At 42.0% G+C, this 72,089-nt stretch overlaps 2 protein-coding genes across 4 annotated transcripts in view; one reads left to right on the top strand and one right to left on the bottom strand.

Annotated features, from left to right (window-relative positions):
• Positions 1 to 6,975: 6,975 nt before the first annotated feature.
• Positions 6,976 to 48,367, bottom strand: LGI1 (leucine rich glioma inactivated 1). Of its 3 annotated transcripts, none has more exons than XM_025880959.2 (8): positions 47,859 to 48,365; positions 47,390 to 47,461; positions 28,136 to 28,207; positions 27,964 to 28,035; positions 16,707 to 16,778; positions 13,725 to 13,894; positions 13,281 to 13,445; positions 6,976 to 10,690 (listed from the first exon to the last, which is right to left on the bottom strand). In XM_025880959.2, exons 1-8 carry the CDS (start codon positions 48,071 to 48,073, stop codon positions 9,855 to 9,857), a joined length of 1,674 nt encoding a protein of 557 aa, XP_025736744.1. In that variant the 5' UTR covers positions 48,074 to 48,365; the 3' UTR covers positions 6,976 to 9,854. The 3 variants fall into 3 exon arrangements, with proteins under 3 accessions (XP_025736744.1, XP_025736748.1, XP_025736747.1); XM_025880963.2 differs by having other exon boundaries at positions 6,976 to 9,909; positions 47,859 to 48,354; XM_025880962.2 differs by lacking the exons at positions 27,964 to 28,035; positions 28,136 to 28,207 and having other exon boundaries at positions 47,859 to 48,367.
• A 21,124-nt stretch (positions 48,368 to 69,491) lies between these two features.
• LOC112830761 (protein FRA10AC1) overlaps positions 69,492 to 72,089 on the top strand; it is a 55,141-nt gene continuing 52,543 nt past the window's right edge. Inside the window, exon 1 of the mRNA XM_073904432.1 lies at positions 69,492 to 69,644. The gene's annotated coding sequence lies outside the window, so the exon portion shown is untranslated. The remainder of the gene's footprint in view (positions 69,645 to 72,089) is intronic.

Genomic DNA, 72,089 nt, shown 5'->3' on the forward strand with positions numbered 1-72,089 from the left:
GGCATCCCAATGGTAGCTATTATTATTGCTTTCAATCATTAACAATATTTTAGCCTATTAATCATAAATAGGCAGGCCATGCAAAGAAAGGAGGAGTGTGTGTGAGCCAGTAGAGTTATTAAAGTAGATGTAATACTGCCTTTTAGAAGATATAAAAAGTGGTAAGTTCTTCAAGCTTTGTGGTGAAAATATGTACACATATGACTATTTTGTGATGGGGAGGGGGGTCATATTTGGTCTTTTAAAATAGTATCTCTGCTTGTTCACACTCCATTCACAGAACAAGCCCTCTTTACTAAAACTTAGAGAATTCTGTGCTAAAAATATTCCATTCCCATTTGGTGTAGTGAAATGTCATATCCATTAAACACCAACATACCAAAGGCTGCTTGCAGATTCTCAACCCAGCAAACCCAAGTCAACAGGAAGTTATGATCAACCTTGGCTTGTTCATACTGTACATTTTGACAGATTATTTTGGACAATTATCTAAGGCTTAATTGTTATAGCTCTCATAGTATTATAACTCATTTATTTCAACTAATTTTAATTTTTTAATTTTTTATTGTTATGTTAATCACCGTACATTACATCATTAGTTTTTGATTCAACTAACTAATTTTTAAAGAAAAGAAATTGTGAGCCAGAGAGTGAAAGTGACTTCTCAAGGTCACAAAACTATTAAGGCCATTGTATTGGGCCAAGATCTCTAAACTTCCAAGCCACTTTTTTCTCCATTATAACAGAGAGTTACAGACTTTTCAGAGCTCTAAGGATCTGTAGGTTGACCTGATCCAGTTCCAATATCTTATAGAGAAAACTAAGGCCGAAAGAAACTCAATGTCTTGCTCTAGGTAATCCTTAAAGCTAGCATGTTCCAAAGCTTTTGGCCAACTTTTGTAACCACAGGCTTGCTGCTCCTGACATGCCACTGATCAGTTCAATGTGGTTATTTAGAGCAGAGGCCCAGCTAGTGAACTGGTGATGGGCTAGCAACATCACAATGACCTAAGGAATGTTTAAAAATAAAAATTCCTGGGTCCTATTCTTTGAAGATTCAGTTTCAGTGGCCCTGAGGTGGGGGTCCCAGGAACCTGTATAGTTAGTTTGCTTTCTAGGAGGTTCTGGGGGGGAAACCAGGTCCAGGAACCATTATTTATTTATTTTTTTAAAGATTTTATTTATTTATTTGACAGAGGGAGAGAGAGACACAGCGAGAGAGGGAACACAAGCAGGGGGAGTGGGAGAGGGAGAAGCAGGCTCCCCGCTCAGCAGGGAGCCCGATGCAGGGCTCGATCCCAGGACCCTGGGATCATGACCTGAGCTGAAGGCAGACGCTTAATGACTGAGCCACCCAGGCGCCCCTCCGGGAACCATTATTAACAGAAGTCAGTGTTTTATGTTCTTCTCTTCTCTGGTTAGATTGATCTATGGCAATTTCCAGCTAATGCCTAGATACCTATGGGAAAGCTAAGTCAGGAAAAGTAGTGGGCCAATAAAGAGCCTCTAAGATTTTAATCTTCAAGCCAAGCTCAAGGTGATTAGAGCAAGAAGAGAGCTACCCTTGCCCGGTGAAGATTGATCTGAAGCCAAAGCACATCCAGGAGAACAAAACGTGATCTAGGAATGCTTGTTCTTATTTCCCAGGGATGGGTGGCCACGGAATCAGAATTGGCAGCTTGACTTCACTTGGGAAAATATCATTTTGAAACAGAGGATATCAATTTAAATATTTTAAAACAGAATGTTTGAGAGAACACCATTTAAAAATGTATATAGAAATTGTAGCAGTGAATCATCATGAATAATAGACAAAGATGGGAGATTGTATTTTGTCAAGTTTTGCAAAATAAGAGCTGGAAGGACTCTTTGAAACCTTTTAGTGAAGTGATTCTAGACACATCTAAGGGTGTGGTCTCTTCCCTGGTAACTCCAGCTCTCTAAATGGAGATTCTCCACAGAGACCACACCTCCGGCTGATGACTTCTGTTGTTTTGCCTGTTCAGCATCCTTTCTTTCTTTTTAATAGCACTACAATTTCACTTTAGGGAAATACCCTTACCTCACTTTCATTGCACATGGTTCTCACCCGTGGGTTCCAGGGGTGGGCATATGACCCATGCTTGGCCAATCAGAGCCTTCTATCCTTAGAACAATTGCTTCACGGATGGGCACTGGGCCAATGAGCATCAGCCCCAAAATTTTGCTAGAACTACTGGAAAAGGAGCACCATCTTTCTATTAGGCACAGCTAAACCTGGCAAGATGTCTTGTTGGAGCTGCTGATGGGTATCTCTCCACCATGAAAGGAGAGACTGACTTAGAAAGAAGTCAACAATTGAGTCAGAGAAAAACAGATTTATGAAACTATCATCTGAGTATCTGGTCCAGATATTTCTGAAGCTATATGTATTTTTGTATTTAAACTAGTTTAGTTGGATTTCAACAATTTATAACCAAAAGCATCCTAACCACTATGTCTCCTCAGGGATCAGAACCTGGGTGGAGAAATGATTAATGATTAATTAACTTGTCTAAGTTTATAAAGTTAGTGAGTAGCCACAGTGAAATGCAAACCCAGGTCTGCCTGAGTCTAAAACACATGTTGTTAATCACTATGTCCACTGCTCTAAAGAGAGAAATATTGTGGCCACCAACAGGATAGATCTACAGGCAAAAAGCAAGAAAAACATTGGTCATGTTTCACTTCTCCTTTAGATCCCTATAGGACTTACTTTTGCCCCTTTTGTTGTTTCTGCATGCTGCCTTTTAGAAATAAACCCCAGAGGTATGTAAATCCTTTAAGAGTAGGGACAACTTCTTGCTCATTTTGTTTTCTTCATACCATCTTCCATAGCACTTTGCTTATAATAGATGTTCAAGAAATGTTCTTGATACAATTGAGCTTGTTGTGTCCTTTGGTGTAATACCAATTAATAGTCCTGGGATACTTAAAACACTCCAGGTTCTTGGTTGGGGTGTCTATCTGGCAGTTTACAGGAGTCATGAATTTTTTTTTTTTAAGATTTATTTATTTATTTGAGAGAGAGAGCGAGCACAAGCAGGAGGGGCAGAGGGAGAGGGAGGGAAAATCTCAAGCGACTTGGTGCTGAGTGCACAGCCTGATGCAGAACTCAATTTCACAACCTTAGGACCATGACCTGAGCCAAAACCAAGGGTTGGACACTCAACTGACTGTGCCACCCAGCTGCAGAAGAACTCAGAGTCCTGAATTTTTAGTATATATATTTTGTCTTTAAGCACTTCATAGCATGGTGCCACTGATGGATACTATCCAAAATGAGTCTTGCCTTTGCTTCTTAACTGGCTATATGATTGGGCAAGTTACTTAGCTTTTCTAAGACTAAGCTTTCTCATTTGTAAAACAATGCTCTTATTACAGAATCATAGAGGATGGAATGACAATATGGATAAAGCACTTAGTATAGTGCCTGGCTCATAGTAAGTGCTTAGTAAGTACCACCTATTATTATAATAAAATTAAAATGTTAAAATATAAATTGTAATATTAAATTAAAGTATTAAAATTCCTAAAGTTTTTTTTAGAATTATTAAATATGTGTGGGTAGACAGGGTAAAGGGAATGAAGGACAAAGGACAGTTGTCCTGGGATCTGGCATTGTTGGGAGGACTGATTTCTGGGACACAGTTTTGCTGACAATTATTGTTAAAAGCTTCAGCTAGGGAAGATGCTCCCCTTGGGGCATCTCTGAGTAGTGCTGGCCATGAATGTGGATCCCTCTTGGGGATAGAAATTTCGAAGGCATAGACTTTCTGAAAGTGTTAGTATCAAGCTTCTTGTTCTTTGGGTCTCCGTGGATTAATTAAATTAGTTCCCATCCTTCGTTTTTGTGGATCAAGTTTTAGGTAGATTTGCCGCATGTATTTGAATAAGGATTTACTCAGGAAATAAATTGTGTCTCTTTTATCTTCCAGACCTCCCCAGTTAGACCTGGGAAACAGGTGGTCTTGGCAGGTCTATCCTTTAGGTGTAACCCATGGCCAGGATTCTTTATGAGGCTGAAAATTTGCTGTAGGGGAGGAGGCCACTTCTCAGATATGCAAACAGGAAGGCTGAAGCTGGTGGGCTTAAAGCTATTTCATTTCCACCAGCTTTATGGATTTTCTACAAAGTAGGACTATTCCAGGGGATAGAGGGTGGGATGGGCTAGAAGAATCACAGACTCCTAAGACAAAGTCCTGACCAGCAGGGATATGTAACTTGGTAGGAGAGATGGATAGGTCAACAACCAACCATAATACAAGGCAGAATGAATTATGAGCCTTGTTTATGGTAAAAGCCATGGGCTGAGAAAGCTGGAGAAAGGAGAAACCACAGGTAGCTGGTTGGATGAGGACTAAGATGTCCAAAGGTAGGAGAGTAGGGAAAGGGCATTGTTGGTTGTTGGGGTTGCCTAGGCACAGAAGCAAGTACGAACGTGCTCAGATGAACAGGGATTGGCAAGTTGTGAACATGAAGGGAGTGTGGGTGAAATGGAGGATGCTGGAGTGGAAGGAGAAGCTGGTCAGATTTTGAACTCCACCTTTAGGACTTTATAGGGCCACTTGTAGGTCTTCCTAGGCCTGTGGTGGTCCTGGATGCCCAGTGCCCCTGATAGCAATCATGTTTAAATGCATCTACATCCCACACGAAGATCAACATGTAAGAACGGCGTTGAGTAAGTTGAGCCCTCACCGATTAGCAGTATACCTACAGATGTGGTCCTAGGACCAGTGCCAGGCCAGGAGGAGTTTGGAATCAGTTTGGGATGGAATGAGTACAGGAGTTGAGAGGAAACGTTGAGAAACTTTTACAGCAATTTGGCATTGTCGCAATAATGAAGGATGTGATCATTTTTCTGGTAATTATTCATTTTTATTCTAATTTCCAAAAATATTGGTCCACAAGACAATGGAAAGACATTGGCCAAAAATACATTGGAGATTTTTTTTTTTAATTTCCATACTTGGAAGTTTTTTTTAACATTGGAAAATTTTTTAAAAGTTGAGCAGCTCTGATCTAGTTGGAGTAATATTACTTTTTAAAGAAATTCGAGGTGAGAGATGACAGAGAAGACAGCCCGTGAACTTGAAGATAGATCAATAAAAAATCACACAGTTTGAATAGCAGAGGAAAAGGTGATGGAAATATCTAGTACTCAGCATCGTACCCACACTGAGGTAACTACGCCTAAACATTCTGCTTAGGTGAAGATAATTGTGTGGCAAGTACAGAAAGCCACTCAAACTAATGTGGAACAAAGCCAAATGTGTATGTGTGGTGATGGTGGGGCAGGGTTGTTATTAGAAGGCTCCAGAAGTACATCAAGGAATTCAGGGGCAGGGAGTGCCATTGGATGTAATGAGGGATGAACGGGAAATGGACAGTCACTAGGAATTTCTCCCACTCTTTTCTCTCTTTCCCCCTGTGGCGGATGCTGTATTGCACTGCCCAGATCCTCTTTCAGGAATTAAAAACTTACTTTCCCAGCTGCTGGGAGGACTCCCAGAAACAGTCTCTGCTACAGTCTGCTAGTCTCTGGGGATTGCTGTGGCTAAAACACAGCCTCACCTCGGGCCATACTTTCTTCCAGCCCACATCCAGTGACTAATCACCATGGAGGGGGAAAGGTCTGGTGGGTCCCGTTGCTTCAGCTTGGGACACCTGAGAAGGAGCATCTCAGCTCCCTACAGGGCTTTTTTTTATTGGAATTGAACCACGGCTCAGCGGCTCTCTGCCAAATTCTCCTTTCTTCTCTTCCCTTCTAGGTGGCATCTCAAGGGTACTACTTAATAAATGTGTGTACATTAGCCTCACAGAGTCTGGTTTTCTCAGGCGACCTTACAGGGGCCACCAGACCTCCCTTCCCCTTCCTTTTCTCCCCTTTTCTCTCTCTGCTCTTCCTCCCCCTCCCCCTCAGACTATGCAGCTTCTCACCTCTGCTTCTCTCTGACCTTCTACCTCATTCTCTTCTCACCTTTCAGACCAGCTTCCTCTGCTTTTACAGATGCTCAGTCACTGTCCCTGTAGCATATGCCATTGGTTTCCACCCAGAGGCTCCTTACTGGGTTGAAGTACCCGTCCTGCAGCTGCCATGGGCGTTAGTTTATAACAGTCTACATTTGCATACTTCTCTGGAGGATTGTCCTTAGCCGACGGGAACCTTCATCACTGGAGATGTCTGAAAGGTTATGCCCCATCCTCTTGGCTCAATGACCATTAGATGGGGGGTATAAACATCCATCCTCCTTGCCTCAAGGCAGGACACACTGTGTGGTACAATTCACATTCTGGAGTTCCCTGTGGAGACAGTCTGAAGCTAACTTCTCCTGAAAGAACATCTCTGTGTAGCACCTTCCCCTGCCTTAGTCTCACTCCCTTACAGGTGTAACAGGAAAGCACTCCCTCAGTCAATCCCTCTGCTTTGAGGGAACCTGATTTAAGATAGTCACTTTACAAATCTGGTGCCTGTGACTAAGTGACCGAGCCTCTCTGTCCTAGTTCCAAATATCGAGGAAAAAGAACCAGATCAGTTCTTTCCCAGCCCAGCTTCTGGGTTGAACCCTGGATCAGGAGTTCAGTCCAGTCATCTGAGGCTGGAGAGGAGGCAGAGTTATATAGCAAAGGGCAGAAGAAGGGTACAGGGAGAGAGGTCAAGTCTCAGGAAGGACCGGCCAATTCCTGTGAAAGTGGATCCTACCATGTGGCCTCCTCCTCAGTTCTTCTTGAATTTCTGTCAGCCTTCTCACCTCTTCCCCTTCTACAGTCCCAGGTTCGGATTGGAAGATGAAGTGTTGAAAGGTAGTTCCATGTGATGAAGATGGATCTGGATTGAATGTCCAGAGGCCTGGTTTGGTGCTGTCTCCCTCTGCTCACTTCACATCTCTGGCTCTCCAGGTTCAGGTGAATTAGAGAGTTGGTTTGCTAATTTAAATAGTCAATGCTTCTGTGAAAACAAACAGAGAAGAATCTAAGCCTTTCATTTCTGCATCCCTGAACTCAGCAGAAGGCCTGGCACAGAGTTCGAACACTGGCAATGTATTGAAAACAGGAGATATCCTTTACAAATGAAATGGCCGTGAATTACATTAAGGTAATAAATGTAGAACATGACCCTGAAGCATGCAATATTCTGGGTGTGGAGTCGGCACACTCGGTGAGTGCTAATTTGTGTCAGGTCGGTGTTAAGTACCTTGTATGCTGTCCTGATCACTGCTGCAGTGTAACAAATCACCCCAAAACTTAGATGCTTGAATTGACTGTTTTATGATGCTCATAGATTCTGTGGGTCAGGAATTTGGACCAGGTACCGTGGGGATGTCTTGTCTCTGCCCCGTAACATCCAGGGCCCCAGTGGGGAAGATTTGACAGCTTGGGGCTGGAATTACCCGGAGGCATCTTCATTCACAGCACTGGTGCTTGATGTGGTTGTCAGATGAGACCTCAGCTGGGGCTGTCGACCGAAGCCTGGGCTTCTTCACAGTGGTGGCCTCAGCCTCGTGGGACCTTGTGGGTAGCCGTTCAGGGTTCCAAAAGTGATTGTCCCAGTTCCCAAGGTAGAAGCTTCATTGTTCTTATGATCTAGTCTCAAAAGTCAAACTGCGTCATTTCCACTACATTCTATTGATTATAAGCCTGCCCAGATTAAGTTAGGCACCACCTCTTGATGGGGTGGGGGCAAGGTTCTCATAGAACATGTAGGATGGGAAATATTGTGGCCATATTTGGAAAATTCAATCCACCAAGTGCACATTATCTCATTTAATCCTTCCACTGTCCTTGGAGTAGGCATTATTTTCCCTTTGCAGATAAAGAAACTGAGGCTCAGAGAACTTAAATAACTTGCCTGTGGACAAAGCCAGTACATGGCAAGGCTGGATTTAAACCCAGTCTGTATGGAGCGGGTGTTCTTCAACAGCATATATCCTGTTTATAGAAAAAAGGAACTGAAGAAAATAAGAAACTCAAAGGCCAGTTCTCCCTGTGTGCAAGATTGGGAATGGGTAAGACTTCTTGTCCCCTATAACTTTAATGTCAGTTAACATCGTCCCACGTGGTAAAGGAATCTGGTTCCTATGCATAACTTCCCGAGGTACTGCTTCTTGGAGACTGTGTAACTACTGTGTGTACCTTTGGTGCCTCAAGTTTGCCAGATATGTGCCAGCAGAGAGGTTGATGTCTGCCCTCTTCCCCCTACCCATTCATTTGGCAAAGGAGCATGGGGAGCAATAAGCTGGAGGAAGCTCTGATTCACACAGAACCAGTTCATGCCAGGAATATCTTCTATGCCATGATCCCCTTTTGAAACCATATCTCCCCTTTAAGGGGAGATAAAACAGGGACCACTTCCTCCAGGAACTCATCTTTGATACTCCTGGGATCTTTATAAATCAGAATGTTCAGATGATGATTGGCACTTACGGCTTACTCTGTAGGTTTCTTTTTTTTAAAGATTTTATTTATTTATTCATGAGAGACAGGGAGAGAGAGAGAAGCAGAGGGAGAAGCAGGCTCCCAAGGAGCAGGGAGCCCGATGCAGGACTTGATCCCTGGACCCTGGGATCATGACCTGAGCTGAAGGCAGACGCTTAATCATCTGAGCCACCCAGGCGCCCTACTCTGTAGGTTTCTGTGTCTTAAACTTCCAATTAGTCTAAGGCTCCAGAGGGCAAGGGCCATGCCCTATTCCTCCTCAATTCTCCTCCCCAACACCACAGGAACAATACCCTGTTCTTAATAGATACTCAATAAATAGGGCTGATTAGATCAAAGGGACTTAGGAAGTTTATTATTATAACAGGAGGACACACATGCCTCTTCTAAAGCCTAGCCTACCATAGGCACTGTGCTAGGTGCTAACAAACCATGTGATCCAGGAGTAGGAATTTAGAAAATCAAATATGAGCCTCCTGGGCACTCTGCAGCATGTCAGTAATATCCAAACTGATGTCTAGAAGTGAAATATCCTTGATCAGATTAAGAGGCCTACATATTGGGTGAATCTGAGGCAAGTACTATAAGGTTACAATCTCAATTAGCTCTCAGATGATTCTAGGGTCAGACACTTAGAAAGTCCCTAAATAGTGTTTTTAAAATTGAAAATCTTGACTTTTGCTTCTTTTATAAGTTTTTTGAAGAATTTTTTTAGCTAGAGCTGTCAGATAGGAAAAGGATGGGTCTTACTATTTATTTCAAATCAGTCTTCTTGAAATATGCAAATTTCTCTACCATGCTTTAAGTTTGTCACCATTTCACCACAAAATGTTCTTAAAAGCATGACCTTTGGAAACACCCTTGAATGTTCCAAATCAGCTGATAAACTTGCTCCTAAATCTTGGGTAATGAATATCAGTGTTTGATCTTCACTCCTTATTCACACCATAAGCTCTTCATCTAAACATAATCCTATTGTATAAAACTATTTCCTCAATGTACCATCACCAAGAATAAAACAACTGTAAATAATTACCTTTGGGATATGAAAGAAAATGTAAACATTTTATTTGGCAGTTGTTTCTGAACACATGAATAAATAAATGGAAAAGTACATATTAATAATTCTTTTTGGAGTAACAGATACCATTAAACACTTATTTACACATCTTCACTGCAAAGAACAGTCACACAATTCAATTTTGTCTTATAAAAGGTCACTTCCCACATCACTGGACTGGACAGTTAAGGATGGAGATACTGGTAGTGCTTGGTTCTAGCAGTCTCAATGTTTGAAAGGCATTCATTTGCAAGTGTGATAAGAAGAGTCATCATGCATTGAGTTCATCCGGATCATGTACTGTAGAAAGTTTCTGATGGCAGCCAAAGAATTTGGTATGTCATGCGCTTAAGTCAACTATCACATGTTTGTAAATCTGTGTATTTCCCTTAAAACTGGAAGCAAAAAGAAAATTACGCTTATTAATGGACACATGCGTGAATGATCTTGGTGCCTGAACATTTAATTCCTGAAATTTCACAAATTTGGCTTTCTCTGCATCCCAGTTATACACTTGCGTAAAGGAATAATCACTTCCAAGAATTGCATATTGGTAGTTATTTATCTGAAGAGGCTGGAACACCATGGATCCTCGTGATGGCATCCTCTGAATATCCTGAAATGAGGAACCTCCCCATTTCATTACTTTGGAATCACCAATGAATCTTGTCAAGCAAATGTACACGTCACCTTTCACTGAGAAGTGCTTAACGGCATATACATCCTCCATGTTAGGGATGTCAGTTTGGTTAGTGAATAATTGTGTTGCTTTGTTCCACTGATAAATTACAGGACGCTGGGAACTACTAGACAGGATTAAATGAGGCGTTCTGAGTGTCTGAGGTGTTCTGGCTATTTCTAGATATTCCACATCAGTGTCCCTGTACCACGCATGTAAGGATTGATGGGAGTAGAATCCATTTCCATTCCATTTATAAATGGTAGTAAAACCAGCTTTTGAACTGTCAGCAACAACAAAGTACCAGTTGTTTTCAATCTTGAATGTTTCAATGTCATTGGGTTTTCGGATTTTGAGAATTTCAATATCCTGGATTTTTATAAATTTATTTGCAAAACTGTCTCGCTTATAGATGTGAGAGCCGCCAAACAGCTGGGCCACAATAACATAGAGCTGAGTTTCAATGACTATAGGCTTGCACACTACAGTGGACGTGCCTGGGAAAAGACAAATGAGAGATTAGTTGGATGGCCATCCTCTTTTGCAGCATGTAAACATGCAGCCTGAGGCCATACAACTTCCACCAAAATCAGCCTGGAATTAAGAGATTTCCTTGGTTGAATAGGTAAGGCCAATCTCCAAGGCCCAATGGCAGCAGGATCCTGAAGTTCTGTGCCTTTGTGCCTCACAAGGCCTTGTTACCAACAACTGAGTTGTCAAGTCACATCCAACCTGCACTAGACATTCAGGACACACAGCTGTGGCCTGAGTTTTCTCCTCTCACTTCTTGCAGAAAGAAAGTATTGCTTTCCCTGACATATCATGAGTTAATTATAGTAATTCTAGTGAAAACTTCCATTTATTGATCACCAGCTATGTGCTTTGTCAAATCATCTCATTAAAAATTCCCAAAAATCTTACGAGATAAATATTATTATCCTCCCTTTTGCAGATGAGCAGACTGAACTCAGAGAGGTTCAGTGCTGCTAGGAGAAGGCAGAGTTGGGATTCAAACCCAGGTCTACCAGCGTCTCTATGCTTTTAACCCAACCTGTGGGGAGGTGAGCTATTCCAGGGCTTCCGACTTGGGCTAGGATCCCACAGGTTTCTAGAACCACCCTACGAAGTCTTGAGCAGTCATCTGGATAGCCCATGGTAGCCCATGGTTCTACCTGAAATTGGTTTGTTCCTAGTGTGAATGGCTTCTTGCTCTAAAAATAGGTGATTTTCCCCTAGGAAAGGAGAGAGATGCCACTTGTCATTTTTCTGAAGCTTTAGGTCACTGGTAGCAAGAGAGAAAACAAGGAAGAGAAATCCTTGAGAAAAATGAAAGAGGGGTACAGTCACAGGTGATACTCCTAAAAGTTATTTTGAGAAATCTTAGAGAACAATATGGATCAGTGTCCTTGCTCAGTATCTTTTTGGTATCAATAAATGTAAATATTTATCAGTAAATATCAACTAGAGGCAGTTTGACTCTAGGAAATCCAAAAAGAGCAGGGCAAATCTGGGCCCCAAGCCTTTTCTAACTTTAGAAGCTCCAAGGCAGTAAGTTCTGCATCAACTCTTTCTACTAATAGGTGAGATTATTCTATTTGTGACCCTTTTCAGGACTCAACTGTGTGACTCTGGGAAAAATCACTTAACTTCTCTGGAATTCAGTTTTTTCTTCTGTACAATGAGGATTTGATCTAGATCAGGAATGGCCACTAGACCTCAACTATGTATCAATACTGATCAACTGACTGATTGGGAAACTGCCTGGAAAACTGTTTTGAGAAGGATTCTGTAGTCGGGTCTGCACTCTGTAAGCAAGAGCATTGTCATTGATTAGTGATGTCTTTCTGGCATAAAGGAGGTCATAGTGACAGCATATTGGGCATATATTTGTCATCTTACATGAGATGATGTCCTCTGAAAGTATGCATATATGTGATTCATTTCTCTTTCAAGTAATCATCTTAAGATTCATCTAGAATAATAGATGGACATACACAGGTAAGAACCTGGTTTAAACTGCACAAAGCTGCTGCAGTTCATTGGAAAATTGAGGGGGCTTTGGGAAAAAGGGAAGCATGACCTTCTTCCTTGAGAAAGAAGGAGGTTTCTGGGAGGACCTCAGTTTGGAGAAGATCCCTTCCTCTGGGCACCTCAGTCTCAAGCAAGCCCCAGACTTGTCTCAGTCCTGTGAACAATGGGGCTGGTGGCCACCAACACAATCTAATTATGACCCTTCCCATCCAAGAAGGGAAATCTTTTACAGGGAGGTTTGAATGTTCTCAGAAGCAGATTTTTAAAGGTATTAGAAGCTAAAGCTGATGGAAACATTTTAGAGGGAGCCCCATATTCTAACTTACTTAAAAACTATAAAGTTGTTGAAATGAGAACAAAATTTAATAGGTCACCTAAGTAAAAGTTTTCATGGAAGAAAAGTGGTTTCCAAGGTCAAATTAAATGCACAAATCACTGGAAAGAGGCTTCCTCACTGCTAGACTTCTCAGGGCCTCTAATGCATAATTATTATGAATCTCTAAGAGGGAGATACGGTTCACAGATTTATTGGACCAAAATCCCTTTTTGTCACAGGAGTACATTAACATTTTGAGGGGGTCATGTTTGTACAAAAGAGCTTGAGACTCATTGATCTAAAATAACATCTTTATTTTATAGTTAAGAAAAAGGGAAGGCCCAGTGAGGGTGAGTGGCTCACCCATCTAGTTTGTGGCAGAATCTAGATTAAAACTCATGATTCCTAGTCCAATATTTTTCTTTTAAAGAAAAATAATCTACCTTTTATTTGGCAGTTACTATGCTTGGTTCTATGCTAAGTTTCTTGAATGTGTGATCATAATATCTTATGAATACATTATCTTACAACCACCCCATGAGTTAGGTATTATTATTCCCACTTACAAGTCAGGAAATTAAGGTTTAGGGAACAATCCCCAGTCATTTAGTAAATGGTACAGCTGGGGATTAAAGGACTCTAGTGTGCCCAACAATCCCCCTATACCAGTTGTCTTTTTCTGTTGCCCTTGGTCCAACCTGCTTGACTTTCTATTCAAAATACGATCAGGCTTTTCATACCTGTAATGTTGTCATAATTTCGGAAGGTCTTTTCTACATGGTCCCATTCAAGGAAAATGCACTTTCCAGTAAAAGGCTGAGCAATGACTACATACTCATCATTCATATAAGAAAAAGTATCTATGGACAGTGATTGATAAGGCAGGTCTTGAGACTTTGCAAATTCTGCAAAAACAGGAAATGATGATGAATAACCGTGTGCTAATGCCTCGTTCCTTGGCTAGATCTCAAATGTCCTTAAGAGATACATTTATTTAAGAGAAACAGTAAAATGATAATTTTACTTTGCTTTTAAACCCACAAAGTTTTGATGCTTTGTCATATTTTAAAAATTAAAATTGGTCATTCGGTTTTTAAAGATATAAAAAATACCAATTCCTGCACACACACAACATGTAGCCCTTATTTTAGCTTTATGAGGTGGAATGACTTGGAATACATTACCTGTGATGATGCAATCAAAATCCTTGGGTGAGAGACTATTGATTTTGCGCTTCTTGTATTCTGGGGGGCCTTCACAGTAGATGTCTTCAACAGTTGCATTGGTGTGGCCCAGCCATTCCACCAGCCACTTCAGTTTACAGTCACAATTAAATGAATTCCCTCTCAGGTCCCTGAAAGACAAACTTCAGTTGATTTTGCTGCATGAGGGTCCTACCTACGCATGTATGATCTCTACCTCAGCAATTAACATATGCAGAATGCCTTTACCCAGCTTTACATCATGCCACATAATCTACCTTGAACCTGACTGACCATTCAGTTTGAGTTCAGAGAGTTCCCACAGTGCACCCTTGAGTGCCACCCAGTCAATAGAACCTCATAAGTTATTCCCTCTTGGATCAAAGGCAGCTCTGTCTAGAGCTGTGCTGTTCATAGAAATATAGTGTGAACTACATATGTAATTTAAAATTTTCTAGGGGCACCTGGAAGGCTCAGTCCATTAAGCGTCTGCCTTCTGCTCAGGTCATGATCCCAGGGTCCTGGGATCAAGCCCATGTCCGGATGCCTGCTCAGCAGGGAGTCTGCTTCTTCCTTTCCCTCTGCTCCCACTCATTCTCTCTCTCTCTCTCTCTCAAATAAATAAAATCTCCAATTTTTTTTCTAAATTTTCTATATTTCTAAAAAAAGTAACAAGAAATAGGTGACATTAATTTTAATAATATATTTGATTTAAAATAATTTATTTATTTTAAAATAATATATTTTATTTAATATCTCACACAAATATTATCATTTAGCTGTGTAGCCAACAAACATTATTAATGAGGTATTTTACATTTTTAAAAAATATTAAGTCTTTGGAGTCTAGTGTGTATTTTACACTTAGAGCATAACTCAATTTGGATGCTAAATTTTCATCAGAAGTATGCGATCTGTATTTAGATTTCATAAAATTTATAGTTGGAAAAAAATAGTTTCACACATCCAAGTTGTTCTGAACATAATTTAAGTCTTGCAACAACCGAACTGAGAATCAGTTTTTCAATTTAACTTAGTTTTCTACTTAATTTTCTAAAAATTAAGTAAAAATTTAAAGCTTTGTTCCTTAGTTACACTTGGAACACTGCTTGGTGACCACATGTGTGGCTACTATATTGGAGTGCAGGTCTAGAGAATAGAATATAGTGCTTATTATATCATATTTAATTAAATCAGCTATTTGCTTTTGTTCTTCCTCAGAGATGTAATTCATCCTGATCCTATTCCATGGTCTACAAATTCAATTTTAATAGGAAATGACTTTGACACAGCAGAGTTAATTCAGACATCCAGCAGCTCATGTCTGTAATAAACTATACAGCATGGATCATTTAAATTTCCACACATGATCCCAACTCACCAGGTTTTCTGTTTATTTGCATTGCTTCTGTTCAGAAATTCCAGCTCCTTCCTAAAACCCTTTTTGGTCACACAGAATTCCCAAGATAGGTATTGCCTAGTCTTCACACAGCACACGAATAACTTTTAAATGTTGAAGCATTTAGAAATGCTTTTTTGGGGATACATTCAAGAAAACCAAGAAATCCACTAAAAGACAAGCTGTCAAGGATCCTTGTACTTAGATAATTCTTGATTTGGGCATATTAGGGTAGGCCCAAGAGGCCAGACCCATTATGGGATTTCCTTAGAGACTGAGCCAATTTCAAGTGGGTTTTGTGTTGTTGTTTTGGTTTTTGCTCACATGTGGTACTGGCTGACACAAGGATGGGCCAGAAGATGATGCCCGAATAAGCTGTATCCCCAAGTCGGCTATGGTATATCATCTAACCTCCAAGACATCCCAGGGCTGACTTCATCTCCCAAGAATATTCTGACCCCAAATAATGAGTGTCAACTTTTCTGGGTGATTGTAAACCAGAACAGCTAACTGTGGTCTGTCTGAGACTCTCTTGAAAGTGCCCTGCTTCTGGCACTCTCTTGGAAATGAACCATCATTCAGGACTTGGGGTAATAGGCATTGAGGAGGGGCTGGGGAAATACCACAAGGAACAAAGAAAGTTTTTCATTAGCTTACTGATTTGAAGTTAAATACTAGGTTTAGGAGAAAATACTTGACTCAGATCTTTTGTTATTGGAGAAAAGTTGTTTTGAATATATATTCTATAGCAAAGTACCTGAATTGATAAGAAACATTTTGTTTTCCCATATCCTTTCATTTGTTCCTGTATCTACCTTCTGACCATTTAAATACCCTTCTAATGTCTGGAAGGCACTCAATGAAGCTAAATTGCTTTTGAGAGAGTTAAGCATATATTACTTGCTTTGCTTACAGCAAAATATACAAATTCCTTACAAAGATCTTTCACTCTGGGGCTTAAAAGTCAAAGTTTGAAAGCTCTTTTGTTTGAAAAAGGGTCAAAAATAATTAAGTTCATTCCCCTCCTGGGGCTTAAGCCAAATTCCTGGGGATTAAGCCTAGAGTTGTTGTTCAGTCTAAGGAGAGAAAAGGCAAACTTGCCTCCCTTCCCCCACTTCCTGCTCCATTTCTCTGTTGACTGACCAACCCATGGGTGTAACCTTTCATCTGTACTCGGTCAGTTTCCCAGACTCCTTTATGTTTTTCCTCTGTAGCCCCATTTCCTGGACCTCGTGAGAAAAAAGGCATCTTGAAATTTCACTCTGGGCCTCCTCTTCCCACCCCCTCAAAGTCCCTTATCAGCACTCCCTCCCATAGCATACACACTTTGCCCCAAGGAATGCCTGGGCATTATATATTCAGAATATAGAATATATATATTGAGTCTTCACTACAGAAGACTCAAACATTAGTTCCAGTAAATTTAAAATTTAAGCCAATTTAAAATTTAAATTGTAAAATTCTTATTTAATTTTAAAGCCAATTACAAATTCTAAACATCAATACCAAGTTTCTTTGTTAACTATTGCAAATTAATTAATCAGTGATTTCTTGGGTCCTCTTACACATTTGTTAAAGAATCCAGGCCTTTGAAAATATCTTTTGGGAGTGTCTGGAGATTGTTGTTTGCGAGGCTCCTGGAAAAAAAAAAGAGCAATGTAAACTGTAATCATAAACTAAATGGATGCATTTTATGATAAAACTTAATTATGAATTGCTTTTATTCTTTCCTGACTACACTAAATTACTTGCAGTACCTTTATTTCTTCTTCTAAGATACTACTCAGATTCCCACTATCGCACTTTCAATTCTTGGTCTCTTTGCTTCAGTGCTCACTCAGTATTTATGGCACTTACGTACCATGGCAAAAAAGAAACTAACAAACAAGCAAAAAATGATATTGGGCATTGATCTTTCTATGTAGAATGGAATATGAGATTCATACTCTTAGACATTCAGTTTAGGGAATGTGTCCCAAATAATGACTAACTAAATGGGTGACAGTGCCCATTTCCCCTCACACTCAGCCTGCCCCTGCTCCTCCCTCTCTCCTTCTCACTTGCTCCAGAAGTGGCCAAACCCCCAACTGATAGTGGCAATAGCTCTAGAGTTTGGGGACCTTCTAGCCTATCCCCCTGCCAGCACATTCTTTCTTCTTTTCGAAGCATATACTCCCTTTTTATATTTTTCTTTTCTTTTAGTTCCATTCATTTGACCTCAGAAAACAACTTTCTCACAAATACCCATCCATCCATCCATCCTCTTTAATCATCTCCTTTCCTTTTCTTCCAGTTCTTATTGTCACAGGAACTGTTTTCTCTTTCTCTTTCTATTTTTTCTTTCATGAATCACTGGAGTAATTCTAATCAAAGCTAATGAGTAAGGAGTAGTCCTGATGATATCAAGAAAAGGGAAATGTGTCCATACTGTAGAAATGTGAACGTAACAAGGAATAGCAAGGGATGTAGGTACTGATAATTTTCTATTTTTAACCAGCATTGTGTGTGTGTGTACACACCTATCTATTATATACTTTTCTTATGAATTTTTTCCACAAAAAATTTAAAAACTAAACCAAAACAAAAAGAGCTTATGTTGTTGGCTTCCAAAGTCCTTGAAAATTCTCTCAAATTCCATTTAAAAGACTCTCAAAACTCTTCTGTCTTCTACCTGCTCTAATTAATATGAGATTTCTCAAGTGCAAACATTCAAGACTTTTAAAACCTATTTTTAAGTTAATTATGTTGTTTTCCTGAGTTTTAGAAATTATGACTAGGTTGGAAAACTTCAATGAACCTTGGAACATAAGAATGCGAACTGAATCAGAATGTTCCCGTCTCAATGACGGTCCATTATGTAAAGAAGGGCACAGCTTTGGAGCCATTCTGAGCTTTGTTTGAATCCTGACTCCACTATTTCCTGGCTGTGTGACTTTAATTCTGAATTTTCTTCAGGACTCAGTTTTTTTGTTTTGTTTTTTTTTTTAGGCGGGGGTGGGGTTGGGTAATAATACCTCATGTCACAAGACAGAAAAAGTAAATGAGATACCTGGCTTCTAGTCTATTTTCAATAAAGGGCAGCAGGGAGGAGGGTAAGAGGAAAAGAAGGAGAAGGGTTTGCCTAAGAAATAACATTTAGGGGCACCTGGGTGGCTCAGCAGATTAAGCGGCTGCCTTTGGCTCAGGTTATGATCCCAGGGTCCTGGGATCGAGTCCCACCCGCCCGCTTCTCCCTCTCCCTCTGCCTGCCTCTCTGCCTACTTGTTTTTTCTCTCTCTCTATGTCAAATAAATAAATAAAATCTTAAAAAAAAGGAAATAACATTTAGAAAACTGGTCATATGAAAGAACCACTATGACTGTAGTGGTATTAGGATTAATAAAATGTTGCTAAAGAAGACTTTTCAAGAGAATGTCTCTACAATTTACCTTTCTGGCTAGTGGTTGAATGAAGAGACTTCCTGGTGTCTTGGTCTAGTCCTGAGTCACTCCCAAGTTATGTGTCTCAATTTATTTTCTGGCACCATGTGTCTTAAAGTTCTCGTGTGAACTTCTAAGTGGATGAAACAAACTGCAGCTGGTTGCAGGGCACGAGGTTGGAGGAGGCTGGGTCATAGGACAGCGGGCATGAAATGAAGAAACAGTCAAGTCGTGAATTACTACTGCCACCAGAGTTGCCCAGGAAGAGGCACCATGTTTGCAATGCTGCCCAAAGCAGTTGTTTTATTATTATTCTTTTTTCCAAGGCTGTTCTTTTAAACAATGAGCAAATCTGGGAGTTCCACTTCCTGGCCAAAGGATAGAGCTCTAGACCTCACATACTCAAGGTGAAGGCCAACCACAGAAGCAGCTGTTAAGACACAGACTTGGAGCTACAAGGTTTTTGGGGTAGAGAGACATCATTTTTCCATGAGAAGATGGAGGACTTTTAAATCAACAGAGTTGGGGGCTAAAGCCGATGAAGGCAGGCTGACCTTCTTGGGCTGTAAAATGAGGCTTTATGCCTTTTGAGGACTTACTGTAACAGGGAGGCTCTCACTCTGGGGACCAGTGGGCGGGGGAGGCAGAGCAGCGTGAGGGGTGGCAGAGGCAGAAATGGTGGCTGGATTTACTGCACTCAGTATTACTCGTTTTCCTGTTTCACTGCCAAAATTCAGTGAAATACTGACTCACAGTGGACTGTTTCTGAAAAAGATAGGATGGAGCTTCACGCCTAGGTTTGGTGAAGAGTAGGCAGAAGTCTGCATGGACTCATAAAAGAGGCAGAACCAAGAGGAAGTAAGACCCAGAAATGAGAGGAAGTCTTCCGAGTCCCAGGAAGTGGAGTTCAGACAGCTTCCCTAAAGTCTTTGGGAGGCCTCAGTGACAGGGTTTACACTTGTGTAAGAAGAAAGCAGGCAGCACGGACTGGACCAGAGAATGTCTTAGGAAAACAATGCTGATAAAGCCTGGGAATTATTCTGCAAAACAAATGTAACAGGGTCCTGATATAAAGCAGCCATCCAGTGCGGGCTGATGGGTCAACGGTAAAGGATGCCTTAGGGCACATAGGAGATCAGCAGAATCTGCAAAGTTAAGAAGAGAACAATGAAATGCCTCCACACATTAATTAGCTGGCCAGTTAAGAGTATTTTCCAATTTACTAAGTGAAGAGAGTTGGAATAATTTTGAGACCCACTGCACAAAGGGGGAAAGATATTTAATCTAGCATTATCTATAGTAGAAAAGAATTGGAAACAACCTACATGTTCATTAATAAGGGATTGTGTAAATAAATGATGGTTTACACTTAACATGGAATACTTTACAGAAGATTTTAAAACAGGAGGTAGATCTCTATGATTTGACAAGAAATGATGCCCAAAAGAAAAAAAAAAGAAATTGGAGAATAGGATGTAGAGGGTAATCCCACTTGAGGAAGGAAGATACATGTCTAACAATGCATGAAGAAAGGTCTGGAAGGAGATAATTTTTTTACATTTGGAATCTTTTACTTTTGCTATATAAACATCTGGATTGTGAGAGTTTTTATCATCAAGCATGTATTGTTATTTTAAATTCAGAAGAAACAAAGAATAAAGTTGAGGTTTTAAAAAGACCCCATTGCTTAGTATCTGTGTATAGACTGGTTCTGTCCAGTGAAGATTTAGTGATTCTAAATCAATTATTTTACTTCATTCATAAAGTCCCGAAGTTACCAGGCTCACCAGAGTGTAACTGTCAGGGTCAGCTCAAGGGGGTCTGAGTGGTCAGATGATGTTAGCTCTTGCATGAGATGGGTTTCGGGATGGAGCTCCCATTTTTCTCACAAGATTACCACATGGCTTCAGGCCCTCATCATCTGGGGAAATTTAGGACTGCAGTCAGTCCAGATTTGGAGCCATCCCTCTGGGTTCCTTACACCAGCTGAAACCCAGCTTCGGGGAGGGCCTGGAGCTTCAAAAACCATCATGGGCATCTCTGCGGGAAATTCTCTGTGGGGGTGGAGTAGGGGTGAGAGGGCTCCTGAGGGCTCTGCGCTAGGGCTGCCAGGAAGAAAAAGTAACAAGTCCCTGATGCTCCCTGAAACTTGCTCAGCATTTGGTCCTTAGATGAAAAGGGTGAGGATCTGGTGCCTATTAGGTTAAACAGCTACAGATATTGAGATAGCATTTCATGGGTTAGGGTTAAGGTTTTTAGGCTTGATGTTACGATCATTTGATTCTTCAGATTCCATCTCTGCACTGAGTCTTGCTATTGGAGAGCAAAATGGAAAATCGAATTCATTCAATTTTCTCAGTTTCTCCTTTTCCTCTATCATCCTCCCAGCTTCACAGACTAACAGCTTCATATTATTATTCCCTTTCCCCTAATAGATGCTCTGGTTGAAATATGTTCTGTATCTTTTGTAAACTGGCTGTCACTCTCATCTCCAGCATCACTGAATACAGTGTGGTCATTTGGGGGGTATTGGTTTCTGTCTCTCCATCTGCAAAACTGAACAAAGAATACCAATTTCATTTTTTTGTGAAAATTAACACACACAACTACTAATATTTTTAATATACACACTTTTGAAATGGATTCCAGGAAAAAATTTGGCATTTGCAAGTGAATATTTAAGCCTTATGTCAGATAATCAAGACTACAAAACTAATCTGTTTCTTTGTTGTCAAAACCAGTGATATTTAATACCTAAGCACTTTTAAATGCTCAATTCTGGAGGCTGAGGTCATCTATTCTTTTTGCCTCTCTGAGTAGACAGAACTCTATGCCTTGGTATTTTTAAGAGTCCCATCTTTTACTGATATATATATAAACTTTATTTATATATATATAAATAAATAAAATAGTGATATATATGTCACTGGAATATATATTTTCTGATATATACACATATATATACACATGCATACATATATACATATATATGTAATAATACTTATTATTTCATCAAGAAAATTTGGAAAGTGTAAAAATTATTTTTTTTAAAGGATGAAATAATCATCCTGGCAGAAGTAATCACTATTAAGATTTTGTCATATTTTCTTTCAGTCATTACTACGGAGTTCATCTCATGAGGGATATTTGTGTGGAAAGCAAGAGATTCCAGAGAGACGTGCTACTGGTCTTGAAGGTCTAGAGACCTTCTTCTCTCCCCTTCTTTCTGGTCCAGAGTGAGATGGCCTGAAAGAGTGTGAGCCTGAATTGGTGTGGGGGACCTCTTTCCTCTTCGAAAGTCTGCTAGGTGGGCAAGGGTCGAATCAATGCTGGATTTTAATTCTTTTAAAGATTTTATTTTTTTTATTTGACAGAGACACAGCGAGATGGGAACACAAGCAGGGGGAGTGGGAGAGGGAGAAGCAGGCTTCCCGCAGAGCAGGGAGCCCAATGCGGGGCTCGCTCCCAGAACCCTGGGATCATGACCTGAGCCGAAGGCAGACGCTTGACTACTGAGCCACCCAGGTGCCCTAGTGCTGGATTTTTAAACTAAATACAAGTATTATTAGGAAGAAGAGGAAGACACATTAGAAGGCTGATGGAGAGAGAGGCAAGGAGTCGGACGTGGCCATGAGTGGTCAGGAAAAGACGTTCTGCGTGGTATGACTGAAGAAAATTCTGGTGACTGTCCAAGCCGACCCCTTGCCTGTCCATCCTCACCAGGGCTCCTTGGATTGGGCAGCAGAGCGGGGTGGAAATGACATGGTCCAGGAATGGCATATCTGGGTTTGAGCTCTGGTTGTTTTCTTTTCTACAAAGTGAATGATCACTTGGTCAGAATTATCTGCAAGTTCCATTCTAGATCTTAAATCACATCTTTATATTTTTCACCATGAAAGGCTATGGCTTCATCTTTAATAATATTAGGAGAGGTAACACTTTGAGCCACGTAGTTTAGAGTCAGTGAGTTTGACCCCAGGTTTTTATAAGGAGTAGGGGTGCACTGGAATGTCTGAGCGGGGGGAGCAGATAGAACTGATCAGGAGGAGTGAAGATGAGGCGAGGAAAGGTTTTGTTTTGTTTTGTTTTAAAGATTTTATTCATTTATTTGACACACACACACACAGAGAGCACAAGCGGGGAAGCAGCAGAGGGAGAGGGAGAAGCAGGCTCCCCGCTGAGCAGGGAGCCCAATGTGGGGCTCGATCCCAGGACCCTGGGATCATGACCTGAGCTGAAAGCAGACGCTTAGCCGACTGAGCCAGCCAGGCACCTCGGGGCGAGGAAAGGTTTAGGACATATTTCATCCATGTTAATTTTTTCTAGGTTGATTCTGTAGTGAGTTCTGGAAGGAGGCTCTTCTTACCACCATATTCCTAGTGCCTGGCACAAAGTAAGCCCTCAGTAGATACTTTGAAAGGAATGAATGAACAGGGCAGGCTGGAGTGGAGGAGAGGAAGGGCAGCAATCTAGATGAAGAAAAGAGTAGAGGTTGCTTCTCTTAGGCCCCTTGTACCAAGACACTGAGTTAGGAAGAAAGTGCAAAGCCTGTGAACTGCCCTATGCCACCCACCCCCACATCACAGGGACCTGCTGCTCATAACGTGCCCTCCCTCCTCATCACCTCCCCGTGGCAATCATTCCAAAACAATGTGGAGGCTCTTTAAAGTGTGCCTTCCACTAAGCACCATTCCCTAGTCCTGATTCAGAGCCTGCCTAAGAAACATTCTTTAAGACACCAGGACACTGCCCAACTGAACATCTAGTTGCCTTGAAACCAGCTGAGTAGGGTCAAGCATTCCCAAGGGCAGACAGTCTGTCCTTCCCAAAAGAAGGATGACCATTCCCTCCACTTTGGTGTCTTCCTGGTTTACCTGGGAAAACCTCTGATGATGACTATGGAACCTACTGGAAAGTCTCCTCTCTGAGGCAGACCACACTGGCTTCGACAGCACGTTTGTTTCAGTGCCACTGGGCTCTGCTGCTAAGAAAGCAGCGCCCACAGCCATCTGGGGTCCTCCTAGCCTCCCTGCAGTGCAACTTCGCTGCTTGAGTTGGTGTCTCATGGAATTTGCGGTGCTTCAAGTGCAGTTATTTTAATTTCATACAGAATCTTTAAAGGGGATAAAAACACCATAGCACTTGAAATCCTGATCCAGGACCAAGAGAGGTTAGGCAGGGAGTTTTAGTTTATTCCTCGATAACGGTGTTTCCTGCATACCAGGTTCTAAGCACTTTGCATAGATGAACTCATTTGATCTTACGACAACCTTAGGAGCTAGGTACTCCTAAGCACTTTCTTATCTCCTGTCCCTGCTTTTACAGATTATTGTTATCACTCCCATTTTACACAATCGAAATTTGAGGCACAGTGAAGCTAAGTGACCTCCTGATATCCCACAGCTGTTCAGGCTTTGGACCTCGGCAGTCTGGTGGCAGAGGTCACCCTCAGCCACCACCCTGCACTGCCTCTTTACATGTATGTCATCGTGAAGGCTGAAATGAGACATTTGCCTGCCTGACTGGGGACACACAGGCACCTTGAGTTTGGGGACTGCTATATGCATCTTTTGCACCCCCCAATGCTGAGTAACCAGCAGGTGCTCTGCAACACATATAGATTGATGACAGTTTTCCCCAAATATTTTTATACATGCATGCCAACAGTCCTGTCTCTACCGGGCCTCAGTCACAGTGACACATATGTGATACCAAAGGAAATCATTACCAAAAAGGCTCATGGATGTTAACAGAAACTAATACCTAATGTTTAGAGATTTCTGTCATCGTTGGCCATAAACTATTTTTAATGCATTTTCACCCTGATTTCAAAAGTAATACACAGTCAGCAGAAAAATTCAAACCTTGTTGAAATATATGAACTATTCAAACATTAAAGTTAAATACATATAACATTGGGACAGTAATTCAGAATAAAGTAATAAATAGAGGGTCTCAGGATTTGACTGGCATTGTAAGGATAGAAATGTAAGGAATTCTCCTTTTTCTGAAAGCTAGCTTGAAGGGGCGGGGGTATACATAGTAACTTTTAAGTTGTCTATAAATCTCTCTTTAGAAGTTAAGTCTCCTGAGATAGATGTATAAGAAAGTGAGATAAGTTTGTTGCTTCCTTGGGAACTAACTGAATCTGTATAAATGCTCAGGTAGGCGCATTGAGGCAGCTTTGATGTTAGGCCAGAGTGGAAACCAGTTGGATCTGAAGGTATATGTCTCATTCCAACTATTTGCATTTGGAGACTAAGAGTGAGGCTAGGGCCCTGTGTTCAGGATCTTCTCCTTCTTCCCTAGTCATATTTGCCCCTCAGACCATGTCCTGTGGAAGGATCCAAGTAGCTCAAGCAAAGCTTTCTGTCCCTGCTGTAACTGATGTGGTGGGCAGGGCATGAGACATCTCATTAAAACCCCAGGAAACTTCTGCCTTTACCACTACTAGCTGGGGAGCAGCTTAAATGCAGAGTGCACCTCCATGTTCTCATCTGTCAACAGGGGCAGTGCTATACCCTCTTTTGTAAGATCACCAGGAGACTATAACAAGGTCAAGAATCTGAAAGAGCTTTGTAAACTCTTCCACCAGTATACACAATTTAGAGGGTCAGATGATAACTCCTCACTGATTCAGTGTTTGCCTTTGGTTGGGAAGGGTTGGTCTGAGGTGGAGGAAAGTACACTTTAAAGCCTAAAATCTTAAAAAGGAAACTAATGGCTCAAACAAATGTCAGATTTATTTATAGGTGGTAAACAATGGAAAATTAACTTGATGTACTGAGCAGTCAGAGGGACATTTGGGTTTCAAATCCTCCCTACCCATCTCTCCTTGAAAGAAAGAAAGGAAAGGAGAAAAGAAAGAAGGAAGGAAGGAAGAAAGGAAGGAAAAGAAGGAAGGAAGGAAGGAAGGAAGGAAGGAAGGAAGGAAGGAAGGAAGGAAGGAAGGAAGGAAGGAAGTACATCTCCAAGAACAGCATAATAACTTGGGGACAAAGGTATTCAGTGAGAAAATATCTGTTTGTCTAATTCCTCTTGCCAGACTGAGCTCTTCCAGGTTGGAACTGGATCTTATTCATCTTTATGTGGCGCTTCTTAGAGACTATTTAGGATGAATCATATGGCATTGCATTTTTGTAGATCAAAAACAGTCTAATATTGGCAATGCCATATGAGTCAACCTAAGTGTTAGATAAAGATGCAAGAGACCTAAAGGTCATATTCACTCAGTCAACTTTAACCTGTTCCCTCATAACACCTCCTTCCCACCTCTAGCACCTGTTCAGAGAGGTTGGACTTTCCTTTCACTGTCTGACCATTAAGATTTATGCTACTCTCTTTGAAGACTGACTTTGGTGTTCCCTTGAGCTTGAAAATGTCTGGATGCTAAGCACATGTTATACCAGTGTCCCCTTCTTATAAGAGGCCTCCTTAAGACCCACATTTCAATTCCCATTTCATTTAATGGACCTAACAGGCTCTAGTCAAATAAAATAGTTGTTCTTCATTAAGGTGTTGTATAGATTTTTTTCTTTCTCCCTTTCCTCCCCATCTCTCCCCTCTTTCCTTCTGTTTTCTCTTCCCCTTCTTTTCTCCCTTTCTCCGTCTCTCCCTTCATTAACCCTTCACCCACCCTTTTCCCCTCCCTTCCATCCATCTATCCTTCCTTCCTTCTGGGTCAGGTAGTCCTTCAGACTGGAGAGAAGATACACTTGAGTGAACCAATGGGAACAGCAAGGCTTATGTCATGAGTTCCCAGAGAGGACACATGGATTTTACATCCTTCCTTCAGTCCTTGATTATGCTGAACATCAGACAAAAGCTCTGTTGAATGGGATTTATGTGAATTAAGCACCTCTCAAGTTGAGGTTATGACTTCTATTTCTCCTTCCATATATTTGTTTCTGTTTTTTATTATTTTCTAAACAATAATGTTTGGTAGTGTTCGGTTCTATGATAAAATGGCATAACATGTATACCATACACAGCTATTTCTGTATCACATTACAGCATTGATATGTAGCACAGCAAAGCAAATGTTTTTTATTATAACGACTTTTTACAGAAGACTTGAAGGGTCTAATGATTTGTGTGTAATACATCTGGCCATCAGTGCCCCTTACTGCAAATCCAAACAGCAGCTGAGACAAGGTTTGGTGAGAGGAAACATTATGACCCTGTGGACACATTAGAATGTAGACTCCAAAGGCAAGTATTTTTGTCTGCCTTGTTCCCTGCTGCATCCTGGGGCTTAGAGCAGAGCTGACAGTGAGGTATTGTGAGGGAACACATTAAAGTTGACAGAATGACACTGGGATCTCTTACATCTTTGTTTTAACACTAATGAGACACATAGTAGGCACTTGGAAAATAGTCTTAAATGCATGAATAGCCATTGCAGTTCAACTACTGAATTGATGTTATAATCCCATAACTATTCAGCTCACTAGTCACATATCCCCTCCAGGTCTCTGTTTCCTCATTTCTAAAATAGGGATTATTGTGCCTATCTGGCAGGATTGTTGAGAGGATTAAATGAAAATCCATGTAAAGCAAATTGACTGACATAATAGTAGGCACTTAATAAATGTTAGTACCTTTTCTTCCCATGCCTTCTAGCCTCCTTCAAAATACGTGTGTGTGTGTTTGTGTGTGTGTATGTGTGTGTGTTTAGGGGGCGAGAGAGGCTAGGAGAAATAAATTATTTAGTTCATGTTTTTCAAAGCTTCCCAACCTCAGCACTATGCCATTTTAGGCTGGATATTTCTTTTTTGTGGGGCTGTCCTGTGTATTGTAGGGTGTTTAGGATCACTGCTGCCCTGTACCCACAAGATATCAGTTACAGCCCTGAGTTCTGACAATCAAATTGTCTCTAGATATTGATGAATGTTCCCTAGGAGACAAAATTGTCTCCCGTGAAGAACTATGACTATAGTTATAGTCATCCATTGAATAAGTATTTCATTTACAAACAAACTGTTCAGGTACTGTGTAGACATTGCTGGTGGTTATAGTATATGTTTAAATGTATATAAAGTCAAGCCTTACACAGAAAAAGAAAAACAGCACATATCAAATTAAGCTATATAGTCAAACCATAATTATCCATGAAGTGAGTAATGATGTAGATAATAAAAAAGTTATTTCAGTCACACAGTTTCCCTGCATTAGATTGTTTTCCTAATTATTGTTGGGTTAGGCTAATCATATTAATAGCAATCAGTTTTCTGAACCCACATTGGCTGATGAGAGGGAGATATGGCATGAATACATGGAGAGAAATCATTTCCGTTTCTTAAGTTTCCATGGACTACCCATGAAGTGGGTGTTTGAGCCACAGGTTGTCAAACTGCATTGTCCATTAGTAAGCTTAAAAAGTAATAGCAACATTCATACTTACAGGTGAATTAAAGACTTTAGTCCCCGGAAAGTATGTCTTGAAATGGACTTGATGTTGTTGTTTTCTATGAATCTGCAATAGGTTATAATATTTGTTGTCAGACAGCTGTAGGAACCTGAGAGCACTTGTCCTGAATTATCATGTCAAAAAAAAAAAAAGTTTCTTTACTTACAAATACTCTAGATGTGGAAGACCAATAAAAGCATCATCACTGATCACATCAAAGGAGTTCGATGTGAATAATCTGCCCAGAAAAAGTACACAATGAAAATGGTTAACCTGACAGACTGTCAATCTTTGCTGCTGTTATCTCTTAGAGAAACGAGTGAGAGCTGTGTATGAAAAAGTGTCTGGACGTCTGCCTTTTACAGTGTTATTTATTTAGGTAATCTTTGCAGCTCCCCCCCCCCAATTATCCCCTCATCAAATACTCATTGAGAGAGGCTTTATGCCCCACTTCTCACACTGGTGGATGTCACATACCTTGGGTAACATTTTGAGATAAAACTGGACAAGTATAACAGTCAAAGCAGTCAAAGCAACATTTTGCACATTATCACAACAAAGACACTAACAATCTTTCCCTCTTGCTCTAGAAACTTCTGGAACACTCTCATCAGCTCAAACAATGGTGCCTCAGGGTGGGAAGCCCGGAAACCCTGGAAAAGCAGCTCCATTAAAGCCTAGTCATGCTTTGATATCTCATAGTAGATAAGCTATTGACACTGGCTCAATGAACATCAACTAACCTTCTTAGAAAATAGAACAGGCTGAAGATGGGAAACAATGAAACTTAGGAAAGGTATTAGACCCATTTCATTACTAACTAGTTGAAAAGAACAGTTTCACTTGGACACATTTATTTGCAATTTCAAAATCCAACAATTTGGTTTTGAAATTACTGATGAAAAAGAACATCAACCAGCAGTCCCAACATCCTATTGAACAATTTGGAAGAGTTGCCAGTTTCTGAACAGGAGATTTAAAAGAGGTGGTTGTAGGCCAAATAATACAAATACAAATTATTTATTTATTTTTAGAGTGAGTATTAATTTATGAAATTCATTAAAGTGTTGATGCAAGCTAAAAATAAGTTTTTAAATGTACTGATGACAAACTTATATTGGGTTCAAGTGTTGTTCAGTCTACATATTAAGGTTCTTGTGTGGGGAACCTCTTATTCTACTTATAACTATTATCCAAAATGTGACCATGGTCACAGACCAGACCAGATGCTTGACATAATTTGACAACTCATATTTCACACATACCATTTAACTGCACTATGTAAAGTCCAATATTCTGTTAGTAGCCTTTTGACTTACTTTTGAAGTCTAGGGATTAAAAATAATTGCCACTGGGTGCCTGGGTGGCTCAGTTGGTTAAGCGACTGCCTTCGGCTCAGGTCATGATCCTGGAGTCCCGGGATCGAGTCCCGCATCGGGCTCCCTGCTCAGCGAGGAGCCTGCTTCTCCCTCTAATCCTCCTCCCTCTCATGTACTCTCTCTCTCTCTCTCATTCTCACTCTCTCAAAATAAATAAATAAATCTTTAAAAAAAATAAAAATAAAAATAATTGCCACTAACTAGCTTGGTGACTTCACCTCTCTGTGCCTGTTAACTAAGGAGATTAAAACTAAGAGACCTCACTTTTTGAACGTTTATGAATAACTTATTTGACAACCAGGATTGCTTTAGAATAGTCAGAGGAAGGAAAAGCAGTGGGTTAGAGATGAATTGAGCATGATCGATAGTCTTTGAAGGTAAAAGATGGGTACATAGAAGTGAATTTTACTATTATCTCTACTTTTATATCTTGACATTTTCCATAAAAATGGGGGAAAACATGAATTAGACAAATAAAACTAGATGATCTGTTCCATTTCTTCTTAAGCTATCAATCCTGGAGTGATGTTAGATTCTCTGTCCCTCCTCCATCATACTCAAATCATTCACTAGGCTCTGAAAAGTCAACACTAATGAATAATGATACATATTAGATGCTTGTAATTATTAAAACGAATTCAGAGGTTTATGATTTCAGTCTAACTCTGGCAATTGTTTCTTCTTACTTCATGGTTCTGGAAAGCAACAAGACTGCTCAGCTTTACTCCCAAAGTAAGCTACATCCAAAGCCTTCTTTAGGTTCCAGATTTTTGTTTCATTTTGTTTCATTCCGTATAGGCAGTATCAAGGATGGAGAGAATAGAATAAGGCAAAATAGATACAGAGAAATACCTCCCATGCTCACTGGTTTATAAACTGCCTCATGGTTGGACCAGCCACTTCAAAGCTGTACATTCCAAGTCGCCAGAAGAAATAGCTTTCAGCACTAGTTCCCCTTATGTTGAAAGCAGATGCAAAACAGAGCGGGAAATGGATATTAGTGGGCAGAACTTGCCCACACATGTCAGGGAAATAAAACAGAATTTCTACTAGAATTTGTATCTGCTTGTTCATTGCTTATCCCTAGCACCTGTAACACTGCCTGTCCCATAGTGGACACTGAATAAATATTTGTTAAACAAAAGGAATTCACTTTACATTAAATTCTTGTCAATACTACTTTACTAGATTGAATGTTCCTTATAGCAGGGACTTACCCTATTTGCTTTTGTGTCCCCAGCCCTGAGCACAGTTCCTGGTTAAATAATGCTTATTGAACTAGATTTCAAGGATCAAAATCTCTGGCTAAAGCTGAAACTACAATCAAAAATATGAATGAACCAGAACACAATAGAGTATATCCTATGTGATTTCACTTATATAAAGTAAAAAAAAAAAATACAGTAAAACTCATCTATACTGGCAGAAATCAACATAGTGTTTACCCTTGGAGGTGGGTAGTCACTGGAAGGGAGCACAATGGGAGCCTTTGGGGTGAGGATAGTGCTGAGTTTCTTGACCTGGATGCTGGTTACAAAGGTGTTTCTCGACCTGGATGCTGGTTATCATAGTGTTGGGGAGGGAGGAATGAATAGGCAGAGCACAGAGGGATTTTAGGGCCGTGAAAATACTCTGTATGATACCGTAATGATGGGTACATGTCATTATACATTTGTCCAAACCTATAGAATGTACAACACCAAGAGTGAACCTTAATGTAAACTAGGGACGCTGGGTGATGATGTAGGTTCATCAATTGTAACAAATGTCCCTCTCTGGTGGGGGGTGTTGGTAATGGGGGAGGCTATGCAAATGTGAGGGCAGGGGTATATGGGGAATCTCTGTCCCTTCTCCTCAATTTTGCTGTGAACCTAAAGCTGCTCAAAAAAATAGTCTTAAAAATCAAGATAAACACTTAAGATATATGCACTTTTCATTATGTGTGTTATATATTTTTTCAAAGATTTTATTTATTTTTTTGACAGAGATAGACACAGCGAGAGAGGGAACACACAGGGGGAGTGGGAAAGGGAGAACAGGCTTCCCTTAGAGCAGGGAGCCCGATGCAGGGCTTGATCCCAGGACTCTGGGATCATGACCTGAGCTGAAGGCGGACACTTAATGACTGAGCCACCCAGGCGCCCCATGTATATTATATTTCAATAAAAAAGCTTTTTTTTTTAAAGATTTTATTTATTTATTTGAGAGAGAGAGAGAGTGAGCCCAAGAGGGGGTAGGGTCAGAGGGAGAAGCAGACTCCCTGCTGAGCAGGGAGCCCGATGCGGGACTCCATCCTAGGACTCTGGGATCATGACCTGAGCCGAAGGCAGTCGCTTAACCAACTGAGCCACACAGGCACCCTCAATAAAAAAGTTTCTTAATAAAACTAAAAAAATCCCTCTGGTTAAGGTAATAATGAATATCTTAGTCTTTTGATTCTAAATTCAACTGTAGATTTTTTTTTTAAAAGATTTTATTCATTTATTTGAGAGTGAGAGAGCATGAGCAGAGGGAAAGGGAGAAACAGACTCGCTGCTGAGCAGGGAGCCCTGTGCAGGACTCTATCCCAGGACCCTGGGATCATGACCTGAGCCGAAGGCAGATGCTTAACTGACTGAGCCACCCAGGTGCCCTCAGTTGTAGTTTTCTATGGACAAGGATTCTGTGGACTAAGATGTATAAAATTACACATATACTATAAATATAGTTGAGCAGGCTATATCCATTTTATTATCCTATATATATACTTAAAAGATTAAAAATCATGTTCTATAAAGAGGGTAAAACTCTGATCCTCAATTTTTATGAATTTCTTGGAAATATGTTTGATTTCAATATTATGATTTGTTATTGAGCTAGATAGTAAAGAATTCCATAGTCCCTGTTAAAAGGAAACTGTGCCACCCCACACCATCTACTTCACATGCAAAAGACCTGGAGAGGACCAAGGTGGCCATGTTCTAAGAGCACACGACCTCTGTCCTTTCCCACAGATTATTAGGGCAAGAAGAGCTCAGGTCTTCATCCAGAGTAGCTGATTCTGAGGTGGGTCAGCCTCCTAAGGCCCAGATGCCCTGGTTCAAAAAGGCACGTTGGGCTAATGATGAGTCCCTTCCTGGGGATTTGGAATCTGCCGAGATGGAGCCAGCCAGCAGAGGAGCCGAAGGAGAGAGGATGCATCAAGGTTAAGTTAGCTCCATGACAGGCAAAGTGTGTGCAAGGCACACTCAGGAGAGAGCAGAATGTGGAAGAGGCCTTGCAAAGGAAGGGTGTGTGAATGTTGGAGCAGCGGAGATGCCTAGATCTGTGTTCAATCCTAAGCCACTGCTTCTCAATCTTGGTTGCACTTGGGAATGACCTGAGAAGTTTAAAAATACTGATACCTGGTTTTACCCTGAGGGGTTCAAGTTAAATTCTACATTTGGGGTGTGGCCTGGGCATGGGGATGTTCAAAATCTCCCCAGGTGACTCTTATATGCAGCCTGGGCTTTCCTTCCAGATCAGTTACACTACTCCTCTCCTCCTCTTACCTGTGGCTGCTTCTCTAGAGAGCAGTCTGCTCTCCTTGCAGTAAGTCTGATTGGAGCAGTGGCTCTGGACATGGAGGTGCTGTGGACTGTCCTGTCCCCATAACTACATGTAGTAAGAGTCTGCAATAATATGACTCAGATTTGACAACCGTCCTCACAATTGCAGCATCCTGGAAGGGTTGGTGGGGACCAATGCACCACGTGAATGGACTTGTTCCTCGGAGCCACAAATCAGAGATCTGGATCCCATAGCCTTGCCAAGCAGCCATCCTGTGGCTTTGTGTGGAAATAGTGTAGAATTTGCCCTTCACCCCTGGTCCTGTGGGAACCTGTGAGGTCTCTGCCATTTCCTCTATTCTCAGGGAAGGAAAACACCAGGCATTTCCTCATCGAGCTTTGGTGGAGGGATGTGTAATGAGCTATCTGTACCTCGCCCCCAAAGGAGACCCACTTATATCTCTTAGCACCCTCACGAATTCAGTAGAAAAGGGACTATAGGAGGAATGGGGAGGACTTTTTTTTCCCCCTGCAACCAAGGGAGTATATGTTTCCTTACAAGAAGGAGACTTAGGAAGATTGTACAAACCAACTGCTAATTCCAGGCAGGCAACAGCTCATTCTTTAAAGGATGGTTGTTGCCTTCATAATAGCCTGTATTTCATAGACTCCTGCTGGAATATATTCTTTGGTCTTTGGAAAAACTCTGTGAAAGTGGTAAGGGAGGTGTTAATATCTGTTTGATAGGAGGAAACTGAGGCTCAGAGGGCTGTTAAAAGCTTTGCTCAAGGGGCGCCTGGGTGGCTCAGTTGGTTAAACATCTGCCTTTGGCTCTTTGCTCAAGGTCCTGAGGCCCAAGACTCCTCATCCAGTGCCCTATTGGCACACCTGGTAGCAGTTTAGTATAGGGTCACGTAATGACTTAATATCTCCATTCTGGCAGACAATCATGACAACACTGCTTGGCTCATAAGGATTTAAGAAATCTAATTAAATAATAATCCCTTTTTAAAAGGAATTAATCAATTTAAGTAGTCTCAAAGTGACATTAAGATCATTTAAACCTGTATTTTTTTTCAAGTAAAGACTAAAATTTTGGAATGCACTTCAGTGTATTCTGCTTATGAATACAATATGCTCATTGTTGCAATTCTGCAAAACACAGAAAAGTTTAAAGGAAAAAATAAAGATTGCATAATCCTACTATCCAAAGATATTGATATGCATATACATGATACATGTATGAGATATACACATATATATTTATAAAATTGGGATAATGATGTTATGTTTTTATGCCCTTTTCATGTGCTTATTTTATCATGAACAATTTCTCATGACAATAAATTTTCAATAATATAATTTTAACAGATGAGTATGTTCTGTGTTATAGATGTAATTTAATTTTTTATTGTTGATTCCAGTTTTTATTATTATAAACATTACCATACCATCCTCATATGCAAATATTTTTGCCTATTTTACCACATCAACATTTATAATTATAATTTTTGTTTCTTTTTCTATGAAATCATGTCCTTTGACAATTTTATTGCTTTCTGAGCCCTTTTATTTTTATTTATTTATTTAATTATTTTTAAAGATTTTATTTATTTGACAGAGAGAGACACAGCAAGAGAGGGAACACAAGCAGGGGGAGTGGGAGAGGGAGAAGCAGGCTTCCAGCTGAGCAGGGAGCCCGACGCGGGGCTCGATCCCAGGACACTGGGATCATGACCTGAGCCGAAGGCAGATGCTTAACGACTGAGCCACCCAGGCGCCCCTTTCTGAGACCTTTTATATATTAAGAACATTGCTTATTCTTTTCTTTATTTGAGGTTTTTCCCTATTGATTATGATTTGTCTTTTCATTCATGATTTTTAACATATAGAAGTTTCACATTTTTAACAAAATATATCAGCTTCCATTGTGTATTCTTTCTTTGCTTTTATTCTTAAAACATTCTTTCCTACATAAAGATCAATGAAATATTACCTACATCTACTCCCTTAAAAATTCTTTTTTTTTTTAACATTTGACTCCTTGATCCACCTGGGACTTACTTTTATGTATAATGTGAGGTGAGACACTGCCTTGATTCTTTCCTAAATACTCAAATTTACTCAAAACCTTTTGTTGAATAATTGATGCTTTCCCCATTTACGAGTGTTGCTTCCTTCAAATGTCTGCTATTTTATTGGGTTTTTCCAAGAATCAAATCTTGGATTTATTTATTATTCCTAGTGCTTCCTAATTTATTATTTTATCTGATTGCTATTTATTTTCTCTTGATTTCCTTAGGATATTGAGTTTAGTGCTCAATTCATATATTTTTATTCTTTTTGATTTAAAAGGAAAGTATTTAGAAATATGACTTTACTTCTGAGTAAGGCATCCAGTAAATTTTGAAGGTAATAATCTTTTAAAATTGCACATTTGATTTCCACAAGTATTTAGGATAATACTCTTGAAATTCCCCGTCAATGATAGGACTTTTTAAAAAGGCTTCATGATTTTATTGTTAATATAGCACTGGGAACAGAGGATGACATCCCTGAAAGATATCTGCTCCCCTCGAGCTCTAGCTCCTCCTGGTGTCTACATCCAACTACCTAGATGGGTGGGTCACATCTCTTCACAAGCAGTAAATTAACACCAAGGCCGTGAAGTTGTTATGGGGTTCCTGATTGAACTGAAAAGCTAGCACCAGAGCATTTAATTCAAAAGCAGCAAAAAAGTGAGCATTAAGGTTAGTGTGGAGCTCGGAGTCCTGAGGGAAACCGAGGTGGCAACAGAGAAGCAAAGAAATGAGCAGATCAGAGAAGGCAGATCTAGCTACAGGGGAAGAAGTTGAAGTTTTAGGCTGCCCGATGTCCAGCCAAGAAGCTGAAGATGGGGGTCCACAAGAGCAAAAGCACTGGGCAAGCCCAGGTGTCGATGCTGAGGCTGATGGGCCGCTGAAGTGGTTTCCTGTCCTGGTTCCTCACTTTTCCAGGTTCCAGGGAAGAAGCACATGAAGAGGGAATCAGAAAGCCTGGGTCTTAATTTCTGTGAATTGGCGTAAATCCCCTGTGTGGCCTTAAGACTTCTCTCTCTGTTGTCAAATGAGGGGGCTAGGTCGTTTCTAGCTTGAAATATGTAGAAGTCTATGCTTACAGCATTGTGGGCTTCATTCTTGGAAGAGTATGCATGGGCTTTACATGGGAAGCAGGGAGTGGTGTGGAGGCAGGTCTGCAGAGAGCTGAATGGCAGGTATAACCCTGCTGAGAAAATCTCCCCTTGTCTCAAACTGGACTGCTCATCTGGTCATGTGCCAGGACCCCCTGGCTCTACTGATACTTCTTCAAACTCCCTCTAGGCACTTGTGACATCTCTATTATCATCAGAATTGTCATTGACCCATGAGTGGCCTGCATGGTGTCTTCTAGCCCAGAACAGGTTCTCCTGGCTGTGGAGGGGAGATGATTTGGGCAGGGGGCGGGGGGGGGAGAGGTGTCTCCAATATAATCTCCCCTCAGTGGGGACTACTCTGGATGAAGAAGAAAAGAGTGAGCAGCCAGCACTTGGCTGTCACTTGGAGATGGCACTGATCAGATATAGAATGGAGAATCTGGTTTCTAAGTTTGTGATTGCCACTCATTATGTACATGATACATAAAGTAGGTGAATCTGTTTCATCATCTGTCGAGATAGGAATTATAATAACAAAAAGACTTCCTAGAAGATTCTAAGAATTACATGAGATAACATATGTGCGCATGTCTCCTCTGCTTCTGCCAAAGAATATCTAAGCAAAGAGCGTAGACATAAAACATCAGAGCTGGAAGAGCCTTTAGATGTAGTGAAGAATCTTAGTTTTACTGCTAGGGAACTGAGAGCTAGTGAGATTGTCACCTGTCCCAGACAACTGTTATGGGCATTGTCCAGGGAATGAGGCAGCCATGGGTAGTGTAAGTAAACACAAAAACCCACAAATCCAGGCACATCTGTGATGTATATTTGCATATATAGGAGAGAGAGAGATGAAGCCACACAGGCCACAAGCTGCTGGAAGAGCTAGGGGCATAGCTGGAGGGACTTGACAAGTTGCTTAGAGCTTGCTGTGCTGAAATGATTCAGCCCCTTCAGATACTAATATTCTCCTTTATCCAAAAGAATAGGGCTGGCTGAATGATAATTAATAATAGGCTGATGATTCACTTTAGTTAAATGTGCACATTCTAAGGGCATGTGCCATGTGAATAATTTACATTTGAATATTTAAAAATATGCTTTTAAGACAGGAAAGCATTAAAATGGGAAGCATCATACATGAGCACCTTATGTCACAGTATTTTGGTTTTTAGGATTTTTTGGGTCTTCCATCCTTGAAAAACATTTTCAGTGAAATTCAGCTGATCCTTAAGTAGACTACCACCTCTTAATCTGGGTTGACGGGAAATAACCCTACTTTAGCTTCACATAAATCTGGTGGGGTGTGAGGGGCACTCCAGAGAGATACATAGTTCAATTCCTCTTTTTACAGGTGAGGAAACTGAGGTCTGCAGAAGTTAAGGGATTTACTCAAGGTCAGATACATCTTTTATCAGCGGCAGGGCCAGGATTAGAATGTAGGTTTCAGGGATCCCCTTGGGAATATTCTTCTTCTTTTTTTTTTAAGACTTTATTTATTTATTTGACAGAGACACAGGGAGAGAGGGAACACAAGCAGGGGGAGTGGGAGAGGGAGAAGCAGGCTTCCTGCTGAGCAGGGAGCCCGATGTGGGGTTCGACCTTAGGACCCTGGGATTCATGACCTGAGCCAAAGGCAGATGCTTAACCGACTGAGTCGCCCAGGCACTCCCCTTGGGAATATTCTTGGCATGCCTACTAGCAAGTATCAAAGCACGGATCTACCTCTTTGCTTTTATAGTCTACTACCTCTTATCCCAGGACAGTCAAATTTTCCTTTCCAGGAATTGGCACAACTAGTCATCAGCCTACCCTCTCGATGTTGTTTATAAATTCAGCCTATATCGCCCTGGTCCTGAAGCACCAAGGAGAAGGGACTTAACAGTTTAAGGAAAGCCTGTTCTGTGCCAAGCCTCATCTTCAGCAGCTTGCCATCTATGAACTCATTTTAATCTTAAAATGAACACTATAATTTAAGTTTTATATTCTCCTCTTAAAATATGAAGGAAACCGAGGTGAGAGAGGTAAAGTAATTTGAAGCTTGTAACTGGCAAAGCTGGGATTCTGTGCTCAGACTGGTGATGGTCATAGGTGAGGCCATGATTTCTCTTTTTAGTCCCATCAGATCTGCCCAGTGTCTGCTGCAAGTCTAGAACAGCCTTGCTTGGTAATTCCCAGAGTCTATTCCCTGGAATACAAGGCCTTCTTAGGGTCGAGAGGTTTTACATGAATAGAAAAGTGGGTAAGTAAAGATCATTAGAGTTCTTAATTACACTACTCTTTCTATCCTTAAATAAATTGAGACTCTTTAAAAGGGAATGAAATACGCAGTTTCCCAATTTTATTGATCATGGGACCCTTTTATCATTGATCCTTATGTAAAATGAATATTCCATGAAACATACCCAGGGAAATGCTGGATTAGCCATTTGGGAAATGGCTGTGAGGGAACCTGCTCCAAACAAAAATAGCGAGAGTGTAAATATAAGCTCAGGGGCATTTTCCTGTTGAATATGCTGCAAGGGGTAATCTACTTCCTCAGAAAGATGGAGCATCCACTGGGAGGTCCCCAAAGCAGCTGTGTGTGCCGAGCTGCTTGACCAGGTGGACAGTGTGGGAGGGAGGCATGCTCCCAGATATCACAGTCAATGAATCCACACAAACAAAATTGTCTGAGTTAACTCCTTGTATGGAGATAGATGGTTTAGTGTATCCTTTAAGATGGAATTCTTTGTACCTGCCTAACCACTGCTAGCAAGCCTTTCTAGAACAAGGTGAGTATAAATAATTAAGCTAATAAATAATATGAATACCAAAGGCATAGATTCCCAATATCCTATGAGATGTGAAGAAAAGCGAAATGACATAAAATAATTCCAGAGGTTTTTCTAAGGCAAAACGCATTGTGAGTAGCCCAGGTGGGGAGATAAAATGTACAGTTTCCCAAATTTATTTGAGCACAGACCCGTTTCTTGCAGGACAATGGTTCCACAGGACACAAGTTTAGAAAACATTGATCTAAGGCATAACTTTAAAGTATATAAGTCCTTTTCTTTTGCTATTTTCTTCTCTTTCTCTTTTTTCCAAGCAAGGAGACCAGGGCTTACACATACAAATGAGAATTAAATCCTAGGGAAACAAGTTGCTCTTGCCAGTAATGCTACCACTCTTTCAAAGGGCTTTTGAAACTCCTTCTCATTAATTGTTCTCCGGAATCAGGACACATTCCCCTGAATACCCTTGTTAGTGGCAAAGACTGACCCTTTGAGAGGGGGTTGGATTTTGGGAATGGAACTATGTAAAGTCAAGCCCAGTGATTCATGTTCAAGAGGAAATAGATGCAAGTAGTTAAAAGTAAGGATGTGGGGTTAAGCCCCAGATGTGCCACTTAGGAGGGGTGTGACATTGAGGAGGTTACTTAAAACCCTTTTATGATTCAGTGCTTCATCTGTGGAATGGAGGTAATCATATACCCTCATAGGGTTATTGTGATGATGAAGTAAAAAAATGAGATCGATAAAGTGCTTAGCATCAGGCAATACAAAAATGACAAACACCCCCCTAACAGAATTTTGCCTGGTTTTATTGCATGGCTTGTAAACTGGCAGTGAAGACAGTTCTCAAAGAAGGATATAGAAATGTTTAGCCATGGAAGCATAGTTGGGAGGAATCTATGACCTCCCACAGGAATTCTCTAATGACTCTGGAGTTATTTGTACATATAAATTCTAGTCTGTTTTTTTTTTTTAAGGCTCATTGCTTTTTAATCACATTGTACACAGGCAAACACGTGCCGTTTTGCCATGTAAATGGGCACAACAATTTCTCTCTAGTCCCTGCCCATGGGAGGGAAAATGAAATATTGTTTTATCATCAGCCACCATGGAGAGGTCTTGGTAAAATCCCAAGGGATCTACTTGGAAAATTGAGAACCACATTATTATTTTAATAATGACTTTATAATAGCTAATTCCATATTATGAGGCTCTTTCATTTAATAATCTAATTTACTGGTTTGTTAGAATTGATCCAATAAATTTTGTCCATTTCTTTAACAAGATCACCTTCTATATTGTATTAATTTAAAGTAACTCTATTTGTAGAATGGAATACAATACAATAGAATTTTTTTAAGCCAGGAAACACCTTAGTTCATTGAATATATAGGTCCCAAAATGTCAACTTATGTCTTGTTTGTTTTTTATCCTTTTTAAAAATCTGCTTCCAGATTTTTGCCTTCCCCTGAAAATTAGGAAAATATGGCTCCATGTTCATGTACCATATTCTCATCAGCAATGATTAGCTGGAGCCGAGGATGTCATTTTTAGGCAAGGCTTGTCTTCTCTGGTTTACCCCAGTCACTACCACCCCCTATTGTCTTCTACTCAACTGCTTCTTTTATTTACCCTATCACCCAACCCCCATTGGCATTTGAGTTCAAGAGCCATAATTTTATCTATCTCTGGTATTTTATACATTTAAATTTTAGGCCCAGGGATATTTTGTGACCAACCCAAGTTCAGAAAGCCCATTAGTGGCTGAACTGGATTTGAAACTCATGTCTTCTATTTCAGACCTCTTTCCATCCTACCATAGAACCACTCATCTGAAGACTGGTCAGTGTTAATTATTTTGAACAAAATCATATTTTACAAAATGTGGTGCCAGTTTTTTTTTCACGAGGAAGAAGTGAGAGGATTCTGCTCCTCTCGGTCTGCTACCCCCCAAAAAGGTAAATAGTTCATGTTTTCTGTGAGAAGTATTTGAAGGAAAGATTTCTTAGCAGGTTCTGATGGAGACCTCTGGGTAGAACAATAACATTTCGAATCTAGGATCATAAGCAAATCCAACCCATACAATCAGATGCTAATCCAATATTGTGGTTGGTCAAATTAAAGTGATTTTTAAAAACCGTAATAAAAACTAATGTTTATTATTGAGTTACAGGAACTGTGCCAAGCACTTTATATTTATTGCTTCAGTTAATCCTTACTGTAATCCTGTACAGTAGGTATGATGGTTATTCTCCATTTTGCAGATGCATATCATGAGGCTTGACTAAACTTGTCCCAAAGCATAGAACTACTAAGCAACAGAGTGGGGATTGAACCCATGTTTATTTGACCACAAAACCTGCATTCTTTGCTACTTGCCACATTGTCAGCTCTCCAGGGTTCACCACTTTGATATCACAGCTGTCACCGTAAAGCCCCTGTAATCATTTTGTAGCCTGTATCTCAACAGTTGGCAAAAGTCACCATCCTAACCAATCAACTGAATATCATTTTGAACAAAATAAGAAAGCCTGTCAAGACTACCTTATGATAAAAAAATTAAAAAAGAGTCTACCTTATGATGCATTCAAACACAGGCAATTATAATTTACCTTTTTAGGGATCACTGCCAACTTGGAACTTCCATATCAGAGCAGGGAGGGAGAGAGAGATGACACTCATCTTTGTGTCCCTCACAAAGCCCAATACTGTGCTTGTTGCACAGTAGAATCCCAAAATGCGTTTACTGAAATGGGAGGCTTTTACTTTCATTTTTTTACTGCTTGCAACACTTCAATGAATACCTACTTTTAGCTGAGCAAATATAAGTAAGTCAAAAAGGAAATAACCTTTCTGTCAGTGAATTTTTTTTCCATCTTAATACTGCTTAACCAACATTTCCCTTTGGATGTCTTGCCAGACTGGATAAAGGGGGAATGTTACTCTTCACACCATTGATGTTAGTCAACCTCCCGAGTCAACAGAGAACCTGGGAGGCAAATATGATTTTTTTCATGTCAAAGGCCTTAGAGGAAGTCCAAGTGGGACAGAAGAGGCTCAGGCAGTGGGTCTAAGAAAGGCTTTGGATGCTTTGCCTTTTAAATTGTGGTACACTAGAGATCTCTGTTGAAGAAGTTTAATATCATAATGCTAGGGTTTTATCCTTTTTTAAAAAGTATAATTTATATGTACAACCAATACACATGATACAGAAGAGGGGATTGGGACAGCCCAGGAATGGGTGTGAAGAGACTGGGAAAAAGGCAGCAAGAAAGGGAAGAGACCGTGAAGAGGAAGGAGGTGTTCACCATGCAAACTGCTACTTTCCCTGGCCTCTCCTCGGGAAGAGGATGTGCCTGTGCCTCCCAGACTGCCCTCCGCTATTTTGTTCTGGTCCCGAAGCCAAGGTAGTTTCCTGACTTAGACTCTGCCTGACCCATTCAAATTTAGTCTGTATTCAGGCCTTCAGGAGGGAGGGTAGAAGTCCTCCAGGAACCGGAGCCTCAGACCTGGGGGCTTCCCCCATGATGGCCTTTTGTGTTCTGTTTCATACTTTCTAGGTGACCTGGGTCCCTAGGACAGATTGGGGAGCTTCTCTTTGGCTTGAGGGAGTATCACCCAACCATTACTCTCTTTGTAGGGGTAGTCCTTGGTTCCTAGGGAAGGAGGCCAATTCCCAACACGAAATGCCAGTATGGGGGAGGTAACTGAGTCAGTGAACAACACCTTTATTCGGGGGTGAACAGAATCTCTTCACAATTTTTGGGTTCAGTTCACTTTCTAGACCTCCACACACTTAGTTCACGTGAAATCTGATAGGGTACACCAAACATAAAAAAGAATGGGACTATCTACTGATAGGAAAGCAAGACTCTTTAGTATAAAATCTGTTAAAATATGGATTGAATTCAACAAATATATGCTAGTCTAGGCTTGCAACATCTAGGCTCTTTTCTAGGACCTTGGCTATTGATGACCCTCCATGATGTCCAGAGACATGAGGCAGATAGAAGCACAGATATCTCTAGTAAATGACAGGAAGAACTAGAGATATCCAAAAAGTCTATATAGAGTTTGAGACAACAGAGGTCAGGGAATAAGGTACTTCAGTTTGTTAATGGACGAAGCTTGGAGAGTGTTTGTGTGCACGTGTGGTGTCAATATTATGAGAGATGACCCTGGACAAATAGCTACATTCTATTAAGACCAACTCAGGTGTTCAGACTTCCTCTGTTTCCGGGAAACCATTAAAAACGTCCAAGCACAAGGGTGACATGATGAGATCTGTGTTTCTGGAAAGTAACACTAATGGAGGTGGGCAGCAGGGGCACCCAATGCAGAGGCTCCCACAGCAGCTCGTGAACCCCTGATGGCAGCTTCAGTTAGGGCCATGGCCTTGGGATGAAGAGGAGGTGGCAGGTTCTCATCCTGTTTGAGAGAGGACTTGTCTGGTTGGAAAACAGTGAAGGAGAAGGGGCCGGTAACTCATAAGTTTCTTGCTTGAATAACTGAGAGGATGACATACAGTTTCAGAGAAAACATTGGTTGTACAAGATTACTTTGCAGTCACAACAATTAAGTAATTAAAAAGTTGAAAATCAGAGCTATGGGTCATGAGGCAAATTGTAGACAACACAACCTAGTTGCTGACTGAAATTTTTACTTCTTGGTCTATTGTGAGGGGCATCAGCTGGCCACAAACCAAAATATGCTTATCCATAACCAGCTAATAATTCTTTGAGAAGCCCCCTTAGCTTATAGGTCTGGCTTGAGTAGTCATTAAAGAGTGCTACATTTTTCTTATGCTTGTAACATTAAGGAGGAATAGAAGAAGGGGCCAATAACTGTGAAGGTGAGATAGGCCATGGATATTTTTTCGTGGGCAAATAGTATTTTGAAGGACTAAATGATAAAACCTCAGTAAGGATGGATGTATTATTTATCTTGTTCATGGTATTGCTTTTTCCTTTTTTAATTTTTTTACTTCTTATGGGCTATGTACTTGTGTGCTTATTGTGGATTAATAAAAGAAATAGTGATATCCCCCCCCCCCCGGGGGATCAATTCTTTTGCTTCAAACAAGACCAAATCACAGTGGAAAAAAAAGAATTTTTTTTTGGACGAAAATTAATTTTTTTATACACGGATTTTTTTTTTTTTTTTAGCATGATACTAAAATCAACCTTGTAATTTGCTCCCTGCAAAGAGAACTCTCGCAAGAGTTGGAGGGATTTAGTTTATTAAAAATTTTATAAACAAATGGCAATGTTGCCACATTTTATATTCTTCAGTTAGAATTTTACTTCTGCAATGAGCCTTTATCATTGGGGATTTCAGTCTGTAGTTGAGAAGAACAGGGCTTTAATGTGTGAAAACACATTTCTGTAAATTGCATTCGCTACAAGCGCTGTTCCCCACCCCTAAGAGCAAACCCAAATGAATAATCATTCTCATTGGTTATGTTTTACAACTGGCTCTATGGAAAACATGAATGAAATTGCATTTGCTTGGCCAAAGTTTTGTTATTGTGGCTGTTTAAAACCAGAAATAAGACATTTTTAAAATGTTTTGTACAACGTTTTTGATGAATTTTTATTAGATAATTCTATTCTTTCTCTCCTCTCTACAAGTGTGCACTCTTGTTGTTCTTGCTCTCCAACACACATTGTCTTTTCTCCCAAAACACTGTATGTAACTTAAGGAGGGCACTGCGTCTATTCTCTTCAGTACCCCAGGCTGACATTTCAGAAAGTACTTCTCATGATGCTTCTGCAGAAGGTCTGAAAAAGCATCTGGGGCCATAACAAAATTATCAGATTGTTAGCACGGATCATGGGAATGGGTCATTTCTTTTCCTTTTTTCAACAACAGAGCAAGAAACCAACTGCCTTTGCACATCAATCAAGCAGAATCGAGTTTGAAGTTTCTCTCTTCACAGGATAGGACAGGTCAGTTTGGTAATCCACGGTCACAAATGCTGTTAGAATTCATTGCAAAGCATAAGCCATGGCTGGTGTGATCCAGGCCTCGTCTGATGGCCAAAGTCATGCAAAGGCAAATTCAGGCCCCTTCGTCTTCGTGTTCCGGAGGGGACTGGCAGCCCACGTGGGGTTTTCAGGGCACTGGGTGGCCATGCCCCACAGAAGAACTCTTTTGATCTGTGAACCATCTATTCCCATTAATGTTATGATTATGGCACAATTCCTATTTGGAGCCTTATGATTTATTTCCTCCTCAGTGAAAACGAGCTTATTAGACCCTTTCCTGAGGAGAAGGAGGAAGCAAAGAAATTGGGCAGGAAGAATCGGGAGCAAAATCTTTAGGAAACAGGGTGCTGAGATCAGAGACCAACTCTGACACCTGACACTTTTGCATAAGGTCTGTTCTGGCACAAATTTGCATGTTGAAGTTAGCCAATGTGAGTTAAGTAAGGACATACAGGGCAAGAATTACTCGCCCTTTTGTTATTTCTGAAACCTGAACTGCTTTTAGAAATAAGGGCTGGAATGTTCCTTAGGAACTCAGAGCATGGGACACAGGGGCATGGCACACACTCGGTGTGGGCTATTTAAAAACCAGTTCCTTGGCTTCCCTCTGCGATTCTAAATACGTGTAATCACATTACCCCGCAGCAGCCGGTAACTATTCCTACACCACTGTCCAGCATCTGTGCTTGTGAGGTTGGTCCACTGGTTAAAAAAAAAAAAAAAAAAAAACACACACAAAAAACCAAAGTAGACATGTTCTAACTGATCGGGTTGCCCAATCCAGGTTTTCTATGTTACAGCTAATGACTATTTAGTGTTGGAATATTAGTATGTGTTGACTGACGCTTCTTGAATTTTAAGGACTCATCTATTCAACTGTCCTGGGGGGGAAAGAGGTGCCTTAGCTCCTGAAAAGGATGCTTTTTAAATGAGCCATTTATTTATTTAACAAGTGGACAACATAAGCACAATTATCACTTTTTCAGATACAACCAATTCTTATGCTGCGGAAGGATCCCAGCATTGGAGACTTTGCCTCTCTATGTGCTAAAGACTCTTTTTTGGATTTGTTTGATGTGCTAACCATTCCCCTAATCATACCACTAGCCATCAGTCAGATAAATCCCTTAAGAATATTCTACTCAATTGCATATCAATCCAAGACATTAACTAGTAGAAAGACATTAGCCAACATTGTTATATAATGTCCGAACACCTGATCAGGTTTGTGAATTCAATGAAATACTCAAACCAGTTTTGGAATTTCATATAGATAAAACAACAGATTAACAAATTTATTTATAGATTTTTTTAGCTTTTTAGCTTTATGTAAAAAATTAAAAACCCTACCGTTCATAAAACTTGTAACCATTTGTCATACCTGATGCCAAGCATTTTATCTACTTAAATCTTATTTATCTCTGGTAACAATCCTTCAATGTATCATCACCTCCATTTTACAGATGAGGAGACTGAGGCTCAGAGAGATTTAGTCATCTGCACAAGATTCCATGTCTAGTTTCTAGTGAGTAGTGGGGTTAGATTTACACAGGTATCTCCAATTTCAAATCATGCTGTTTGTCTCTGTATATATAACCTCAAACAGCCAAAATGGCCAATTAAGGCAAAAAAAAACACAAAAACACCCACCCAAAAACCAAAAATCAAGCAAGCAAAAAACTTGGGTCCTGAATCATGCAGTTCAGATAACAAAAACTCAGTTGATCGACAATTGGCTAATTTCCTCCTGGAACCATGTCACTACAACTCCAATCTGTCACCTGACACCTGAGTCTGGGGAGACCTCTTGACCCTCATGTGGTCCTGCTCTAAGAACTAGCACTCCAATGGCCAAACATTACACATCAGAACAAATTATACATGTGATATTGTGCCTGTGGAGAAATCTGATTTCTTAGTCAAATATTGTTTTTTGACTATTTTGAGACATAGCTGGAATATGTGGTTCCCTCTTGGCTAACTCAAAACACACAGCAAAGACTAATCCTTTGCACCATCCTATATTAATATTTTCTTTGCCTCCTTGTAAGGCGACTAGTTATAAATGACGGGAGATTAGAAAACAATCTCATGAGAGTTAATATATTAAGGAGTTACCTAGAAAGAACCCGGATTTGTTTTTCCCCACATGGTAAATCACACAGAGTAGCAGCCTGCCCCAGATCACCGGGAGACAACATCTTGAGCGCATATGTTATGCAGGGTTCAGTATCGACTAATTCAAAAACTCCAGGGCAAAATAAGCAAAGTTCCCAAGTCAAAAATGAAAGTAAAATAGTGGCATGGAATTGGCAGCATTGTTGCAAACATTCCAACAACTTCATAAATAGCCATTAAAGTAGACAGCATTACAGGTTAGCAAATTTACCATTGCAAGAATCAACCTGCACTGCCCGTGTCAAGTCGCAAACAAACCCAGCTACCTCTGACTTTACTGATAGTCTTTTTCTTTCCAGAAATGCAATCACATTTGACAAAATTAATATTGAGATCGTTTTACTAGAGGGCTTATGAAAATATATGCTATATTAAAAATAGTCATGATATAAATATTTCTCACAAGAGCTGCAGCGATGGTGTGAATAAAAAACTCCCTTCTGAGATTTCAGTAAAACCAGATCTCACAAAGGATCTGAAAGAAAACAAACAAAAAACAAACAGACATACACAAAGAGACACACACACACAGAACAAACCTTATGTTAATCCGGTTTAGCAAAACAGGCACTATTTTGACACTATTTTATGAAGTACCATACTGTTCCTTCCCAGATGGAGTAGGAGAGATGAATCGGCTACAGGTTTCTCATAATAATGTTCAGGGGTGGGGGGTATCTAAGCATGTTCCATAGCAGCTTAATCAAAATCAAAATTTCTAAATGCAGCAAAATGTTAGCACTGTCAAATGGCCAAGCACGCAAGAGGAATTTCTCTCTCCATGCCCTCCTACTGATACATACAAAGCCCCAAATACATCGGCTGGAATTTTTAAATCGTAAATTAGATATCAAAATGCTTACGGGCCTTACAATGAGATAACATCAGGAGGAACGGTGCGTGGAATGGATCTGGCATTCTCACATAAAGCATTATCTTTGGTACAAGTACACACGGCAGGGCATTTTGGCTTCGCCGGTTTCTTCCCCTCAGTCAGCAAAAGCGCAGATAAGAGACATAGGAAATAAGCAATTCTTTTCAGGGGGATGCAGGCATTTCCCATCCTCTGGCTTTTCTCTGATTCCATGCAGTCGAAAAAATATCCCCAAACATGAACAGGGCTTCTGGAATTCAGCTGGTGATTGTCTTGCTCTGAGACCAGGTCACACAAGAGTCCACCCTTTTCCTCTGCCTCTGTCTCTGCTTTTCAAAACGGGGACCTGCAGCTGATTCGTGAGCTGCTCTTCGCTCCAGCAACGCACTGCTCGGGGAAGAGACCTGTGAGGTGCTGTACGATGGGAGGGACCCAACTGCTGGAGGAGAGAGCCGACTTGCATCACCAAGAGAACACTGGTCGCAGACCAGCCTTCGAAGGCAAAGCGAAGTGATGTAACAGAAAATAAACAGTGTTCTGCTTGCACCGGGAGGCCCTTTAATTGTTACCAAAAATAGGATGGCTTTATGTCTTATTAGTGGGTGGGTGGGTGGGAGCAGTCATCTTGTGTCAGATCTCGGCAGTCTCAGAAACCTCTGGGAATTTGCTGTGCATGTAGCAAACGACCAAGTCAGAAAAACTCGCTTCGGAGCCAGCCCTGGCTGGAAAAATGAAGTTAAATGAAACTCTCTCCCTCTGCAGCATTTGGCTAAAACCTTGGTATTGCTGGCTGAATCCACCTGACTGATGCCATCGTTGAAAGACAAATAGGAACACATGGAGAATGTGACTTTCAGGGAATGAATGTGAGTAAATACTTTTCTGACACTTATCAACTCTTATGAACTCTTGCCTCTCATAACTGGCCCCCCTCCCCCATGTGTAAGCCATCCCCTCCTTCCACGATGAGGGAGGAAACAAGAGTGTAGACTGCCTCCGTACATAATCCACCCTCCTCATTTCTCACACTCCCTTCCTTAGCTGTAGGACCAGAAGCCTGTGGGAGTGCCCTGCAAACAGGAGGCTGCCAACTTTGGCTTCTCGGGGCCCTGTAAAGGGCCTGGTTTAGCTCAGGAGGCTCACACAGGGTGGGGAAAGCACTGGATTAAGAGCCAGAGCCCTGGCTTTGAGGTCCCAGATCTGCCACCAACTAGCTGGCCTTATCCCTGCATCTGTTTCCCTGTCTGTGAAATGGGGATGGTAGCAGAGGTGTTCCATAAATATCACGAACGTTACATCAAAATGGTAGGCTACATCACTGTCATAGTTGATGGGAAAGAGAGCATGCCCTTGGAATAGGAAATTTATTTGAAGAAAAAAAAAACAGGCCTTGACATTTGGGCAGAGTGGTGTAGTCCAAGAGCGTGGGAAGACCCTTGCCTTGAAGGACAAGGAGGAGAATAGACCCTGAGTCCCCTTACCACACTGAAGTTGGCTACCCTGGAGCTGGCCCAGCTAGCCAGGGGATGTCAGTCTACAGTCCTTTCTCCCACTCAGCTTCTTAGACTGAAAGCAGTAAAAGGACTATTTGAACAAATGTGTGATTATGACCAAACTCATCCTCCACTGGAGATTGATGCATTGGCGGTCTACCCCTTCCCTCCCATCACATGCCCCACGCTCACTGCAATCATTTGTTTAATCTCTGTAAGCTCTGGAGGTGGGGGGAGGGAGGAAGTGGCAGGTATGTTCATTCTTATATTTGATTACTGTCTGTTCACTCAGAAGACTCTAAGCTTCATGAGGGCAGAGATCCTGCAGTGAATCCAGTGCCTGGACAGCGTTGTGCACATGCTGGGCAAACAGTACACCTAGAGCAACAATGAAGCGTAGAGGCTATTCATGACCAGATCACGCTCATCCAAAGAAACTTCACATCACATCTCAGAGTTATAATAGAGGAATTTGATCTCATCAAGGGGGTCAGAGGACAATTCCCTGAAGAAGTAATGATTGAGCTGAGCTCCCAGGTAAGGGGGAGTGAAAGAGAGAGCAGGAGCATTCCAGGTGGGGCAAATAGACACAAGGGCCTGGCCTCAACCCTGAGAACAAAGGACACCTCTGCAGTGTTTTAGGCAAGGAATGATATCATCTGGTTTGTGCTTCAAAAGGACCAGTAGTTTATGATCATTAAACCAATTCTTGAGGGCATATAAATATGTTGTATTTTTACAGAAAAGGAAAAAAACCTCAATCCAAGAGAAGTAATGATTTTAGAAGAGATTCTACTAATGTTTCACTGTCAAAGTCTCTATGGAGGGAGGGAGTATATGATAGTGTTTTTAGAAACTGTGACCCATGGGCAAGCCCCACTTGAAATGGTAAAAGTGTCACTTAAAAGTTGGCTGCAAGCCAGATTTCTGTAAATTGTTTCAAGTGCACAGTGGCACCTTGCTCCATAAAATAATTATGTGGTAAAAATTTTATAAAGGACGTTTTTTTTATTCTAACCACCCATCCCCTAACTTATCTGACTTGTAAATGATGCATTTTGTAATTATAAAATAAAGACCCCGAGAACCTTCAGGGACCTCAGAGTTGTCAGATCCAACCCCCAAAATGTTATAGGTGGGGTAACTGAGTTCCTGAGGGGTCATACAGATGGCAGGGAACAGAGCTACCACTCTGTGTGGGGTGACATTCTCAGACTTGGTGAAATGATCAGTGTGGTTAAACAGGATAATTCACTCCCTATGTTTCACTTTCAAATGTATCAAATATCAAGATTGTTTGATCAGCCCTTGGTTTTGTACTCTGTAGACACCATCAGAGAAAGGGTGGGCAGTCTTTCATTTTTTACTGGACGAAGCCAGAAGGGCAAATGAATGAGGGAAAGAAATCATACCCATAACTTCACTTTGCAGCTGTATTTATCTGGTGGTTCAGTGTGTCAGTTCCAGTGGAAAAAGGACCAAGGGGGGGGGGGGGACGACTCTAAGGACAAATTACAATGGGCATTCTGAAAAGACAGTAACTTTTTCTTTTTCTATGGCATTTAAAGCCCAGACTTGAATTCCCTATTCAAGTAAAACACCCACTAACCCACTAAGATCAGGCAAAATTGTAACCGTGTAATGTGGAATGCTGATGGCCTTTTAAGGGAAGAGAAACTGCCTGACTCCAGGATTGGATCTGAGGAGGGGGCTAGGAAGAGCAATTTGCCATATTGAAGCCTTGAAAGGCCTGGAGAGGGGGCTCTTAGTGCTGATGAGAATTCCCTTCCCCACAACTCCTCTGCCTCCTCTCCAGGAAGCCCTGGTAGGGCACACAGAGCATGTGGGAGTCGGGAGGGTAAAAGCTTAGGGGTTTCCACCAGGTTGGACACCTTTAGATAAGGTTTGATAACCCACCTGTGGATTATGGTGGGGGCCCTTGGGAGGGTGGCCTAGAAAGAATGAAAACAGAGCTGGAAGGAGGCGCAGGGGGGACTGGGAGGCTTGACTGAGGAAGGCTGGATGCGCAGGCCCAGCTGTAGAAGCCCAGTGGGTCCCAGGCTGGCTCTGCACTTTGGTCATAACCACAGGCTACAATGTAACCTTTCTAAGCCATAGTTTTCTCTTCTGTATCATGAGGATAATAGTAATACATATCACATGGAATTGTTGACAGAATTAAATGTATCTAAAGTGTTTAGCATGGGGTCTGATACATGGGGAAGATTTGTTATCGTCCTCCTCATCATTGCTGCAACAAAACTTGAACTCTGAACATGTGACTCCCAAGACCTGGGAAGCCAAGCTCTCAAATAAAAATGGGTTTCTCTTAAGTCTGTATTCACTCTAGGAAGCAGGCACTTCTGGGCAGGATGACAGACTGCGCCCTTGCCAAGAGTCTATTTGCATAAAGCAACCAAGGATCCTCCTGGGAAAAAAAGAACTCACCAGTCTGGGTGAGAGTAAGAACATCCAAGCCCAGTCCAAGGACAAGGTCGAGAGCTGGAGAAAAAGAAGGTAGTTTTGGTGATGAACACAGGACAGAGATTGTTGTCAGCCTGCTGCCCTTGAACATGCGTAAGTTAGAAGGGGTAAGAAGAATCTACATTTGGGTCCTTGGAACAAAGGGGGTTCTTTCTAGGTTAGTGAGCATCATGGCCTTGCATGTGGGTGCTGTGAGGAACTGTGCCCAGCGCTGCGGCACCGGAACTGCCATGGAGATACAACAGCGTCCCCATCTGAGCCCGTGACTCACATGTCACCAAAGCCACTGGGTTTTCCACCAGGAGCAGCTCAATGTTAGTGGCCCAGCAGCAGTGATGGCCACACCGAGAAGTAGGCAAATGATCCCAGCAGGGAGCCAGAGCACAAGAGAAGGGAAATGAGGCCCTGGCGTGTGTTCGGGAGCACATGTGCGATGTTCTCTGGGCATCCTCGGAACTGGGACAGGGGCTTTGTGGAGGGGCTGGAGATTCTGGGAGAGCTGATGAAAGCAGAGGGAGAGAGGAACAGCCTGTGCTGGTTCTGATCCCAGCTCTCCCCTCAGGCTGGCGTGGCCTAGGAAACACGCATTATGCAAGTAAACAAATCATTATTATGAGCCTCAAAAGCTCCAGCTTGGCCCTGCCTCCCTTTTACAAACACTCACACATGCAAATGGGTGTCTGTTCTGTGTGTGTGTGTGTGTGTGTGTGTGTGTGTGTGTGTATGGTTGTGATGTAAAATGTTTCTTACAATCAGTCTATGACCAAAAAAAAGGAAAGAAAAAGAAAATACTTCATTAGAGGATGCAAAAGATCTTCACCCACCCCAGGAGTCTGTGAAATGACAGAGAAATGTTGATCTCAATACCAAAAAATTCACTTACTGATTAAGGGCAGTAAGTAGATGGGTTGGAATATCATTTCTGTTATTTACTAGCTGTGTGAACTTGGGCAAGTTGCTTAGCTACTCTGTGCCTCATTTTCTACATTGATAAAGTAGCAGTAATACCATCTTTACATTGTTGATATTAGGATTAGTGATAATGCATGTGGAAGGCATGTCACAAAGAAAGCATTCAGCTACTGATAGTTCTGCCAGAAATTGGATGGAAAGTGGGCAAGGCTGGTGAGCAGAGGACCAGATTTTACTTTTTTTTTTTTTTTAAGATTTCATTTATTTATTTGAGAGAAAGAGATAGCAAGAGAGAGAGCATGAGCAGGGGGGAGAGGGAGAAGCAGGCTTCCCACTGAGCAAGGAGCCAGATATGGATTCAACCCCAGGACCCTGGGATCATGACCTGAGCTGAAGGCAGACGCTTAACCGACTGAGCCACCCAGGTACACCGAGGACCAAATTTTAAAGATTACTTAGAAAGAGGGTGTCACTTAGGACTCTTTGGTAGAAAGTGTCAGACATTGATTCTGCCAATCTTGCATAAAAGGCCCTCATTGCCGTGGTGATAGAGTGACTCACAGAATCCAAGGATGGTCTGTCCAAGCAGGTTTCAGAAAGGAGAAACTTGGGGGAGCTTGGGGATCTAGGCAGCAGGAGGTAAGGGACAAGGACCTCAGGTGAACCTGCTCCAACCAGTACTTGTCCCCATGTTCCTCCCCAGAGGAGAGAGCCTGGTGGGCTGAGCTGGGGTCAGGTACCCACCCATTTGCCACGGGAAAGCAGGACACCTTGGCAGCAATCCCACCAAGAGTGGAGGCAGTGGGAGGGGTGTGGCACCCCAAAGGAAACTTTGGTGTTACTACCAGGAGCAAAGAGGATGGCTGGGCAGGCAAAATCAAGGGACACTAACTAGGGGATGGTATGTGTGCCAGCATTTTTTAGCTAATATCATATCCCTTGTCCCCAACCTATCACCCCAACCAACCAACCTCATGATTTTTAAGAGAATGACCCAGAGGGCAACTTAGACAAACAGATATGGGTAATTTCTCAAAAGACAGATAAACCCTTATGTCCTGACTATGGAATTGGGGCATTTTTGACTCCTATGGTCCAACTTTGGCCGAGAGGAGTTGCAAGGCAGTAGGAATAAAGCTGACACTTACAGAATGCGTATTTTGTGCCATCAGCTGTTCTAAGCCCTTTATGTAATTAATTCATTTAATCCTCATAACAATCCAATGGGCTAGATATTTATTATTATTGTTGTTGCTGTTGTTATTTCCTCTCCACTTACGGAAAAGAAAACTTAGGGCCAGGAGATGAAGTAGTGTGCCCAGGGTCCGGCAGCTGGTGAGGAGCGGCACTGGGATCTAACCCAGGCATCTGAGTCTGATGCCCACGGTGTTAGCCACTACTGGACACTGCCTCCCTGAAGGGTCAGTGGGATGCAGGATCCTGCGTGCTGCTTTGGAGGCCCATAGTGCCTCACTGGCGAGGCGCTGCTCTAGAACTACAATTCCCAGCATGCAACTGGGCTATCATCTTAACCCTTTCCTCACCAAAAGTTCCTCGCGGTCTTGGGTAAAAAAATTTTTAAGGGCAAATGTGGCAAAATCTGGTCTCCCTAAAGGATGATTATGTAATTGAGGCATGAATGCATATGTAAGTGGGAGTAGATAGAGGAGAAGGTAAAATTCTAGTTTAAAATATCCTCTGCATTTTTTAGTGTTCAGAGGAAGGCACTGAAAGTTACTATGGGGAAGACCATTTTTTAACTGAGAAATGTGTACCGTGATAATATCACTAAAAGCGTTGTTAAGCACCCATTCTCAAACTTTCTTGCACTTTGCAATCACTTGGGAGAATTTCTAAAAATACTTAATGCTGGGGTCACATCTCTAGAGGTTCTGATTTAATTGATCTGGAGTATGACCTGGACATTGAGCCTTTTAAATGTCGTATGAAACTCTAAAGTGCAGCAAAATTTGAGAACCCTTGTTCTGAAGAAGAGAAATATTCAAGTGGGGTCCTATAGATAAACCAAATTGTGACTAGCTCAAGGAAACTTATCCGAAAAAAGAGAGGGAGACAGAATAGTCTCTCAAGCAGCAGTTTTCAATCCTGGCTGCACATTAGGATCACCAGGGAAATGTTTTTAAAAATTACCTTACCCCAGACCAACTGAAGTAACATCACCAGGGATGTATTCTGGTGAAAGAACTGAACCCCAGAATGGTGGTTCTTGAAGTGTTCCCGGACCAGCTGTTACCTGGGAACTTGCCCCACCCCACCCCTGACCATTGGGAACAGAAACTCAGGAGGAGCGCCCAGCAATTTGTGTTTTCACCAGGTTTTCCAGTGATTCTGGTGCACTGTCAAGTTTCGATAACCACCACCCTGGGATGGAGGCTCCATGGAGACGGGAACTTGATCTGATGTTTTCACCAATGATCCTAGCGAAGTGGTAGGCACAGAGAATGTGCTTTCCGTAGTCTGTTCCATTAAGGGCCCTCAATGAACCAGGCCTCCTAGTACTCATGCCCTTGAGCCCTCTCCCCTGGGAGCTGGACTGACCCTCTTTAACCAACAAAATGTGCACAAGTGATACGAGGCCAGTTCCTGGCCAGAGTTTTAAGAACCAGCAGCTTCTGCTTCTATACTCTTAGGAGCCCTGAGATGACATGTCAGTAGTCAGGCTCCTTGTGAAGAGGCCACATAGAGTTAGAAATCCTGAGTCTCCGTAGAGAGAGAGACCCAGCCACCCCAGCAACCAGGCTGAGTTCAGCTCCAGCCGGACCTACCAGATGAATGCAGCCACAAGAGTGACCACGGGCAAGACCAACAGCAGGAACTCCCAGCTGAGCCCAGACCAGATCAAAGAGCTATGAGCAAATAAAATGATTTTAAGCCAGTAAGTTTTGGGTGGCTGGTTAATGCAGCAACAGGAAACATGAAACAATGCTCAGTACATACCTGTTGACTTAATGGTGAAAGTGCTGTAGGGACATGGAGCTAGAACACAGCGTCTCTTCTTTGTCAAAGGAGGCAAAACAGGAGATAGATAGAAAGCAGGGACATACTAGCCAGTTGACAAAAAGGATGGCTAAGGAGGAAACTTTGACCAGAAGCTATTAATACTGCACCCACGGCCCAGCAGCCAAGGCCCAGAGTGCCCAGCCAGGAGCAGAAGAATCAGAGGTACTAACTCTTGCACACTGACTACAGATTATATGCCAGGCATATGGATAAAACATTTTTCTGATATTAATTCTCAACAACAAATACTTCATATTTAAAATATATAATATACACATAACTCATATAATATTCTATATAATCGTATTATATATATTTGAATTATATATTAATTCTTCTCAACAGATTTGCATAAGTACTATTATTACCCCATCTTACAGATAAGGCAACAATGCAATATTGGTGTGACAAGAGAGAGAGGGTCGGTGGGTTCCTAAGGCGCTCAGAACTGTTCACCTGCCCCTTTTGATTGCTCTTCATTCATTGGTTCAACATGTACTTCTGAACACTCTGTTATGCATGAGGCATTGGGGAATGCAAAGGCACATAAGTCTCTGTCTTCAGCAAATGGAATGAATACCGAGATTATAAGATGGTAGACAGTTCACTCTCCTTTCTTAATTCTCTCTCTGCTTCTTTGGGAGGCAGCAGTAGAATTGTAGAAATGGACAGATCTGAGTTCAAATTCTGACATTGCCACCTACTGGCTGTGGGATCATAGTCAATCCCTTAGCCTCTGTCTCAATATCTTTGTGCAAAATGAGGTTAGTGTTGACCTTACAGGCTTTTACCAAAGGCTGGATGAAATCATGTCTATGAAAGCATTTTATCAACTCTAGTCTTTTACTAGTATGAGGGGTTCTTCTTATGCTGTTCTAGTCATGTTTACTAGATTGAACTCAACCCTCCCTCCCCAACTGGCTCTTTTTTTTTTTTTTTTTAAGATTTACTTTATTTATTTGAGAGAGAGAAAGAGAGAGCACAAGCTGGGGGAGGGGCAGTGGGAGAGGGAGAAGCAGGCTTCCTGCTGAGCAGGCAGCTTGCTCTCAGGACCATGAGATCCTGACCTGAGCTGAAGTCAGACTCAAACGCTGAACCGACTGAGCCACCCAGGCGCCCCTCCCCCAACTAACTTTTATCTCTGATTCTTTCCCCTTTTATTTCCCTTTATTGTAAAGGTAGCCAAGATTCGTTTCAGTCAGGTATACGGTATGACAGGCAGACATGGAAATGACTGTCATGAAGGAAGAAGTTGCTGTATTCAGCCCCGGAGTGTGAAACAGGAGGCCGGGCAGGCCATGCAGGGAGGCCAGGTGAAGAAGCACTGGGGACAGTCAGGAGGCAGAAGGAGTGAAGGGAAAATGTAGACAAGAACATTTATTGTGCTTGTTTGAATAATCGCAGTGGGCTTTGGGACATAAGAGCTGTCCCTAATTATGGGGTACCTGCTTCTGGAATGACTAGGGCAGGTGGGCAGTGGCTCAGAGGAGGAGAGCCCAGTAGAGGAGATGGTTGGGGAGATGGACTCTGCCTTGGTTGGTTTGCGTCTGACAGATATTCTCACAGATGCGTCGTTTACTATCTCTAGGAATCGGTTAACTCTGGCAGGGGCAGTCCCTCCAGGGTTAGGAAGGCCCCAGATGTCAAACCATCAGAATATAGAAAATAAGAAGACATGTTTAATACACGCTTCCAACCGCTCTTCTGTAGGAAGCAACTGACGGGGCTCTAAGAGAATTAAGAACAGTGTGGGAGCCTGGGGAACCACCCAATTAGGAGTGCTGGTCTGTGAGGAAGGGAACAGGAGGGTCAGTGAATCCGGTGGGATTTAGGCTCTGCCGTTCTTTAGTTTACTGAGATTCCAAACCCATCGCAGAGTGAAGCCCAGGTGAAGGGGTTGAAAGGCAGCAAGTTGTACAGCTTTAAAAAGCCTCCTTGAAGGCAAGACCTGCAATTTATGTATCTTTCTATTCCTTTGGTTGAATGATCATTACCTAGGAGAAACAGCTAAAATGGCCCTTGTAAAGGAGAAAATATAGTTCAGATGTGTGGCCTGGTATTTTCTTTTACTTTTAAAAAATAAACTTTGTTTTGTTTAATTTTTATTAATGCAGTTAAGTATGCTGAATTTATACATGTTCATAACCGTCTACCATGTTGAGTAGAAAGTGAATTTGGCATGGACTGGGGACTCTTGCTTGCAGCCCCAAAGAAGGAGACCCTCTGGCTCATGCTAGTGGGAGAACTTGAACGGGCCCTGCTGTCCTTCCTCAATTCAAGTTTCAGGGGAGGAAAACTGATGTAATTGATGATGAATATGATGATGGTGCCGCCGCTGCTGACAACACTTAGCATGTGCTTACAGTATGCCGAGGACTGGTGTAGGTGCCTTGGAGATGTTACCCCATTTAACTGGAACACAGTTTGGCTACTATTCACTCCCGATTTATAAATGAGGAAACTGAGGCGCAGAGGCCAGGCAGCTTGCCCAAGGTAAGAGGTCCACCTGGCTTAAAACAGAGACATTCCGCACTCTTCCTCACTCCACAGTACTGTCTCCTTGCTGCAAAGTGGTTTCCTGGAACAAAGGTGACCCCACCTTACTCACACAAGAGCAGGCAGGAACTGCGGGGTGCGGAACTCCTGGGAGTGATGGCTGTTGGGCCCTTGTGCTGGTCCAGCCGTGTACCCAGGGCTGATCCCTTGGAAAAGTTGTGGCATATGGGAAGTTTGTCTCTGGGACGTGGTAGAAAGAGAAGGGGTCAAGATCTGGTTCTGTCTGGGATGAACTGTATGACCTTGTGTGTAGCTCTTGACATCGAGGTTCTGCTTTTCAAAGGAAGTGCCGGGGCTGGATGAGATCTAAGGATCCTGTACATGTGAACTGCCTCTGCCAGAAATCCTACCGGAGAGAGGATTATTGGAAAGGCAGGGAGAGTGTTGAGCAGGTTCTTGAATGTACAACAGCAAGTTACTAATAGCTATTTGGGTGCCCGGAGGAGTTGTGAAAATATTGGCCTAGTAGCCTCCTGCTTCCCCCTGGCTGCAACCGCTGGACTGGAGATGCCAACATCCTGAAACTCTTGGAACCTCCACACACAACGAAGAATTGTCCTGCCCCAAAGCTTTTAGCATTCCCACTGAAAAGGAATAAAAGAAGTTCTCATAGTGGGAACATAAAAAACTTCTTTGTGCGTTTTTCTGAACATTAATCAATAATCCATTAGCCCAGTGAAGCTGAATGCTCTACATACAGAATCCAAAACAAACTGACAGATATCCTCTGGCAAGAACTGTGAAGGTGTTGTGTGGCCGTGGACAGGCATTTCATTTCCTCAGGTCTCAGTTTCTCCATCTTCATAACACTAACATTCTAGAACTTCCAAACTTCTCTCCTCAGGCAGGAGAAATACCTTGTCAAAACAGAGGCTTGAAAAGACTTTGTTTTCCTCATTTTGTGTATAGTAGATGCATGTGCTACAGTTAACCAAAATGCACATGGCAAAGTTTATTTTATTTTATTTTTAAAAAATATTTTATTTATTTATTTGAGAAAGAAAGAGAAAGTGAGACACAGAGCGGAGGGGAGGAGAGGGAGGGGGAGAAGCAGACTCCCCGTTGAGCATGGAGCCTGATGCAGGGCTCAATCCTAGGATCCCGAGATCGTGACCTGAGCCGAAGGCAGACACTTAACTGACTCAGCCACCCAGACACCCCACACATGGTGAAGTTTAAATCAAAATACAAAAGGGGCGCCTGGGTGGCTCAGTTGGTTAGGCGACTGCCTTCAGCTCGGGTCATGATCCCAGGATCCTGGGATCGAGCCCCGCATCGGGCTCCCTGCTCGGCGGGAAGCCTGCTTCTCCCTCTCCCACTCCCCCTGCTTGTGTTCCCTCTCTCTCTCTCTCTCTCTCTCTCTGTCAATTAAATAAAAAAAAAAATACAAAAGCATACTCTACTGAGTATATTGACTGTAGTTAACAATACCATATTGCATATTTGAAAGTTGCTGGGAAAGTGGATCTTAAAAGCTCTCATCACAAGAAAAAAAACCTCTTTTGTGGCTATATATGGTGACAGATGTTAACTAGATTAATCGTGGTGATCGTTTTGCAAAACTATATATGAATACCATTATGTTGTATGCTGGAAATCATTGTAATATTATAGGTCAATTTTTAAAATAGTGTACAGAAGCAAATGATCCAAGAATATTTTTGTTAATGTATGATTTTAGTTATTTAACTTTTTCTCTAGAAATATATTTGAATTTTTCAGAGCCAAACACCAAAAATGCAGGGAAGACCTTGGTAGGCTGCCCTTCAAGTGGCTAGACTTGAATAGCAAAAAAAAAAGGTTTTTAGTGAATAAAACAAGCATAATTCTCAGTCATGGGCAAGGTGAACGTAACTGAGCCAGAAATATGATTTGGGGTGGTACTAAGGGAAAACAGTGCCTCTGAGAGGCGTTGCTTTAGGGAGGACTTGTTTATTGGAATACAAAGCTGAAAATATGATTATTCTCCTTTCTTCTTCTTCTTCTTCTACTTTATGCCTGAATCACTCCCACAGTAGTTATTAGCAGTCATTTTTTTCTTACAAGAGACACTTCTTCACCATTTCAAGGAGACCAGTAAGTGCTTTTTTTGGTTATTTTGGTTTAAGATTCTGAAATTGAAGACGAAACCTGCAACTAGACTGTTCGTGCTTTGGAAACATGAACTTCATGATGTTGGATTTCAAGCTTGTTGCTTTTGCCTTATCCCTTTAGAAAGGCCCTGTTTTGTTTTGTTTGGCTTTGTACTCTCATTCTGGAAGAACTAAGAGCTTTCCATTGCTGCCCATGACTTGTGGCCTGTACTACACCCATTAAGTTTTTGTAGGAATGATGATCCCAGAAGCTTGGAATTTAACCCCAGAACATGGTAAGGGAATGATAGAACTGGTTATGACCATAGAATTAGTGCCCTGCTGGTCTGGAGCAGGGAGAAACATGGACAGCAGGCAAGTGTCAGGCCCCTGCACCAGCCCCTCTCTTGGCCACACGCTTGGCACTGCCTCGACTGCTCCCAGCAGCAGAGCCAGGGAGCTGGAAGAACCAATACTTGCTGGACTAATTGATCATCTCACCTGCCCTGCAGCCCAGGCATTATCATCCTCACCCTGCAGGTGAGGAAACACAAGCTCCCAGAAGTTCAGTGACTTGCCCAAGGCCATTTAGTTTGGCTTCAAACTGACTTCGGTCTGTTTCCAAAATGTTTATCATGTGATTCCTTATTTTTGATGTGTATGAAATTATGGGCAGTTCTTGAGGCCTTGTCTGTATACTGTATGGCATTTGGGGCATGGAAATAACTGAGGCTGATCCAGCCCTGGCTCTGGAGGCTCTCAGGGGAAGCCTGGAGGAACCCTTGGGTCATCCCAATCCAGTAGGATGCAGTGTAGCATGGTGGTTGTGGCTCAGCTCCTGGCGTTGGCATTTACTAGCTGCGCGACCTTGGGAAAACTTTTAAACTTTCTTACCCTCAGGTTTCTCACCTGTAAAATGAAGATCACCTCACAGGATCCTTATGAAGAGGAAATGAGATAACGTAAGAAAGTGCTTAGAACATAGCAAGCTATTATTATTTGGATCAGGAGCGCCCATCCTGAAGCCATCAGAATGAGTGAGGGGAGAAGCCAGGCCTGGCCAGGGGGGAGAACAGCCTGGAACGGCCGCCTTCCCAACCCAGACTATACCCTCAACCCCAGACATCTGTGATGCGTACCCTCCATCTAGGCTGAGGATAGATCCCAGGACCCTGAAGAAACATAGTCCAGAGGTAGCATTCCCTACTCTCCCCACCCCAGACAGCAGCCAGATCTCAGACGGGCTTTCAAAGGACGGCATCAACACTCTAAGACGATTGTTCAGGTTTTTCCAGGAAAACACCACTTTCCCCTTTTGTCACTTTTCTGGACCAACATTGAAGTGAGTTGTGACAGACATGGGCCCTCCTTAAATGGAATGTTCGTCATCTGGCATTTGACTGTAATCATGCCACTCAGATTAGAACTAAGTAAATGCTGGATTTTTATTTATTTATTTATTTATTTATTTATTTATTTATTCATTTTACTTTGAACAATTTTATCTTAGTTCTTACTCAGCATAGTTATCTAAGTTCATTCATTCAACAAATGTGTGCTAAGTGTGTTTTCCATGTGAGGCACAGCCCAGCACTGGACATTCAGTACAGGGCAAGACCTGCAGAGCTCCTGCCTTTGAGCATCATAGTCTAGAGGAGGAGTCAAGAATTAAGTAAGAGGAAGCACAAGGTGGGAGAAGCCTGTGTTCGGGGACGATCAGGTCAGTGGAGCAAGGATAATAGCACAGAGTCTCAACTGGGGGGTCAGGAAAGTTTAAACTAAACCCAGAGGGCTCCATTTCTGTTTCAGTCCAGCCTGGCAGCCTCATCAAGGTCCCCAGATTGCCTGTGGATGTCAGGTGGCTGCACTAGTAGAGAGTGTCCCACTCTAGTCTCTCTGCTCCCCAAGATCTGGGAAACCTCCTCACGCCTCTGCCTCTGACTCCTCCCCACAATGGGCAAGGCTTCTGAGAAATGGTTTCTAGGGTAAACCAGGGAACCCAGAGTATAATGTGAAACAGGAAAAAGTACAAGAAGAAAAAGCTTTCGTGCCTCTGTAGGGAAGGAATATTTTTCTCTTCCACTCTCTTAGGTTCTCTACCTGAGCCCCGCAAATTAAACTGACAAAGGGCAGATTAACAAGAGTTTTTTAAAAACAGGATTTAATTATATACTTACGCACAGGAGTTCACAAAGAAACATGACTTAAGGAGGTGTTACAATTTGGGGCTCATATATCACCTTAATAAGGGATGACACTGTGTGGAGAGGAGGCTAGACAAAGGGAAAGGGGTTTGGGGCTTTTGGAATGTGGGTAAGTTATGAGAAGGTGACTGGGAAACATATGGTAAATAAGAGTTGTTTAGGGGCGCCTGGGGGGTTCAGTTGGTTAAGTGTCTGCCTTCAGCTCAGGTCATGATCCCAAAGCCCCCCACATTGTTCAGCAGGGAGCCTGCTTCTCCCTCTTCTGCTGCCCCTCCCCCTCCTTGTGCTTGCTCTCTCTCTACTCAAATAAATAAATAAAATCTTAAAAAAAAAGGTTTCTTAAAGTTTGTTATGTAGATAAGAGTCCTCTCAGGTGATAAGAATTGTCTCAGAGCAGTTCTTTTCCTGGTACTGAAGAGGTAGGCACATTCACAAATGAAAATTTATATTACATTTACAAAGGGAAAGGGGTGCCCTGCGTTTAGACAGGAAGGGAAAGGGCAAAGAACCAATCTCTTTCAGCTCAAAACCACTTTATTCCAAAGTGGCATATTTTGCGGTGACATACTCTAATCTCTTTCACCTGGCCCTGTGTGGGTATTGAGCACTGGGCTAAGAACCTTTTATGTATATTTCATTCTATCATTTATTTCTCATTACAACTCTATGAAGCAGGTGTTCTTATGCCCATTTTTCAGGTCAGGGAACTGAAGCCCAACAGGTGCAATAAATAGGTCATAGAGCCAGCCAACCGCAGAGCTAGGATTTGAGCCCAGGAAAATGAGAAAATTAATTGATCCTTTTTCAGTAAAGGCAAGTTTTTGCAGGAGTGAGGGTGGGAAACACCATTGTTCTGAAAAGGGGGCATTTAAAAAGAATTAAGGAAGGGATTCTTGGTAGGAACTGTAAATCCTCCAGCAACTGGGAGTGCGGGCCACAAGGAGCTCCATCAGCATGAACTGAGTACTGCAGAGAGGGGAGGCTTGAAGAAGGGAGTAAGGGGAGGAGGGAAGCCCCTCAGTCTCTCCCAACTTATCAGGACCCATCCAGGCTCTTCTCCCACCAGTCCCAGTAAGAGTCCAGTTGCCTGCACCCTCTTCTCTTGTATCTGCCTGCTTCCAGGAATTTGGAGAGCGTGGTGTCTGGTTTCTATCACTCTGTCTGGTCCCTAAAATCCTGATTCTCATGGCACTTGACAAAATACAAGGAATACTTTAAAGTATTAGCTTTAAACATCAATGTTCTAAAAGAACAACAATCTATTAGCAGCAGCAACAGCAGCAGAATTTGATTTCCTCCACAGGCAGAGTAAACCTGAAGCAAAATGTAAAGTTGGTTTTCATCCTTTATTGTATTCCTTCTCTCCTTCCCGCCTGGCCACACACCAACAGGGCCCTTCAACCTGGGTTTGCTATTCTATCTCCCTGTCTCAGCTACTAGGAAATTATCTGATAGGATACAATGTATGAATGACACTAAGTGGTTCCTCCAAGGCCATTTGTATCAAAATAGGGCACAGACTCTTTAAGCTAGTGGCTTTTAGACTGTATTTCTTGGACTTTGCATTGAATTCCCTCAACTTTCCTCCTCCCTGCCTCTCCTCCCCATAAATACACTTTGACCAGAACAACTCCACGTGTGCACTAAGATTCAGGTGAGATTTCATTTGAATGATCAGTTACTTAGGAGATGCACGAGCCTAAAGAAGTGAAGCTTTAACAATGGGAGAGGCAATTGTGGTGTCGTGGTAAGAACTCTGAAGCCACGTGAAGAGTCCCCATTCGGCTCTTCCCAGCTGTGCAGTCTTGTGCAAATCGCTTGCTCTCGTGGAGGCGTGGGGTCCATATTTATACCCCGACCTTGCTGGAGAATTGGGAGCAGTAAGAGAGATCCTGTAAAGTGAAACATAATTGTGAAAAGTTACTATGAACCACTTTTTAGGCATTGCCGACATGCTACGGAGGAGATGTTTGGGGGCCACGGGGGAGCCCGTGGAACTCCTCAAATCATGCTGATTAAGTGGCCACCTAGTCACATGACTATTGATTTTAACCTTAGTGTAGGAGCACTTGCTTCCTCAATAACTTAAATTCCTTGTATTTGTCGAAATTCCTTTTGCTGCCCATCTGGGTCTCCAATGTCTAATTAAAATTTGGAAGTTTTGCAAAAACTCAGCAGGAACACTTTTTATGGAATGTTTTCTCCAGTGGAGGAGATAGTTCAACTCTCGGCCCTGTAGCCTTCACGTGGAAAGGCAGGGAAAGCAGAGCCGAGCTGTGGAGAAGGGTGCCAATTGGACTGCCTCATGCTTCTGACTCATTAGCATGTCAACAGAAGCATCTCCTCTCTCCCCATATTTTTTGCAAGGAAATGCTATTAGTGAAGCAAGGTCCAGGCAGAAGTATTGCATTGACATTGTGATCAGGCTTAAAGACAAAGCAGAGAGACATCCAGATATGGTTTGGTCACTGGATCAAAGGGAAGAAATACATTAGAAAAAAAATGGGAAGGGAAAGTCTAGGTACCCAAAGCAGGGCAAATATCACATAATAATAGATAGCTATTACTTACTAAACCTTTGCTGTTCTTGACATTGTGCTTCTAAGGAAATTAACTTGTTTGATCTATGATTGCTGTATAAGTGAGGGTAGGCTAATGTCCATCACAAACATTTCCCAAATCTCAGTGACTTAGTATAGTAGAGGCTGATTGCTTACTCCTAGCCCACCCTCCTCAGGATCTTGGAGTCCTCCACTGGACTCTGCCTCCCAGCAGCAGATGAGGGGAAAGGGAGAGAGTGCACATGCAGAGGTTCTCAAGCGAGGTTTTCTTCACTTCTGCCCGCATTCCATTGGTCAGAACTCAATTTCATCATCTTTAACCAGGAGAAAAAGGAGACAAGATTTGGGGACTACATAGTGTGTGCCATAATAACCATGGCACCCTTTCTCAAAGATTCTTTAAGATTCCCTTTTTAAATAGCCTCTGCTGTGATGTGGCCGTAGCAACATCTACCACATTTTAGACTTGGGGACAGGGAATTAAAACCTACACCACTATTTCCATGTCCCACTGAACAGTGGTGGCCCCAGTGTGTCACCTAATGCTTCATTTCCCTATTCTGTGTTCCAGGCATGCAGACCTGTAAATATCCCCATAAATTTATCTTGTTCTCCAGGACTTCCCACTCATTGTTCCTTCAGCTCAGATGGGTCTAGAATCACTGGTATGGGCCTAGACATTGGGAATTTTTTTTAAAAAGATTTTTATTTATTTATTTGAGAGAGAGAGAGAGAGAGTACGATTCAGGGGAGCGGCAGAGGGAGAGGGAGAAGCAGACTCCTCGCTGAGCACAGAGCCTGACACCAGGCTCAGTCCCAGGACCTGAGATCATGATTTGAGTCAAAATCAGACGCTGAACCAACTAAACCACCAGGTGCCCAGGGAATTTTTTTAAAGCTCCCTAGGTGGATCTATTTTATGGCCAGGGAAGAGGACCAATGAAAGGATTTGTTGAATGAATGAACTCCTTACCAATCAAGATTGGTAAGATTTTGAGGCATCCGCTCTCACGACAAGAATTATTTCTCTGATGACTCTAGGCTGACTTGGGTATATTTTCAAGGACCTTTAACATGTTTAATCTATTCCTCTCATAGAGCTAATTAGTCCATGTTAGGTGATAGACCAGCCTGGGCCATGTCACCTTAACGATTTGGAAGACTGGCTATTCCCAATGTGCTGTCATAGCTTGTTAGGCCTCCCTGGGGCCACCACTGCTCTACAGGACACTGAAGTGTTGGCAGTGGGTTCTGGGTTTTGCCCCAAGTCTAAATGTGGTACAAAGAGCACCTTTCAAGATATCTCTGTATTCCAAAGAAAGAATGAATGCTTCTTTAAATCTTATTGCCTCTGTACTCCACCACCCTGCAATTGTAGATCCCCCAAATGGCCTTGCCTTCCTATGACATTTCCTACCTCCCTACCCTTGCATGAATTCTGTGTCCAGACACATGACGGTTGCTTGAGGCTGAGACCATTCAGCTCCTCACCAAGGAGAAGGCCCAGATGGCCGTGGGCAGCCCCCTGCTGCAGCACCATCATGTACATAGGGCTTGCAGATTTCAAGCCTCGCTACCAGATTGGCGCCACCATGATGAGTCACTAAGGGAAAACAATGATAGTGTGATCAAAACGCTACTGTGAATGCTGGGCCAGGTATGGCGTCTTCATCAAGCCATCAGTTGTGATAGTGGGGGACTTCCCCCAAGGAAGACTATGGTTTGGGTGAGATGTGATGCCCAAAGAAGGGCATCCCCCTGCTCCAGATCCTAACTTGTCCACTTCTTGCCCCCTCCCTATATGTGCCCATTGCCCTCTTCCCTGACCCCATTTTTATTTTGTTCACCTTTCCCTTGCCATTGAATTTTGAGTGTTATGCATTAAATTTGCTAGAAACCTGAGGAAAACAAAAAACAACAACAAAAAACACTGCTTTGTTGGTGATACTGTTTGCTTTCCTAGGATGCCTATCTGCTACTCTCCTTCCCATCCTTGAAGGTTCTGCTCAAATGTTACCTCCTTAAACTCAAGCTCAGGGTTTCTAGGCTCTCCAGGGGAGAAAACAGTCAAGACAAGGGTTCTCAGCATGGTGTGAGGCTGATGCTGGACTTGCTGGTCCAGCCACCCAGGCACCACAGACATGCCTAAGGATAGGCTCTGTGTGTGTGAGTGCGTATAAACTGGCCAGTGATATAACGCTGGAAGCACAGATCTGTTTGGTGCAGAATCTCTTAGGATTGTCAATGTCTGTCTCTCTTGGTGCTGTAGCAATATCTAAAAAAAAAATAGAGGCTTGTTCTACACAACTTCATTTCTTGTGTACCAATGTAAATCTGTACTAACAGCAGATGACAGAGCCCTTAGGTAGACTGACCAGACTTTCTGGCTTCTTCTTCTTGGAGGCCATAATAACTAATTAACAATGAACAGGTTGCTCTTGCTCTTAATGATGGGCTGAGCACACTAGTAAGAAGAGTACGGTGGACACTTGATCAAGAATGAAACTTCAGAATCATTATGTTTCTCTTTTATTGAAGTATAATGGACTAATGACATTGTATTCCTTTCAAGAGCACAACATAATGATTCAATATTTGTACACACTGGGAAATGAACACCACAGTAAGTCTAACTCCATCCGTTACCATGCAGAGTTATGAATTGTTACGGTCTGAGCCCTAACACAAATGTGGCCTCATTCTGAACCAAAGGCTAAGGAAGCAAGGCTACCAATTAAATTGTGGAAACAGAGACTTCTAATCTGGTATCTCATTTTCTTCCTCATATCTCTGATGTGCTGAACTCCTTCAGTGAATGTGCCCCGAGGCCTCATGACATGCTGGGCACCCATCACGCTGGGTCGTGCTGGGTCCATGGCAGGAAACGGAGCAAGGAGGTCCCTGATCTCAAGGAGCTGCTGGTCTGCAGCTGAAGGTCTTGTTTCATTCTCAGAATCTCTCTTTTGTGGGTGTCTGGCTGTGTTAGGGGGACTTCTTAACCAGCGTTAACATTTCCCCCTGGAGAACAGAGCGGTAATAATCAGTATGGGAAGAAAGGAATTGTTGCTACTCTGGTACACATGAACTGGAGCATAAACATCTTGGTTTCATGTCTCTTTTCTCCATGTGAGAGGCAGTTAGCTTCCCTGATTCCATACTGTTGAGGGTGACTTTTCCATTCTTCTCTCTTGGAAACATAATTTAATGGGAAGAGTCTACTGGTGGGCTGCAGGTATGAGGCATTCTCAGGATAATATATCTGATTTCCCCCTTGAAATCAAGTCACATTTATTAAGTGTCTTTTTTATACAGGAGGCACGGAGCAAGGTGCTTCCCATACATTATCTCACTTAGTCTCCTGTAAGCCTCCCAATCGCCCCATGAGTGAGGCATCATTAGCCAGCTTTCACAAAGAAGATAAAAGGGGAAGGAGGAAATGGTAGCTCAGGGCCTGAAAAGTGCTAATTCACTTCTAGGGGATGAATACGCTTACTGTCTAGTTTCTATTCGATGGATTTCAATAAGCATGTTTAATATTAATACCTGCCACACATTTGCATAATCTTTTCAACTTTTCAAAGCACCGTTACCTCTTTCTTATCTGGGTTGATGCTCCTGCTAGTTCTGTGCTGTTATAACAGTCTAGAACTACTTGATGGCGTCTCTTTTCAAGCCTGAATCTCTGCAGAGAAACTTGCTTTTTAAGCCAATAGAAACCTTGCTTCCAGAAATCGAATCTACATCTTCATCTGCAGGGTCTCCCTGGGATGGTGTAGTCGGCTGCTTAGTACAAGCAGAAGACATCAGCACTCATAGCAGGGCTGATTGCTATGATTACATCTGCCCCCAACATTCTCAAAAACTCCAGATTTTAGAAATTTAAGTGCCTTTACTACCCTGCCTTTGTCCAGATCTTCCTGCCACTCAGTTTGCCCCAGTTAATGACAGCCAAAAAAAAAGAAAGAAAGAAAAAGAAGGGAAAAGCACATTTGTGTGCTTGTGCACCGAGGTGCATTTATTCTCAAAAAAGCCCCCAGAAACCAGCCTAAATGAAGCAGGGAGGGTGGTGACGGGAGATGAAACATAAAGCAGGTGCTTACTTAATTGCTGCAGCTGGTGTCAAGCATTTGGCATAATTTTTCTCCTCGTTTTATTGGCACTAGTGTTCATTTAACTTTTTAGCTGAAGCATCTGAGAGGAGCCTAGGAACTCACTCTGTTCCTGGTTTTACAGAAAAGCAAGCAAGGCAGTTTTCTTTTTTCTTTTTCTTTTTAGATTTTATTTATTTATTTGTCACAGAGAGAGAGAGAACACAAGCAGGGGGAGCAACAGAGGAAGAGGGAGAAGCAGGCTTCCCGCTGAGCAGGGAGCCCGATGTGGGGCTCGATCCCAGGACCCCGGGACCATGACCTGAGCCGAAGGCAGCAGCTCAACTGACTGAGCCACTCAGGCATCCTGCAAAGCAGTTGTCTTAAAATATTGTAAGTAAACATAATCCCGAGGATTTTTTGTTTGTTTGTTTCAAAACAACTCATTGATTATAGAAAGGGAAATTGGCTTAAATGCCATTTGACATCTTATTTGATTCTGCCCTAATTGCCATGGGTCAAATTTTTAATTTGTCACCAAAGACTTGATTCAACTTGTTCAGACTCATCTGTGTGGTGTGGATTTCAGAATTGTATGTGTGAGCCCAAAGCTTCCTAAGGTGTTTTCTTTGGAAAGGCAAGTTGTTAAATTCTCCAGTTGATGTGGCACATTCATTTTGCTGTTTGACTTTTCTCCTTTACATGGTGAAGGGACAAGTTGCAAAAATATTGTCTGCAAGTTACTTTATGCGCTGTCATTCCACAAATGTTTATAAAACAGAAACACCATGCCAAAACCTTTTGAAGAATAAACACCGTGCCAAAAACAATACAAAGAATCATGAGGCATGCAAAGATAAGGTCTTTTCCTTTCAGCAGACTGGGTCATGGAAGGAAAGGGAAACAAGTACCAGGGATAACATAATGTAGTTCCAAGGGAAGTAACAGTAACATGCCAAAGAAAAGCACATGTAGACCAGTTACTTCTGATGGCAGGTCTAATTTAAAGGAAAAAATTCTTCTTTTTCCTTTCTTAAAGTAATTCAATTTAAAGAATGCTATTCAATTACTGCATTTAAGGTGATATTTGAATTTCTCCACATTTACCATAACTTTTTAAAAAGATTTTATTTATTTGACAGAGAGATAGATAGAGCCAGGGAGCAAAAGGGGCAGGGGGGTGGGGAAGTGGCAGAGGGAGAAAGAGAAGCAGACTCCCCATTGAGCAGGGAGCCCGATTCGGGGCTTGATCCTGGGACCCTGGGACCCTGGGACTGCGACCTGGGCTGAAGGCAGATGCTTAACCGACTGAGCCACCCAGGCACGCCCCCCCCCCCCGTTTACCATAACTTTATTGCCTTCTATTGACTCTAATCTGTATATATATGATATATATTTGTATATTTACATATTTAAATATAAATATATAATTATATTTCATATAAATATATTTATATTTTATATATTCTACATATATAACTAATACTGAAAAAATTTTTTTTATTTTGGAACTTTATTTCAGGTTGCATTTCATGGAGGGGGAAAGACAGGTTGTAGTGCAGAGAGGGTTTTAAGAGACCTGGGCTGGTCTTGTTTTCTCCTTCACCACTTGTGTTCTGGGCCTGTGAGTGCTTAGCCCGGAAGCTGTCCTTTCAGTCCTGATGTTAGCGTGATGCCTCCCACTGTCCCATAGCAGTAAAGGAAGCTGGAGGCGTGAGGGAGGAGCAGAGATGCTGGAAGCAGGACAGGAAGTCCCGGACTTGGCGGGGGGGTGGGGGTGGGGGGAGACATACCAGTGCCTTTCTGCTCTGTCAGCCTTCTCTTTAAATACCACAGTATTTGTAGAAGGCCGTGAGGTCAGGGCCACTTGCAATTTGTGGTGGGTCTGATTCCTTTTAATTATCAGTTGGTATAGCACTGGCTCTGGAAGATGGGGAGCATGGTCTATCGAAAAATATCGGAAAGATCTACAGGGTCTTTCTATCAAAGTCTGTGCTGAGTTGTGTCCACAAAGCCTTGAAGGCAAAAGAAGTGAGTTCTAAGGAACAGACGGAAGGAAACTGGGGACAATGCGGAGTGAGAGAGGAATGCTGTGTCTCTTCGTGGTTCTTTATTAATGGCATAGCCAGCAATTTGTCCGGGCCCTAGTTAACCACATGTCTAGAGGTTGCTGCTGGTCCCCCAGCGATCCCTCCCTTCACACGTCACTGTCCTTCCTCAGACACTCCACTCATCATGGTGCTTCCTAGGCCGTGATTTCTCATGAATCTCTGTGACCTGTCACATTCATCTCGACTTTTCAGCCCAGGGTTTGTTATTTTAGCTCAGGAAGCATGGTAATAAAATAGGAGATCTAGCTTTTGCCTTGGTCTTCACAGCTTTCAAGTTGTGTGATCCTGGGCATGTTCTTCAACTTCCCTCGCCTTCATTTACCTGATCTATAAAATGACTGGGGACTCCAGATGTAAATGGTCTCTTAGAAATGCTCAGCCACCATGACCGCCCTGGTCTTACATTTCCCAGGGATGCCCAGATCCAGATATGCTGGCCCACACTCCCAATAGCCTCTATGCTCCCAAGCCAGCCTTGGATCCTAAGTTTGAGTTTTAAAAATGTCATCACCCTAGCTTGTCAAGACCATCTCCTGTTATTCTCCATGGCATTCTTCTACTCCAGACACGTGGGTAGCCTCAAGGACTCTGAACAAACTCAACTGATTCCGTCCTAGCTGCTCTGGCGCTGAGCCACTGCAGCTGTCAGAAACCAGCTCCTGGTCCCTGCACCCCCACCCCCAGGGCTGTCATGGCTGTCAACTCCCAGATTAAAGCTCATCTTACC

Source organism: Callorhinus ursinus, unplaced genomic scaffold (genome assembly GCF_003265705.2).
Source record: "Callorhinus ursinus isolate GAN/ISIS: 27379988/994484 unplaced genomic scaffold, GSC_fseal_2.0 scaffold20, whole genome shotgun sequence".
NCBI classification, from domain to species: Eukaryota; Metazoa; Chordata; class Mammalia; order Carnivora; family Otariidae; genus Callorhinus; species Callorhinus ursinus.

Coding starts and splice junctions, on each gene's coding strand:
- LGI1 (XM_025880959.2), bottom strand. CDS start 48,073: ATGGAATCAGAGAAAAGCCAGAGGATGGGAAATGCCTGCATCCCCCTG. Junction 28,036..28,135: donor CTTCCACATCTAGAGTATTT/GTAAGTAAAGAA, acceptor AACCTATTGCAG/ATTCATAGAAAACAACAACA. Junction 10,691..13,280: donor AAATTATGACAACATTACAG/GTATGAAAAGCC, acceptor GTCTTTTCCCAG/GCACGTCCACTGTAGTGTGC.